The sequence below is a fragment of the Ictidomys tridecemlineatus genome, chromosome 10, assembly GCF_052094955.1.
Source record: "Ictidomys tridecemlineatus isolate mIctTri1 chromosome 10, mIctTri1.hap1, whole genome shotgun sequence".
Taxonomy (NCBI): Eukaryota; Metazoa; Chordata; class Mammalia; order Rodentia; family Sciuridae; genus Ictidomys; species Ictidomys tridecemlineatus.
Genome location: NC_135486.1, coordinates 114,378,378 through 114,450,466, shown reverse-complemented (window position 1 = coordinate 114,450,466; position 72,089 = coordinate 114,378,378). Strand labels below are relative to the sequence as shown.

The 72,089-nt window shown below is 37.1% G+C and overlaps 1 protein-coding gene across 1 annotated transcript; it reads right to left on the bottom strand.

Moving 5' to 3' along the window:
• Positions 1 to 12,332: 12,332 nt before the first annotated feature.
• On the bottom strand, positions 12,333 to 38,969 carry LOC144364737 (cytochrome P450 3A9-like). The gene is made up of 9 exons (XM_078024758.1): positions 38,939 to 38,969; positions 37,299 to 37,360; positions 34,955 to 35,068; positions 27,484 to 27,628; positions 21,763 to 21,888; positions 17,696 to 17,856; positions 16,064 to 16,290; positions 13,513 to 13,675; positions 12,333 to 12,891 (listed from the first exon to the last, which is right to left on the bottom strand). The coding sequence occupies exons 1-9, from the start codon at positions 38,952 to 38,954 to the stop codon at positions 12,799 to 12,801; spliced, it is 1,107 nt and encodes a 368-aa protein (XP_077880884.1). The 5' UTR covers positions 38,955 to 38,969; the 3' UTR covers positions 12,333 to 12,798.
• Positions 38,970 to 72,089: the final 33,120 nt, after the last annotated feature.

The window sequence follows — 72,089 nt, the reverse complement described above, 5'->3', positions numbered from 1 at the left end:
CTCCCAAAGAGAGCAATGGAGCTGCATCTTCGGGAAGTTCCTTCAGGAAAAAAATAAGACCCTTTCATTTGTGTATATTACCTTAACTTTTTTAGCTTTGATGAACATGACCTCTTCAAAGAAAAAGTCAGAAAACTTTTAAAATTCTATATTTGTCAAATTGATAATTTTGATCCAATATGCCTAGATTAATATGTTTTTCTGATTACACTCTGCTTTATTCTAAGGCCAATTTACAAAGGTTAACTCTCAATCTAATAGGCTTTAAAAAATAATCTACAAGGCTTTTGTTTGTTTGCTTTGTGTGGGTGCACCGGTATACTGTCAATCTAAGTGTATTGCCATGTCTACATTTATTTGATACCATAAAAAATTGACATCTGAGCTCATAAATTAAAATTTAAATATAGATCCAAATACCTTTGGTTAATATGATTTAAAAAGTTCAATTTAAATTGAAAAAAATAAATAAAAGTACAAATGTCTTTAAAGTTACTAATGCACAGTTTTTGTTCTAGATGGTTAAACAGCTTTTAAAATGTTAATATTTATAAAGTGTCTGATGTACATTGTCTCTAGGATTTTTTTTCAACAGGAAAAAATAATTACTAACACTATTGAATGCACTTGTCTGATACCTTGTTTAAAAAAAACACATAAATTACACCTAAACATATATAAAATTAATCATGGATGTGTTTTTTATAAGCATCTAATTGTTTTACAAATTTAAAAGGCTAACTGTTAAATATAATATCAAGTATTCTTAACTCCTCAAATTCCGTAAGGCAAAATACCTAAACAATGTTGGTGTTTTCATAAGTTGGTAAATTTAAAATTTTTTTTAAATTATTTGTGTTGGGCAGGGGATATGGCTCAAGTGGTAATGCACTCGCCTGGAATATGTGGGGAACTGGGTTAGATCCTCAGCATCACATAAAAATAAAATAACGATGTTGTCTCCATCAAAATCCTCAAAATAAATATTTGAAATTTCTCTCTCTCTCTCTCTCTCTCTCTCTCTCTCTCTCTCTCTCTCTCTCTCTTAAAAAAAGATTTTGTGTTATCATAAAAACAAAGTCCCAAAAGGTATAATTCTACATACAAGGAGTCAAGAGGTTTCAACTACATTTCAATTAAAGTACCATAAATAACAAATATTTCATCTTATTAAAATAGATTAATTTATCTAAATTCAGGAATGTATAAGGATTATTTCAAGCTATAAACAGAAAGGAGGGTCAATGGATTAAAAATTATTAAAAGGTTCTATATAAAAATATATTTAGTAAAAATTTAATAGGTTTTAAAAAATAAGCTAACGTTTCAGAGGTATGTCACATTGTGCTAGCTAACATTCATACAGAGTCAGAAAACAATATTTGTAAACTTTATAAAATAATATCTTAAAATAGAGAGAAAAATCAGCCTTAGAACCATTTAAAAATGGTTCTAAGTAAAAAGTCTTTATGTGGAAAAGTATAATTTTAATACATCTAAGTAAACAACAAAAGGGTCTAATTAAGTAATTAGGTCTAAAAATAAAAATAAATATTAAAAGGTTTATATGTAAATAAGTTGGTTATATATGTAACACAAATAGTTAAGACTATTCAAGATCGTTCCCTACAGACAAATATTAATGTACTGATATATTTATACACTAAAATGACAAAACCTTCTAAAAATATTAATTACATTGTCTCTGTGAATTTTATCTCCTACAACAAATAATCTTGGTTAAACAGCAACGTTTATTCTAAAGTATTGTTCTACATTCCACTGTCTAGATTTTTCTTTAAAAGCTAACTTTGGTTAATATAAAAACTTTGATAAAAGTGTGGTACATTACTCTTCTTTACAGATTGAATGGGTTCATATATTTTGGTATGCAAGTCTTTCAGGTAAAAGGTTTAAAGGAACATTTTATCAAGTTGGTATTCTCCAAACTAAAATTGTCTGTAATGTTAATTAAACTTATAAGGATAATAGATTTTACTGGGGATTTATTTAAATTATTTGATGTTTTGTAACCAAACTTTATATTACCTTTTACACTGGGATATAAAAATTTAAAGGTATTTTGAAAGATAATGAGAGCCTGATAGTTGAAAGGTTAATATTATAAAAGATTTTTGCCACATTTCCACATTAAAAAAAGAGCGCTCAGCCTTTTCTGAATTAATGTTTCAGATGTATGTCATATTGTGCTAGCTAACATTCATACAGTGTCAGAAAACAATATATGTAAACTTTATAAAATAATATCTAAAAAGAGAGACAAAGATCAGCTTTAGAACTAAAACACTTCACCTAAGATTTGTGAAGAGCCCTGCCTTACTTGAGATAAGGCTCTGCCTCCCACCTTATAGCATGTCAAAATAACTTCAAAGTAGGCCAGATTTCACTTAATTTAGACTTATATTCAAAGATTGATTTTATTTAAAAGTTTACTATAATTTCAAATAAAAATATAATATATAACTCAGCCAAAGTTCAAAATTATATACAACCTAGATATGTTTTTACTATTGTTAATTTCACTTTGTATTTTTATTATAACTAAAGAAAAGTGACCATGACACTCAGAACAACCAAGAAACCTTTATTGTGGAAGTGTCTGATTAATAGGGAAAAAAAAGAAAGAGAGAGAGACAGAAAGAAAAGTGTAAGAGAGAGAGAGAGAAAGAAAGAGAGAGAGAGAGAGAGAGAGAGAGAGAGAGAGAGACAGAGAGAGAGACAGAGAGAGAGACAGAGAGAGAGACAGAGAGAGAGAGAAGGGGAAAACAAAGGGTATGAGAGAGGGAAGGAAAGAGAAAGAGAATTAGAGGGAGAATGAGAGAGAGCAAAAATGAGATAAGAAATAGAGAACAAGAGAAGGGGGCCTGGAAAGAGAGAGATTTTATAACCAAAATCTAATGTGCTCTCTGGGTCTACAAGCTGCCTTGTTGGCATACAGTGATTGTATCACTGTAGTTGCTAAGGGTGTCATCTTCTGCCTTCAGGCAGAATAGGCAGGGTTCAGATGTGAGTTTCCATTATACCAGATGGGTGAAAGTCGACTATTCAAACTTGAGTGGGGTTAAGTGTTCAGACTTGAGGCAAACAAGCCAAGCTAACCTTTGTTCAGCCTGCTTTGCAACTAACAATAACAAATGCCTGTTAATGTTTTATAGAAGTAAAATTTCATGAACACAAAACCTAAGTTAGTTTGAGATATTAAGCCATCATCTGTAGACAGATAATAATTAAAAGGGATTAAACTAACTGTAAAGGGGCTAAAGTTATGGCTCAGCAGTAGAGTGTTTGCCTTGCATGAGTGAGTCACTGGGTTCAATCCTCATCATTAAATAAGTTAATGAATAAAATAAAGATATTGTGTTATGTAAAAAATTAACTCTAAAGTTATAAACATTAAAGTTAAAACAGAATACTCTCAGTTTAAGACTGATAAAACTGACTTCCTAGATGTTAAAGTTCAAACTAAAAATTAATGTTAAAATAAAGGGGCCAAGAAAACCAATATTTGGCTCTTGCCCTCTGAGTCAGCCTGAACCCAGGACAGGAGGAAGAGATTTTCAACTCTGGGCCACATAACCTCCAGATAAGGGAGATTAATGAAACCACTGAAGAACAGAAAGCCAATGAGTGTACATGCTGCAAAAGAGGAGGATCATTAAAAGGGGAGACATGCCTGATGCTTCCAAGGAAAGCCATATGGTCAGCAAGACCTTGACCCATCCTAATGCAGATGGCACTAGCAGAGCTGAAATGCTGCTCACAAGTTCCCCAAGAATGTCCTCCAAGGAAACTCAGCTGACTCTTACCAATAGATAGGAAAAAGGTCAGTTTGACCAGCTTGGTCTTAAACACCTAGAAAAAACTGTTAAAAACCAAAGCACAGCCATTCCTGGGCATTTAAAATAAACTACAGTTATTTTAATGGAACATAAAATGTACGCTTGTGTTAACACCCCCCAAAATAAGTAAGACAGGAGGCAACAAAAGAAAAATTTTTAGGCAAGAATGCCTGATGATAAAAATTGCCAGAGTCAGAAGCTTTTAGTCAGTTTAAGGCCTACATATTTTCCTAACCTCATACACAAGTAGACTTAATCAGTGTTTGCTAGTATAATTATCTAGCCCTAAGTAACAAAGAAATCTCTACTGAATGTAGAGGTCATGCCAATAAAGATATTTTACAAAAATAAGATGAAATTAACTAACTTAACTAAATGTTGTGTCTACATTCCTGATAATTCTGACAATGTTAAAGATTTATGTCCCTAAGATATGGGCCTTATTAGGCTTTGTTAGGCCTTGTTATGAAAACAATTTCTCAGGTCTTCTGCCTCTTGGTAAACAATTATTAATTTCTATCATTTTTATAATATTCATGAAAAGATTTCAGATGCTACAACTGCTATTTTGCATTAATCTTATTTCAGTACTCATGTCTTTTTGTTTCTCTCATAGAAGTGCCCACCCCCAGGTAAATTTACAATCTGTTCTTCCTGAACCAGATTTTTACCATGGACTTCTTGACCCTCTCAGTTTCTCCAAAGGGACTCCAAACTGCTTGCCCACTCCACATTGCTCCCTCTCAGCTTGAAGCAGTTAGAACAGTCATTGCACTTTTCCCATACAGCCATAAAGGGTGCCTAATATTAGAGAAAAAATTCTGGTCAGTATAGATGTTTGCCAATATGTCTAGCTCAGGAAGATGTACCTGGGGAACTACCCCCAAGATCGCCCTGGGTGATCTCCCAGAAAGAGACACTTGCTTCCACAACCCAAATTATAAGTGAGACAACTACTTGTTCACCTAAAATTGTGCTTCCTGAGTCCCACTTTAAACTCCTTGCCTAAATCTCAAAACTGTCAAGATTTCTTAACTATGTAACCTACTATTTTGATGAAGAAAAGGAAAAGAACCTGGGCTTATTAAAAGGCCAGGGCCCACTGATTTATCAACATAGACAGGCTGCCCCCATTTTAGTTCCCCTCCTGGCTGGTATAGGAATAGCTGGATCACTATACTGCTTTGGGAACTGTAGCTCTTATCATAGAATCTAAAAATTTTAAGTCCCTCAGCCATCAGATAAGATCTAGGAACACCAAAATATGATTTGATCTTCTCCTCTGGGATGATAAGTCAGAATATATGGCCTCCTGATTTTTGGTGAATAGAGAATTAATTAAATGGGTGGGCATCAAGTCTGGGAAGCTAAGAGAGGAACAGCTGGGTAACGAGTGTCATTACTACCTGTGAGCCCCCATCACTTTAGTGATGAAAGACATCCCCTGATTGTCTGGAAATAACACCAGTTTTTTATATAGTGTCACCATATGATGGACTATCTATCTAATTGGAACATTATCTAATATTCTGTGTCTACATGGTCTGAGGAATTAAGAATTAGGTGATAAATCTTCGAAGTTCTTAAAAATCAACAGAAAGAGTAGGAATTTAAGCAGCACAAGCAGGTCATCGTTCTTTTATCTGTTCTCAGTGTCAACCTTCTGTATAAACTTATAACCACCCCCGGCAACTCTTCCCATCCCTCTGTTCTGTAAATCCCCAGGGATTCCTGACACTAGCCTGAAAATGTGGACTTCTCACTGGCAAAATATGATAAGGTTTGAATGCATGTGAAACAACATTCATTCAACAAGGAAAGTTTGGAATATCATTTCATAAGTATAAACAATTTAATTAGTCCACCCAAACCCTAATCATTTTTATTTTCTTTTGGAGACACATTCCTTTGGAAACTATATGTTTCTATGTTATAAAAACATGTGTTTTTCTGAGATGATGTTATGACTAAATCTAATTTGACTATCCACCTGCTCTGTTTACATGAGGAAGAGCTCACACATGTTAAAATGGACATAATGGAGTTACACTCAGCCATAAAAAATAATGAAATTATGCCATCTGATAGGAAATGTGTGGAACCACATAACATCAGAATAAGTGAAATAAACCAGATTCAGACAGTCAAGTATTGAATGTTTTCTGTCATACACAGAAGCTATACCAAACTAAGAAATAAAAAGGGGAGTGAAATCCCATGAAAGTGAAAGGGAGACCAGTGTGGCAGAAAAAGGGGATTGAGGGGAAGGGATGAGCAATGGGAAAAAGAGAGAAAAAATAAAATTAAATTTACCAAATTATGCTATGTCCATAAATGAATGTATTACATACATTGAATTTCACCTTTATGTACATCTACAAACACTAATTTAAAAAGTTATAAATAAATAGAATACCAATAGATTAAATGAAGTGGAATGGGGGAAGGAGGAGAGGAGAAAAAGTGGATTCCCTGGGGACCAAAGTTATATTTTATGCTTGTAAGATTACATCAAAACAAACCCCAATATTATATATAACACACAAATAGAATCATTAAAATACTGACATTAATATCAATAGGCTAATCTGTGCTTAGGACTGAAATGTAATATGTACCAGGTCTTAATCAATGCATTGGCCCATTCATTGATAGGATTATGTGTTTTTTGGTGTTAAATTCTTTTCAGTTCTTTATATATCCTAGATATTAATGCTCTATCAATGTGTATGTGGTAAAAAATTTGCTCTGATTCTATAGGCTCTCTATTCATCTCATTGATAAGAAGCTTTTCAGTTTAAATTCATCCCATTTATTGATTCTTGATTTTGATTCTTGTGCTATAAAAGTCTTATTAAGGAATTCAGGGCGTGAGCCAACATGATGATTTAGACCTACTTTTTTGTCTATTAGGTTCAGTGTCTCTGGTTCAATTTCTAGGTCCTTGATCCACTTTGAGTTGAGTTTTGTACATGGTGAGAGATAGGGGTTTAATTTCATTTTGTTGCATGTGGATTTCCAGTTTCCCCTGCCCCATTTTTTGAAAAGGTTCTCTTTTCTCCAATATAAGTTTTTGGCTCCTTTGTCTAGTATGATATATCTGTATTTATGTAGGATTGTCTCTGTGTCCTCTATTTTGTACCATTGGTGCCAATACCATGCTGTTTTTGTTACTATTGCTCTGTAGTTTAAGTTCTGGTATAATGATGCTACCTGCTTCACTCTTCTTGGTAAAGTTTGCTTTATGTATTCTGGGTCTTTTGTTTTTCCAGATGAGTTTCATGATTGCTTTTTCTATTTCTATGAGAAATGTCATTGGGATTTTGATTGGGATTGCATGAAATCTGTATAGTGCTTTTGGCAGTATAATCATTTTTAAAATATTAATTCTGTCTCTCCAGGAGCATGGGAGGATCTTCCATCTTCTGAGGCTTCTTCAATTTCTTTCCTTAGTGTTCTGTAGTTTTATTTTAGAGGTCTTTTACCTCTTTCATTAAGTTGATTCCCAAATATTTTATTTGTTTATTTACTTTGAGGCTATTGTAAATAGGATGATTTTCCTAGTTTCTCTTTCAGAAGATTTGTCACCAATGTAAAGAAACGACTTTGATTTATGGGTGTTGATTTTACATCCTGCTACGTTGCTGAATTCATTTATTAGTTCTAGAATTTTTCTGGTGGAATTTTTTGGATCTTCTAGGCATACAATCATGTTGTTGAAAAACAGTGATAGTTTGACTTCTTATTTTCTAATCCATATCCATTTAATTTCTTTAACCTGTCTAATTGCTCTGGCTATATTTTCAAGAACTATGTTAAATAGAAGTGGCAAAAGAAGGCATCCCTGTCTTCTTCCAGTTTTTAGAGGGAATGCTTTCAATTTTTCTCCATTTAGAATGATGTTAGCCTGTGGCTTATCATATATAACTTCTACAGTATTGAAAATGTTCCTGTTATCCGTAGTTTTTCTAGTGTTTTGAACATAAATGAGTGTTGTATTTTGTCTTTTCTGCATCTATTGAGATGATGATATGATTCTTATCTTTAAGTCTATTAATGTAATGAATTACATTTTATAATGAATGAATTGTATTGATATGATGAATTACATTTATATTTATGTTGAACTAACCTTACATCCCTGGGATGTAAGGTTTTGTTTCAGGAGTATTTGTATTAGTTCTTTGAAGGTCTTGTGGAATTCAGCTATGTATCTGTCTGGTCCTGGGCTTTTCTTGGTTGGGAGGATTCTGATGCCATCTTCTATTTCATTCCTTAAAATTTATCTATTTAACTTGTGAATATTATCCTGATTCACTTTGAGCAAATCATATGACCCTAGAAATTTGTCAATACCTTCGATATTTTCTATTTTACTGGACTACAAATTTTCAAAATAGTTTCTAATTGTCTTGTGTATTTCTATCGTGTTCATCATGATATTACCTTTTTTATCACATATGTTAGTAATTTGAGTTTACTCTCTCTTCCTTGTAAGCATGGCTAACGGTTTATTGCTTTTATTTATTTTTTTCAAAGAACCAACTTTTTAATTGTCAATTTTTTAAAATTGTTTCTTTAGTTTCATTTTCATTGATTTCATATCTGATTTTAAATATTTCCTGTGTTCTACTGCTTTTGGTCTTGATTTGTTGTTCTTTTGGGGGGCTTTCAGATGTAATTTTAGGGCATTTATTTGTGGGCTTTTTATTCTTTTAAGGAATGAACTCCATGCAATGAACTTTCCTCTTAGTATGGCCTTCATAGGGTCCCCTCTGGGACCTATGTGATTTTGATATATTGTGTCAGTGTTCTCATTTACCTCTAAGAATTTTTTAAATTATTTTATATTTTTTGTGTAGTTGTACATGGACATTATGTCTTTATTTTACTTATTTTCATAAGCAGTTCTAAGGATCATGCTAGGCAAGCACTCGATCATTGAGCCACAACCTCTAATAATTTTTAATCTCCTCTTTGATGTCTTTCACGACCCATTGTTCATTCAATAGCATAATATTTACTCTCTAGGTTTTGGAGTATCTTCTATTTTTTATTTTGTTATTGATTTCTAATTTTATTTCATTATAATCTGATAGAATGCAGGGTAGTGTCTCTACTTCTTTGTATTTGCTAAGAGTTGCTTTGTGGCATAATATATGGTCTAATTCAGAGAAGGATTTATGTGCTGCTGAGAAGAAAGTGTATTTACTCATTGGTGGATGAAATCATCTCTACATGTCTGTTAAGTCTAAGTTATTGATTGTATTATTGAATTCTATAATTTCTTTGTTTATCTTTTGTTTGGAAGATCTATCCATTGGTGAAAGAGGCATGTTAAAGTCATGCAGAATTACGGTATTGTGGTCTATTTGACTCTGGAATTTGAGAAGAGTTTGATTGGTGAACATAGATGCTCTACTGCTTGGGGCATACATATTTATAATTTTTATGTCTTGTTGATGTATGGTTTCCTTAAGTAGTATGAAATGATCTTCTTTATCCCTTTTGATTAACTTTGGCTTGAAGTCTATTTGATATGAGGGTGGAAACCCCTACTTGTTTCCACAGTCCACATGCATGTGTTTTTTGCAACCTTTCACCTTTGGTCTGTGAATGGTTTTTTCTATGAGATGAGCCTCTTGAATGCAGCATATTGTTGGGTCTTTTTAAAAAATTTCAACCTGCCACTCTATGCCTTTTGATTGATGAGTTAAGGGCATTAATTTTGAGGGTTACTATTTAGACATGATTTGTATTTTAAAATATCAAAAATAAACATAAATAGTCATTTATGTTTATTTTTGATATTTAAATTGACTTGGTTTCTCTTTTGGCTAACTTTTTCTTTAGTGAAATAACTCTCTTTGCTGATTTTCATTGCTGTTTTTCATATTGTTCTCATGGACTATTTTGCCAAGGATGTTCTGTAGTGCAGACTTTCTAGTTGTAAATTTTTTTAACTTATGTTTGTGATGGAAGATTTTTATTTCATCATCAAATCTAAAGCTTAATTTTGCTGAATATGATTCTTGGTTGGCATCCATTTTCTTTCATAGCTTGGTATATATTTTTGCAGGATCTTCTAGGTTTCAGGGTCTGGATTGAAAAATCTGCAGAGATCCTAATTTGTTTTCCCTATATGTGATCTCATTCCTTTCTCTGTGGCTTTTAAATTTTTATCCTTACTCTCTATGCTAGACCTTTTCATTATAATGCATCTTAATGTAGATTTGTTGTAATTTTGGTTTCCTATAGGCCTCTTGTATTTGATTTTCCAATTTATTATTCATACTTGGGAAATTTTTTGATATTATTTCATTGAAGAGATTGTGCATTCCTTTGGTGTGAATCTTTGTCCCTTCCTCTATCTCAATAAATCTTAGATTTGGTCTTTTGATGTTATCCCAAAATTATTGGGTGTTCTGTTTATGCTTTCTTAACGTCTTCACTGTGCTCAGATTTACTTTCAAGATTGTATTTTTTTTTCATTATCTAACATTCTGTCTTCCAAGTGATCCAATCTGATGTTTATGCTTTCTGTTAAGATTTTGCTTGTTTGTTTATTGTTTCCTTGATTTCTGATTTTATTTTCAGAATCTCTCTTTCTTGAAGTACTCTTTTGCTACCTATATTTGCCCCCTTATCTCTTTGTTGGTGTGATCAATGGTTGCCTGTATTTTCTCAATTAGGTCATTCTTTACTTTGTAGGTCATTTTAATTATGTATATTCTTAATTACTTCTCTGATATTTCATCAATTGTACTGTCCATGGATTCTATTATTATAGTATCTTGGTGTGTTTGGGGCAATTTTCTCCCTTGTTTTTTTTCATGTTGTGTATGTGTCTTCCTTTTTTGCAGTGCAAATCTGTGTTATTACCATTTCTACCCTATAATCTTATAGTTTCCCTGATGATTACTTTTACCTCACCTTGGTTTTGGACTTCTGGCCCCCAGCCAATGTCTCGTGATAATGCTACTACAACTAAATATGATGGTGGCAATAGTGTCTTAAGATGGATGAAACTACTTTCAGAGCTAGGGCTAAAAAGTGGGCCTTACAGTGGCTTTGAGCTGCCTGTTCTAAGATGCAGCTGCCTCTAAGCCCTACCTGTTCTCGCAAGGTGGAGACTACTGCATGAGAAAGGTTATGGTGATGCTTATAGAGGCCCAATATGGAGGTGGGGTTAGGCCTGAGTTCTGTTGTAAGTCTGCTAGTCGTCTGGGTGGACCTGGGATATCTTCCACCCTTTTTTGAATGTTTTCTTGCATTTTGCACAAAAAGGCTCACCTTGGACTTTCACAAATTTTAACCTGGAATGAGCCTTTTGTCTAACCAGCCCTGCTTCCTATAGTGAAATATGGTATTTTTGTTCCATGATCTGGTCACCAAGACTGGTACACTGGTCTTGCTATTAAAATGTCACTGTTACCCAATCCCATTAGTGCAAACAAGTATGAATTTAATTTTCTACATTCAAACACTCAAACACACACACACTCTTGTTTCTCTATTTTTCTATCTGGAAAAGCATGAATTCACAGTGATACATTTCATTTCAGTTCTACTTAACAGGTCGAATCCCAATTTTCTTTCCTGAACCAGAGAGTCACTTCACCAACATTTCCTATGAAAACTGGATTTCATTGTTTTTGATGTATTTACTTATTTAAACAATCTCTCTTTTATACAACTAAATTCCATTTATCCTATTCTAACCCCACATGCCCTCCTTTGCTCACCTAGGTGTTTTTTACCCTGTTTTGTCAATGAGTGTTTATGACAGGCTACCTCTCTCTGTGGAGCCCATCTCAGATTCCTTGGGCTTCCATACACAGGCCAGGCTGTCCCTTCTGAGGACACCTTCCCAATTGTATCTCATATATGACTTGAAGCCACCATTATTCACTCCTCCACCACAAAGTGTGCCCTCACATTGCTGGACCACATCTAGTGGCATTAGGAGTGAATTATTCAAGAAGGTAAGAAGTAAAGGGAAGGAAGAGAAGGGACAGGACATAAGATGGAAAAATCCTGTGTAGCTCCTGACACCAATTGAATCTGAGGAGCAGTGCTATAGAAACAATTGACTATCAACTACTTTCTAATTCAATGCTCCTTCTGCTTGTTATCAACTTAGGAGTTGAAGATGGAATACACATTTGTTTCTTGCTTTCCAGAATCAACAACGGAGATAGGATGGGAGTATGAAATCTAAGCTAGAGATATAGTAATACCTACCTCAGTAGAGTGTTACAAATTTTGTGCTTCAAAAATTACACAAGGCCACTATGAATATTCTTTTTCAGCAATGGGTAAATTCACAGTGGATTAACTCTATCTTACTGTTTAATTTGAATTTCTGAAAAAGCTTCAGGTATTCACTGATTGTGATGATCAAAAGATTGAATTTTGACTCTCACTGATTGGGTACTATATATCCCCTTAAATAGACATAAATGCTTCAGATAAACATCTATAAGGATATGTTTATTGACTTTCTCATTATAAAATTTATCACAACATATTTCAAAAAACACATCATATATCAATGTCACTACAAAAGCCACCACAACCACCTCATTCTCATTAAAAATTATTGAAATATTTGGTGATAATTGTTGATTCTTTAATCAGAGCTCAGAAGGAGCTGCCAGGACTAACTGGCAGTGAGAGGAGAGAGCCCATTAGACCCAGAAAGGATGAGTCTTCACATCCGGAACTGAAGTGGGCACCTCCTTTCCATCAGAAAATACATAATACTTTGTACAGACCCTAGCAAACTCAGCAAAGGTCCAGCATCTCTTATCATTCATCAATTGAGGAATATAGAGTCTATCTTCATTTTGAGTTTTCTTCACAAAATAAATTTTTGTTCTCTGAAGCTCTGGTCTCCAGGCTCTGAGGACAACAATGCACAAATCCTTAGGGAAGTTCAGGCTCCACTTATTGACCCATCTCTGCACACAGCCTTTAAAATGGGATTTTCAGGTTGAAGAAGTCCTTGATCAGTTAATTTCAGGGGAATCTGTAATGTATAGACAAGCACATGGAGAAGCAATGAATGAAACACAAGGAACCAAAGCAGAAAAGTAGAGAAGATATATTAAGCCCAGTGATGCTCCACAAACAGAAAAACTATTTTTAGTATCATGTAGTTTGAATTCGTTCTACTCATTTTCTAAGGTGTGTCATGATTGGATAGTAAAATTATTCTTTTATCTGAAAAATTATTTCATAAACATTTATCCTATACAAGGCCTGAGATAGGAAGGTTTTGTAAGTTTTGGTAAGGAGAACTTCCCTCAAACATGAGAACCCTGTGGTCACCACACCTCATGACTATGCACAGGGTCTCTCCAGGAGACATGGAGCTGAATCTACACTGTGTTCAAGTTCACAGTCCATACATACACATGTCACACTAATCTGCATTGAGTCCATATGTTTTTTACACTTTGGTCTAGATTATAGATTTAGATCCCCCATGGTGAAGAACTCTAAATCTCAAAGATGATTCAAAAGAGACTCACTAGACTATAGATCTAAGAATTAAATGATGAATGAGCATATATTTTTCTGTGACTCAGCCCCTCTATTTGGTAAAACATCTTCAAATAAAACATTATGTATATGAAAAGCTACTGACCTGTGTTTTCTTATAAGTTTGGAAGGAAAAGGTCTGCATTACTTTGACAAGAGCAAATTTTATGTTCATGAGAGCAAATCTCGTGCCCATGCAGTTTCGAGGTCCATTTCCAAAGGGCATGTACATGTAAGGATTGATGCTGTCCTTGTTATTCTTACTGAACCTGGTTCCACAATAGATGAGAAGTCAAAAAAATATTAAAACCACAACAGTTACTTGTTTCAGTTTGTGCCTTAGACACCCCAAGCAATAGTGTAAAAAATGATTTCATGGGCTGGTCATTGAAATCCAGCTGTGGTTTTGCTATGAGAAATTTTAAGCTATAGAGTTTTTCTACCTTTCTCTTCTTTAGCCTATAGGAGTTTTCCACCTTTCTCCTCCTTAGCCTATAGGATCTTTCAGTCTTTTGAGATGAGATAAATGCTGTTTCAAAGGAAATCATGGTAAATTGAGACAGTAAAGAAAACAAAACACACATAAAATATAAGGAGTATAAGAGTGAATACATACAATGAAATGAGATAGTGATTATGTTAGTTATGGCATATGCTATAAAATTTAAATCACATAAACACAGACATACACACACACACACACACACACACACACACACACACACATGCATATACACAAACAGAGTCATGGTGCCATATCTGAGGAGAATTAGTTTTAGCAACGGAATAAACAAAATCCTGTGTGATCAAGTCTCTTATAGAAATAATGGGAACATACTTGTATAACCTATGCACATCCTGAAATATATTTTAAATCATCTCTGGATTGCTTATAATAACTAATAATATTTAAGTACTACATAAATACTTATTGTATTACACTGTTTAGGGAAAACTGACAAGAAAAAACATTTATAAGTTAGTTGAAATTATAGATGCAAAAACCATACATACATGCTGAGTATGGCACACACCTGTAATCCCAGCAACTTGGGAGGTGGAGACAGCAGTATCCCAAGTTCAAAGCCAGCTTCACCAATTTATTGAGGCCCTAAACAATTCAGCAAAACCCTATCTGTAATAAAATACAAAATAGGGCTTCGGATGTGGCTCAGTGGTGGACCACCCATGAGTTCAACTCATGGTACCCCGCAAAAAAAAAAAAAATCATACGTGCAGAGTTTGAATGTATATATTATCAGGTGCTAGCAAAAATCAAATATGATACAATCTAGTTTAGCAAAAATATCTATATATGCCTAGAAATATGTTTATGAGAACATGATCATATTATTAATTCATGATTATTTAAAGAATTTAACAAACTAAAAACTTTCTTCTCAGCAAAAGAAACAATTTGTGAGGTGAATAAAGAGCCTACAGCTCGGGAACAAATTTTTACCCCTCACACATTAGATAGAACATCAATTTCTAGGGTATATAAAGAACTAAAAGCGAAGTACCAATAAAAACAAATAACCCAATCAATATATGGGCCAAGAACCTTAACAGACACTTCTCAAAAGAGGATATACAAGTAATCAACAAATATATGAAAAAATTCTCATCATCTCTAGCTATTAGAGAAATGCAAATCAAAACTACTCTAAGATATCATCTCACTCCAGTGAGAATGGCAGCTATTATGATGCCATTATACGTGTTGGTAAAGATGTGGGGGGAAAAGTACACTCATACATTGCTGGTGGGACTGTAAATTGGTGCAGCCAATATGGAAAGCAGAATGGAGATTCCTTGGAAATCTGGGAATGGAACCACCATTTGACCAAGATATCCCTCTCCTTGGTTTATACCTAAAAGGTATAAACATGCTACAGGGACACTGCCACATCAATGTTTATAGCAGCACAATTCACAATAGATAAATTGTGGAGCCAACCTAGATGCCCTTCAGTAGATGAATGGATTAAAAAAATGTGGCATATATACACAATGGAATTTTACTAAGCATTAAAAGAGAATAAAATCAAGGCATTTGCAGGTAAATGGATAGTGTTGGAGAAGATAATGCTAAGTGAAATTAGCCAATTCCAAAAAACAAATGCTGAATGTTGTCTCTGATATAAGGAGGCTGACTCATAGTGGAGTAGGGAGGGGTAGCATGGGAGGAATAGAAAAACTCTAGATAGGGCAGAGGGGTGAGAGGGGAAGGGAGGAGGCAGGGGATTAGCAAGGATGGTGGAATGCGATGGACATCATTTTCCACAGTACAGGTATGAAAACATAAATTGGTGCAAAATACTTTATATACAAACAGAGATATAAGAAATTGTGTTACATATGTGTACTAAGAATTGTAATGCATTTTGTTGTCATTTATTTTTTAAAAAGCAATTTAAAATTTTTTAAAAAGAATTTAGGATAGTGAATGGACATAGCATTCATTTTGTTCCTCGTCACAAATTCATATCATTTTTCAAGAAAGTGTTATATTTATAACAAGAAAACTGACTAAAATACAAAGACATATATAAAAATAATTACATAGCACCTGTTTGTCATCTATGATAAGAAATAAAAAGACATGCTTGGACAACCCTAGCCCAGGGTGCTTCCATTTCCCAGAGGCCCTGTACCTTTCAGGGCAGAACTCATCAGGCTCTGTCCAGTGCTGTGGGTCTCGATGAAGAACAAAGCTTGATATCATCACCACTGTCCCCTTCCTAATGGGCACTCCATTAATTTCAACATCTTTCTTACAGACCCTCTCAAGTCTGCCAGCAATTTGGTACAACCTGAGAGTTTCATTCACCACCATGTCCAAGTACTCCATCTGTAACACGGTATCATAGGTAGCAGATGCCTGAAGAGAAATAAAGAGATTTTTGGAAATTCATGTTTGGAACTAAATTTAAACTCAATCTACATAGTTTTATTAAAGTGTTAGGAGGTCCCAGGAATAACAGAATGGTGAAGGAGAGTAGTGCTTACAATTGACTAAGCATTGTAATAAAAATCATGCCCATTTGAAAATTATGTCCATGGCCCATTGAGAAGTGCAGAGTAGTTATGAACATAAGAGTCCTATGGAACAATCCCAAATTCAGTGTATAATATCCTCAGCATCATCATGTACAATTTTTCCTCATGTGAGGAAAAGTTACTAATAGAATATGACAATTACACTCAGGCAAAATATGTGAAAGTCACTGTTACCTTTCTCTAGAAAAGTCACATGCCTACTTCAAGGAAATAGATAAGAGAAAATAACCCATTATATATCAGTTTTTTCTTGAATAACCCTGCTTTGAATATATATATATATATATATATATATATATATGTGTGTGTGTGTGTGTGTGTGTGTGCGCATGTGTGTATGTGTGTGTGTATATGTATATGTATATATATAACTTAGAGATAACACTACATCATTTAAAAAATGTTGGGAGAAACTGGTAACTTTTATCCCAGTACCACCGAAAGAAGGTTAAGATTTGATGGAACTGTGTCAAACAATTTCAGTTTCAGAGGACACTCTAAGGAGGATAGAAAGCCACTCTCAGCCCCACCCCTTATTGCTAGATCAGTCTCCTGGTTGTTCTTCATGGCTTCATTGTGAGCTCTGAAGAAGAGGCTTTGTGCCCACTTCACTGCCAAACCAGCCATGTCAGGCCCAGAGACCTGGTGTCTTCATATCCAATAGACTCAATAGACTTCCTGTTTAGGCAGAGGACAGCAGGCACAACATGTGGCTAATGCCTGGTATGACATTGGAGAGGATACAAGGTAGAAGTAAAGAATTTGGCTCAGGAGCCAGAAAACCTGACTCATCCCCTGGATGCTTCTCTCTAATACATGACTAGAGTGTGAAGATGTGTGGAGCAGAGCAGAGTCGGCCTGCCCACCAAGCCAGGGCTCACTCATCAGTAAGACAGGCAGGAGCTCATGCCACAGATCAGCATAGCTAATTATATGGACACTTGAGGATCACATACTTACACTTCCTAGGTGTCATCATGGTAACTGGTAATGGATACGACTGAAACTACACTATTTTAAAAATTCCTTGTAGTTTTGAGAATAGAATTTTCCCAAAACTACTGTTTTCTCCTTCATTTGTCTCTTCAGATCCTTTCCAAATAGAGCTGGTGCGAAGAATCAATGTATATAATTTGGTCAAAGCCTCCTAGGAAGTGATGAGGAGGGAGTCTTGTTGAAGCTCTGCCTCTTTCTCTCTCCTCCCTCTCCAGGTACCATCTTCTCACCTTATTGGGCAAAGCTGCATCAATCTCCTGCTGCAGTTTGGTCTGGACATCAGGATGGGTGGCCAGTTCATACAAAAGAAAGGAAAGAGCACTGATAGTGGTCTCATAGCCAGCAAAAATGAAGATAATTGATTGAGCCACAAGCTCCAGATCAGACAGGGCTAATGGAAGAGGAAACACAACTTAGGTCAATCCAGCAAATCACAACATCAGAAGTTTAGATGAAGAGAAATCCCATTAAAACCAACAGATCACTAGGCAGGACCATAGAAAAGCAATTCAGAGGCATTCTCAGAGTGGTTTTTCACTTCCGTGTCTATCTGATATGGGAGACAAAGGAAAACTTTTTTAATCCAGTTTTCCTGAGGTCTATACCACTCTTGGACTTAGCTACTAACTGTGCCATTCTCAGCACCACCAAAGATAGATAATTTCAAGAGATACCATTTCTATCTAAGATACACAGTATGATCAATATGGAGTTTTAGATTCCTGGACCCTGAAATAAACATGGTCCCCGTGCCAAACATGCAATTTAATATAAAAAAAATAATACATAAAACAAGTGTTTGAAATGTCTACAAGTTCAGATTTATTGATGATGATTTTCTATGATGATTTCATGAGAACATTTAATTATCAAATCTTTTATCCAAGTGAGTATGAACCCCATGAAATAGGTCTATAAAGTCAATGTTCAGGCCAGGTGCAGTGGCACACACCAGTAATCCCAGTGGGAGTCTGAGGCAAGAGGATCAGGAGTTCAAAGCCAACATCAGCAACAGTGAGGGGCTATGCAACTCTGTGAGATTCTGTCTCTAAATAAAATACAAAGTAGGGCTGGGGATGTGGCTCAGTGGTTGAGTGCCCCTGAGTTCAATTCCAGGTAACCGTCTCCCCTGCACCAAAAACAATTATGATTTGGATCTCGGCTGTTTACATTCGTAGCTACTAGCCACATGTGAATGTTTAAATTTTAAACAGTTCCTCAGTGGCACTAGCCACATGTCAAGTGCTAAGAAGGCACATGTGTTTGGTGGTTATTTTATTGAAGAGTTAAACTACAGACTGTTTCCTTCATCACAGAAAGCTGAATTGAAATGTGTAAATACATACAGGATAGACGAACGGATGGATGGATAGATAGATAGTTAAGCAGATAGATAGATAGATAGATAGATAGATAGATAGATAGATAGATAATATGTACATGTGAACATAAAAATATGTACACTGTGTCTAGGGTTTTAGCTCAGTGGTAGAACACTCACCTAGCACACTTTGAGGCACTGGGATTGGTCCTCAGCACCATATAAAAATAAAATAAAATTATTGTGTGCACCTACAACTAAAAAACAAAAATATCTTTTAAAAAATATGTATACTGGCAGGCTGTAGTAGTCCAGTCCTCATCTCTAGAATTAATTGCTTAACATTCAGGACTTTCTTAAGATGGTTGTCAAAGCACTAGGTACCTCAAATTAGAAATGCAATTGGAGTATTTGAGTATTACAGAAATAAGCAATAAATTTTAAAAAAAATTGAATGAGAGAGAAAAATAGTTTATATCACTGGAAGAAAGTAGATACAGAAATATTTCTTTCCTCTGTTGCATGTAGAAGTATTTCATGTTAATAATGTTGTCTACTGAGAGTATCTAAAAGCAAAAATCCACAAGATGATCACAAATTTTGATTTCTAAATTCCATTAATTGTAAAAACAAAAACAAAAAAATAAATCTGTCATGAGAAACAGAGCAGAAACCTAGAATATCTTAAATCAGAAATCAAGAAAATACTTAGAAAATAAATGAAAAGGGCACAGAATACACTGTATGCTATTATAATGTGGATACATGTCATAGAATGTACAAGACCAAGAGCAAACCCTAAAAAAATCTATGGACTGTGAATGGTAGACATTTCCTGAACTGTGATAAATATAACTCTCTGGTGGAGGATATTAGGAGTGAAGCAGTGTATTCATGACTACATGGAGAACCTCTGTGTTTTCAGTTCAATATTGCTATGGCCAAAATAAACAGAGCTGCCTTTAAAACAATTATTAAAAAGATGACAAGAATAATAGAGGACTCAGGAGCCTACATGAAGGGGATTCCAGTGGACAAATATGGGGGAATTGAACATCAAAATTAAAATAGTAAAAAAAAATAAGTTGAATACAAATACCATGCTAGTGAAAGAAATACTTGTTTATATCAGCTTCAACATTATTAACATGAAATACTTCTACATTTAGGTGTGCTTCTCTAGAAAGTTCCTCAGGCTACTGTATATGATATTTAAGCATGCTCTTTCTGCAACTAGGTAGAAATACTCTTCTTCCTGGAAAATCTCCTGCACATTTCCTGAACAATCCTTCCCTCTGAGTTTCCCCATCAGTAGATGAGGTAGCAACCGTGTTTACCTTTATGAGACTCCAAATCTTTGGAATTCTGCAAATTTATCATAAGCTGAAGAAAATCCACCCGATGCTAGAAACAGAGAGATTTCAAAGATAGAAGATCAATTATGAAGTCAGAAATAAGTTAATAGTAGAGAACTTATCTTCCCTTCTGAGACTATGACTTCTTTAAGTACAGAAGTCCAGCTGAAGTTTTCTAAGTCATCAGTGAAGAAAAACATCCATATACAAACTGAAGAGTAGGATGTTTCCTTGAGTGAAAACTGGCTGTGGTGTCCAATAGCTACTGGTCTTTGCTCCTGTAGATTCTGAACATAGCCTCCTGGCCAGAGAGTGGCTGGCTTTGTCTCCTGTTACATTTGTTTGCTTAGGGAGAAGTCCTGGACTTCAATATTTTGTTTTACTACCTTAATTCTTCATCAAAGATGCCATATATTAATCTCCTGACATTTTTAGAGCTCAACATCAGATTTTGGGAAAGCATCTTGAAAGTTCCCACCATGCTTGAAGGTATGAACTTTGTACTGACACCTGGAGGGCCCATCCTGGCTCCCTGGCCTACACACATCCTTGTGCTGGCCTTTGGACATGAGGCAAAACCTTCACCTAAAAAAACTCCATGCCTGCTCCATGAGGGTCCAGACAGTGCCAGCTACCCTGAGGATGCCTTCTGTGGAGAGTTTGTAAAGTGAGAGGTTTGGAAATGCAATGATTCTTGACCATATAAAATCTGATGAAATTACAGCACCAGGAAAATAATGTTTATGTTGAAATTTTATCTATTGAAGAGAAGGGATATGATAAAACATTTTTCCTCTATTTAAAAAAATCATTTCAACTGATATATAAGAACATTAAGCTATACACATATAAAAAGGTACCTGATTACTTTGATATATGTATATGCTATTTGATGTTTATGTCAGTTTAGAAACATCTTTAATTGCATTTATCATTTCCTGATGGTGGATGTTTTCAAAATCTATTAGGCTCAATTAATAAGAACAATTTTAACATAGTGCTGCAATAAACATGGGAGTACAAATGTCTCTTTGACATACTGATTTCATTTCCTGTGGTTATACACTTAGTAGTGAGATTGCTGGATTATACAGTGGGTCTGCATTTGATTTCTGATGGCCCTCCTCACAATTTTCCATAAAGGCTGCCCTAATTTGCATTCTAGTCAACAATGTACAAGGATTCCTTTTTTTATAGATTTTGGGCTTTTTCTATCAGCAATATTTATGCCTTGACAAACTAAATTTCATGCCCATTATTTAATTGTAAGTGCTTTCTCTCTGATTCATTATTTTTTCAGTATTTGGAATATATAATTTTATTTATTTAAGTCTTTTTATTAGTTCTTTTTAGTTATATGAGAGTAGAGTCCATTTTGACATAATTATAAAAGCATGGAATACATCTTACTCTAATTTAGTTCCCTCTCTGATTCATTCTTGTATCTCAATTACCAGATGCTAAATTCTTTATTCCTCCCAAATGAGAACCCTCTACTATTCTCAACCAAGAGTTCTTCATCTACCTTTTAAAAATATACAAAGAAGTATGGAAGTCATACACCCATAGGCAAATAAATTATCAAAAATGAACCTCCTCTGTAACCACCACTGGATTTTACCTGTTGTTTCTCTTGAAGGTGACTTTCTTTCATTCTCTTTATAACTTTCTTTAAAACATTTGTGACATCCTTTGGAAACAGAGATATTCATTGCCTCATAAATTGGAGTAAGGAATGGAAATATTACTGTAGGGGAAAGAAAAAACAAAGAACACTTCATTGAAAAATGTAAAATTTACCTGGAGCAATTACATCTTTTCTACCTATCAGAAAAGTGGAAGTCACAAGGGTTCCTAAAGAGGAACTCTTCCTGTTAGGACCACTGATTGGGCTCCAGGCCACTGGCGGAGCAAGAGGATGTCATATATACCGCCACCACCAAACCAGTGAGATCAGTGGCCCCTTGTGCCTGTGTGGAGTGACCAAAGGAGCAAGATGAAAACTCTGACCACTTTTCTCTTAATGTACTGGAATAGAGTGTCTTTGGATAAAACTAGGCCTTATTTTGAGGCTGCAGTTAATCATGCTCTTCAAGAAAGAGCAGTCAGGATGCGACCAACAGAACATGTGTTCCTTGAGCACCACAGGAGGAATCCAGAAGGCATTATTAGAAAAAAATTGGGAAACTTATAGTATGAGCAAATTGATCAATATATTCCTGAATTAACACTGGATAAAAGAAGAAATAGAGTGAAATATATATAGCTTTGAAAGAAAAAAAGGAGGCATAATATATCAAACTTATAAAATGGAGAAAAAGCCACTATTGATCAGAGGGAAATTCTTATCTATTAAATAAAAGCAAATATCACAAATTAATGATCAAACTTTACATAATAAATCATGAAAAAAAATAATATGACAGTCACTAATAGGGCATTATGGAAAAATGTGGATATGTAACCCATGTGATTCTGCAACTTGTATTTGGGGTAAAAATAGGAGTTCATATCCCACTTGAGTCAAATGTATAAAAGATGATATGTCATGAGTTATGTAATGTTTTGAACAACCAATATAAATAAATAAATAAATAAATAAATAAATAAATAAATAAATAAAAAACAAATACATTTCTTTGAAAAAAAAAACAACAACAAAATTCACAAAATAATAGCTACACTGACCCAGAAATAGAAAGGCTACAGTTAGTAGCATTCAAAATGAAAACTGGGGAAATACTGACACTATAAACAGAAAGAATTATAAAGATGTTGTAACAATCAGATTATTATAACAATTCTACAAATTACATAAATGAAATAGACAAATTCCTAAAAAGATACAAACAACAGAAACTGACACAAAAAGTAATACAAAATATATATTGACATACATCATGTGATGAGACTAAATTAGAAATTAAAAACTTTTAAAAAGTGAACCTCAGGTCCAGATATTCCATGGACAATTCTACCAAACATTAAAAGAACTAATACCAATTCTTTACCTCTTTACAAACATTCATAGAAATACCTAGTATTTTCTAAGTATAGAATACAGTGAACACTTGTAAAAGATCCTAAAATGCCCGTGTTAAACTAATCCTAAGACTTAACACAAAGATAACACAGGAGAAATACAAACTGATATATCTTATAATTATGGATGCAAAAATCTCAACAAAATAATTTGTTATTCTTCTCTCTCTCTCTCTCTCTCTCTCTCTCTCTCTCTCTCTCTCCCTCCCTCTCTCTCTCCCCACTTATCTATCTCCCCAAAATCTCTTTCTGTCTTTTCTCCTGCTACTAGCTAACATCTTTTGATTCCTCTTTTATGTTTCCTAAGATCTAATAACTCTAAATTCTCACCTCCTACTTTCTTAACATCTCATCCTAAACCCACCCCCCCATTCTCTCTTTGCCCACCATTATGAACTGTAGGTCCTTTTGCAACCTACTGTTTACATTGTGAATAATAATCAAACTCACCCTTTCTGTCTGTTGTGACAAAACTGTAAACATCTCAATAGAAGCTCTTTTGTTTAATTAAGCCTGAATAATTTTTTGCATTGGGATATGTTAATATTGATTTCCTCCTTAAAGGAGAGGTCATGGAATTCTGCAGGGACACTATAAGTCTATTGATATAAACTATAATACCTTAGATATACACTGCTAAAGGGAAAGACACAAAAACAATGTGAAAAAACAAGGGAAGAAAGAGCCACAAAGAAACCAAGATACATTACTAGAACCAATGGCCAGCACAGCAGAAGAGATGTCCAAGAGGAGTTGAGGAAGTATGTAATTAAAATGTTCTGTGAATTAAAGGATGATATAAGAAAGCAAAAACAGGCAACAAAAGGTCATTTCAATAAAGAGCTACACAGCCAAATACAGGAAGCAAAAGATTACTTCATAAGGCAATAGAGATTATAAAAAAAGGAAAAGAAATCATTGAAAGGAAGGAAACAATAAAGCAAATTAAAAACTCCATAGAAATCTTCACAAACAGACTAGATCACTTAAAAGATAGGACTTCAGACAATGAAGACAAAATATATAATCTTGAAAGTAAAGTTGACCACACAGTGAAGATGGTAAAAAACCATGAGCAGAACATTCATGAATTATGAAAAGGCCAAATGTAAGAATTATTGAGATAGAAGAAGGCATAGAGTACCAAAACAAAGAAATGAACAGTTTATTCGATAAAATAATATCAGTAACTTTTCCAAACCTGAATAATGAATTAAACAATCAAATACAAAAGGCTTACAGGACACCAAGTGTTCAAAATCACGACAGATCCTACACCAAGGCACATAACAATGAAAATGTCTAACATAAAGAATAAAGAAAGAAATTTAAAAGCCACAAGAGAAAAGAATCAGATTACATATAGGAGGAAATCAATTAGGATCTCTGCAGATTTCTAAACCCAGACCTTCAAAACTAGAGGGTCCAGGAACAATATATACCAAACTCTGAAAGAAAATGGATGCCAATCAAGAATCTTACATCCAGCACAATTAAGCTTTTGATTTCATGATAAAGTGAAAACCCTCCATAATAAACAAAAATTGAAAGAATTTAAAACTAGAAAGCCTGGACTACAGAATACATCCTTAGCAAAATATTCCATGAAGCAAAAATGAAAAACTGTCACGACCCCCTTGCCCGCAAGGAAGATGCGACTCAGGAATCTTCTTTCAGCAGTTTATTCAGGCCCTTGATATTTTTCTAATAATTCTTCTAATTCTCCTCAGATGCCCCTCCCAGCCTTAATAAAGCACCGCAAACCCCAATGCGAAGCTGCCACGTGGACCCTTCTCACAGGGTGCTAGAAAACAACACGCCAACTTTCTCTGATAAGGAGTTGACAATACGCCAACTCTCTCTGATATGGAGTTGTCCTTCACAGACCACAGCGGAGCCAGCGCCATCATGTAATGGCGACCACAGTCCGCAGGAACGGCTCACCACAGCTCCCCCTTTTTGTTTCACTAAGACAATACAGGCGAGAGTAGAGGTCCTATCCCACTGTGCAGAAGTGGCTGCATAGTATGGTCCAGCCCTAGGGGGCGCCTTCCCCAGATCTGACACCATATCAGCCGACGTCTTTTTTCGTGGGGCGGGGCGGAGACACGTCAAACCCGCATGCAATAGGACATGCTCCCCTTGAGGTCCCTCTTCTCAATGGATCACTCAAGTGCAGTGCCTTGCCTCGCATCCTGTATCGTGACGATGGTGAGTAAGAGCGAATAGCTGAGGTTGAACTGTGGCTGTCTAGAAGTACAACTACAAACAAGTTGGCAGCACCCTGAAAGAAAGGCACGGACTTTAAAGTGATAAAGACCAGTGTGGAAACCCTTCTGCGTGCAATGGCAACAAGACCTGCAGAGTGCAAGGGCTTTCCAGCACTAAAAGAAAGACAAAAGAAGGACATGTCGAACCCAGTGCAATGTTAGAATAACTTGGGGTGCAACGACCATGTCAAAGGCACTAGTGTAGAAACCCATCTGTGTGCAATGGTAGCAAGACCGGCAGAGTGCAAGGGCTTTCTGACACTAAGAGAATAACGAGGAAAGACATGTCAATCCCAGTGCAATGTTATAATAACTTGGGGTGCAATGACCATGTCAAAGATTTACTGTTTAAGATGCGCAAGCCAGACCTGAGGTGAGTTACCATGTTCTAAAGCTGCAAGAGCTTGTATGATCATAGCCTTATCTTGAGCACTACGAGCTTTAAGGCGACAGAGAAACCACAAACAGAGGAACATACAAAAACAACACAGTGCACCAAAAATGCCTACTCCCACCCACTCCTTAAAAAAGGAAAAGGCAGAAGATATCCAATTGGTGAATTGACCCAGAGTCACGGGATCGACACGGGTACTATTCAAGACAGCTATCTGGGTTAGTTGAGACTGGATCATGTCTTCCGCTTCCATGGACCAATTCCCGGCCAGATATCCACCAATGATGTGGGAAGCATTCCTGGAATCATTAAATCTGACAGAGGTTATACATAAATGTGCACGTTGGTCAATGCAGCCTAAAAGTACTAGGTCAGCCAATTCCTCTACCTGAGCTTGAAGAAAATCTATTCTTTGGTTGGCAGCTAAAATCCCTGACAAAATATGTTGATTAATCGCATTTTGGGATTCAAGTATAGTGGACGTTTGTTGAACAACCTGATTAATAGTGGCAGCAGTTTGTACTTGACTGGCCATGGCTACACCGGCCGTAACTGCTGCAGCAGCAGATGCCGCCACGGCTGTCACTATAGCTGCTGTGATTCCAAAATCTCTGTGGACTCTAAGTAGCTCTACAATAAGAAAGTTATCTGGATCCGCAGTGACTGGGATTGGGACAAAAGTTGGAATTTTCATAATCACTGCTACAGTCCAAGAACCATTCCAACACTCAGATAAGAAACAGGTAATATTAGAACAATCCAGCATCCCCGATGAGGTGTGATTAGCTAAAAGGAACAGGAACGGGGATTGGATACAGACCATTGCAGGAGGCAATGTGGCACTATGTAACAGAGAGTTGAACGAAACAGATGTAAGCCTATTACCTCGTTCACTCTCCTTAGTAGTGCCAGAAACATTAGCCAGCCAACTTTTGGCTCCTAGTAATTGAGCCAATGCAGAAATATCGGCTGAAGCCCCCTTCTCATTGGAAATGAGCCATTGAAACCAGGACCAACCTGTTCCTGTAGAGGAGTTGGCATTGTTGTTAAAGTTATAAACATATCTCTTCAGAAGGGGGGGAAAGGAGAAACCTTTAGCAACTTGATGTTTCTCCCAAGAATGATCCTGACAAGGCGTAAATGTTGGGGGAAAACCAAAATTAGGGGTACAGTAAGGAGAGGCCTTGAAATGAGTGGCATAGCGAGTACTATTAGAAGAAGCAGGCATTGGGATTAGTACCTCGGAGATAATAGCTAAAGTAGTTATGTTTAAAACAGAGCTAGTTGCGGGGGTCCCTGAGCCTGATTGCTTCCCTGAAACTACTTGGCTCAATACAGCACTGAGAATACTCCCTGAGACTCGACTGGACCGCAATGGGTCCTCCCAGTTAGTCAAATTTTTGGTCTTAAGGCTAATACAATTAGTGTTCCCAAGGCTGAAACAAAAAACTCCTGTGAGATTAACTTGACACTGATTAAAAATATTTTCCATGTCCCCTCTAGGAGAGGTACAAGGAGCAGACATCTCACATGAGGTAGAAAAAAGAGTGGGGAGGACACTAGAATTACTATGAACTGGCATTGGCATTGGCCATGCCCGTGCCACTGCCCACCACTGCATTGGTGTCATCTGTACCGTTGGCACCAGCATCAGAGCCAGAGCACTCATCAGAATGAAGCTTCTCATCATGGGACTGTTGTGGCACCTCCTGCTGCTGGTTAGTAGATCTCGAGACTCTTCTTGTCAGGCGTTCAGGGATCCACAGCAGCTCCATGCGATCCTGGGGAAAAACACATACAGATTCTCGTGCCCATGTCAGCACGGGGTCAGGGCCGTTCCATTGGCCCGTAAGAACATCCTTCCACTTAACATAGTCAGTCACAGAGGGCTGAGGGGACACATGTCTATCGGCCGCAGAGCTGCCATGAATATCCAAATTCAAAAAATTAATGGTAAAAAGAGCTAAGGACAGGCGTTCTTTAGGAGTGTGGTCAACTCCTATTCCCCCTTTTTGTTTTTCTAAGGTTTCTTTTAAGGTGCGGTGGGCACGTTCAACAATGCCTTGCCCTTGAGGATTGTAAGGCAACCCATGAGCAAGTTGTACTCCCATAGTAGAACAAAAAAATGTAAACTGTCTGCCAGTATAAGCAGGTCCATTATCAGTCTTAAGGGATGCAGGTGCACCCCATGCTGCCCATGCCTCTAAGCAATGAGTAATAACATTACGTGCCTTTTCTCCCGATAAAGCAGAAGCATGAATAATTCCAGAGTATGTGTCAATAGAAACATGTACATATTTGAGGTTACCAAAGTCAGGCACATGAGTTACGTCCATCTGCCAGCCAACCAATGGCTTCAATCCTCGTGGGTTTACACCATAAGTAGGAGGATGAAGAAATGTGACACAATGGGGACATTGTAATACTATCTGACGAGCATCCGCTCTTGAGATGGAAAAACGTCTGCGCAGTGTCATAGCATTGACATGAAAGTTGTGATGAAACAATTTAGCTTCTTCTAAGGAGGAGGCCAAGCATACCAACTGGCTTCTAGTTGCCGAGTCAGCACAGGCATTACCCTGCGATAACGGGCCAGAAAGAGAGGTGTGAGCCCGAATCTGCATTGGATAGAAAGGGGCAGTACAGCTACGGATAAGCTGTTGAAGCTGATTAAAGTAAGCAGACACATTATGGGTGTCACTAATAGCTCCTACAGCCTCCAGAATTTTGAGCACCTGCACCACATAGATGGAGTCCGAAATGAGATTGAAAGGAAAAGAACACTGTTTAAAAACTTCAATGATAATTTGTAGTTCTACCCATTGTGGATTTCCAGGAGCAAATTGATGCTGGACAGGGGGAGAGTCATTAATCACATAAGCTCCCATTCCAGACTTAGAGCCATTAGTAAAAATGTTAACAGCCCCCGGAATTGGAGTGGGTGAAGTTACTCTAGGGAAAATGATAGGATGCTCTTTAACAAAATGGAGTAATGGATGAGAAGGGTAATGATTATCAATATCCCCTTGAAACGAGCAACATAGAATGGCCCAGTTGTCTAGAGTAGCACACAAAACATTAATTTGAGCTTTAGAATAGGGTATGATAAGAGAAGAAGGTGCTTGTCCTAAAAATTGAATGCTCTGTTGAACCCCTCTAAGTGCTAACGCTGCAACAGCATCAGGATAGTATTCTAAAGATTTTCCTGGGGATACATGTGGGTGGATCCATAGTAAAGGCCCATCTTGCCACAGTACTCCAGTAGGCTGCCTCATAGTGGCAAGCACACATAACTGGAAAGGTTTATCACTCTGGAGCCTGCATAGAGTAGCATGTTGTATAGCTTCTTCTACTTGTATAAGGGCCGCTCTGGCCTCTTTAGTGAGGGTACGAGGGGAAGTAAGATCTGGATCACCCTTAAGAATAGCATACAAAGGCTGGAGCACGATATTAGGAATATGTAAATAACCTCTTATCCAATTAATATCTCCCAACAGTTTTTGAAAGTCATTTAGAGTTTGGAGATCCTGAGTTCTTATAGTAACTTTTTGTGGTTTTAACATGTCATATCCAATTGTTGCTCCCAAATACTGAATAGAATCCCCTGTTTGAACCTTTTCAGGTGCAATATGTAATCCATATTGAGCTAACAACTTCACCAGGTCTTTATAGGCCTCATTAACTGACTGCTCTAATTTGGCTGCCAATAATACATCATCCATATAATGAATAATCTTGATGGAAGGATATTTTTGTCTGAGAGGTGCGAGTGCCTTCCCTACATACATCTGACAAATCGTAGGACTGTTAGATATTCCCTGTGGTAAAACAACACACTCAAACCTTTGATCTGGTTCCTCGTGATTACACGAGGGAAGGGTGAAGGCAAAACGCTGTGAGTCTTTAGGATGCAAAGGAATAGAAAAGAAACAGTCTTTAATGTCAATAGCAATGATATGCCAGCCCTGAGGAACAGAGGAAAGCAGTGGCAGCCCTCTTTGAATGGGCCCCATAAGTTGCATTTGAGCATTAACTGCTCGTAAATCATGCAGTAGGCGCCACTTCCCTGATTTTTTCTTAATGACAAATATGGGAGTATTCCATGGAGAAGTAGAATGTTGAATGTGGCCCAAGTCAAGTTGTTCTTTAACTAGGTCATGGGCTGCTGCCAATTTAGCCGAGGGAATGGGCGACTGAGGCACCCAAACAGGCTCCTCGGTGAGCCAAGTTATGGGTATTTGAGCTTGATAAGGGGCATGGCTCTATCAGGATCTCCAAAAATCTTTCCAGCGGCATCCACCATCCTTGTTACAAAATCTGAAAAGGGTTCTGTAGGGCCTTGTATAATGTTAGTCAGGTTACCAGACACCTCTCCTCTATTTGGAAGTGATTTCCATGCCCGAATGCAAATATTATTAATCTGGTCATATGCTTCAAGAGGAAATCCTGTCTGTTGATTAGCAAATCTCCCTTGCCCCAAAAGCATGTCTTTGTCCCAATGGGGGTGTCCTGCTGCATGATTTTGGGCGGCCTGCTCTGCTGCGCCCTCTAGCACAAATGCTCTCCAGTCCAAATATTTGCCTGGGGAGACGCAAGCCCGAACGAGGCTAGCCCAATCAGAGGGAGTCATGCAGTATCTGGACAGGTTCTCTACCTGAGTTAGTGTAAAAGCGGCATCGACCCCATAAGTGCGCACAGACTCCGCCAGGGTCTTTACAATTTTGAAATCCAAAAGCTCATGAAATCTTCCCCTATTATCATCCTGAAAAACTCGATAAGCAAAACACATCTCAGCATTAACAGCCCTCCATGTTTGGGCGTGGAAACTTCGTCCTGAAACACCCCCGCCATACGAAGGCGGATCGGGAGGCTGTCCTTTCTTGAGCCCTTGCTTATCTCTCCCTAGCTGCCGAGACAGCGTCTCCAGCTCCTCCTCTTCATTATCTTCCACCTCTGACCCACTTTCGCATGGGGGCGTGCGCAGCACACTGAGATCTGGATACAGTCTCCTCCCGTTCTCCACGCCCCGCACACTCCCCTCTTCCTGAGACACTTCACTCTCTGTTGTTTCTGATTTTTCCTCATGTAATTGTTCTAAAACTTCCTGCCCTTTAACAAGCGCTTCTTGGCATCTGCCATCCGTAAGGCAACTACAGACCATCTTCCAGAGGGGTATCACCCCGCCCTCTAACATGCCTTGCTCACAAGCAAAATCAAGGTCTTTGCCTAATTTATCCCAGCTGGGTGTAGTGAGTCTGCCTGAAAATGCAAACCACGGTGCAGCTGTATCTACCCTCTGTAAAAATTTCTCCAAAGTGCGATGTTTAACCTCTAGTCCCTTGGAACGTAAAAGGCCATCTAGGGCCAGAAGAAGTGGACTTGAAGTCACGGCACCCATGACGCAACACAAGAAAATACAGAAAACGAAAGTGAAAATACACAAAAACAAAACGAAAATACACAGAAAACAAAACGAAAATACAGAGTGCAATTGCTATGAGATGTAACGCCCTCTCTTTATTTACAGAGGAGCAGGTACCTTTTAATGCTCCCTCTTTATGTATAGAGGAGCCTCCGCTTTTTAACAGCGGGTCCCATCTTACCTGGGACTTACCGGCACGCCTCCCTGGCTGCTGAAAGTTCTGGTTCCTGGGTTTTTCTTTTTTTCTCCCGGGTTTCGGCACCACTTGTCATGACCCCCTTGCCCGCAAGGAAGACGCGACTCAGGAATCTTCTTTCAGCAGTTTATTCAGGCCCTTGATATTTTTCTAATAATTCTTCTAATCCTCCTCAGATGCCCCTCCCAGCCTTAATAAAGCACCGCGAACCCCAATGTGAAGCTGCCACGTGGACCCTTCTCACAGGGTGCTAGAAAACGACACGCCAACTTTCTCTGATAAGGAGTTGACAATACGCCAACTCTCTCTGCTATGGAGTTGTCCTTCACAGACCACAGCGGAGCCAGTGCCATCATGTAATGGCGACCACAGTCCGCAGGAACGGCTCACCACAAAAAACAACCATGAAAATCAGCAAAGGGAGAAAGTACACTAAAGGAAAAGACAATCAAAGGTGAAACCAAGTCATGTTAAAAACCAAAATTAAGCAAAATGACTGGAAACATGAACCATGTTTCAATAATAACCCTGAATGTTAATGGCCTAAACTCATCAATCAAAAGACATAGACTGGAAAATTGGATTTTTTAAAAAACCAACAACATGCTGGCTTCAAGAGACTTATCTCATAGGAAAAGACAACCACAAACTGAAGGTGAAAAGTTGGGAATAAATATACTATTCACATTGACTGTGTAAACAAGCACAGGTTTTCATCCTCATATCAAATAAAGTAGACATCAAGACAAAGTTAATTATAAGGAATAAAGAAGGACATTTATACTGCTTAAAAAACCATTTATCAACAAGATTGAATGAAATAAACAATAAATAACAATTATAAATACTTAAGCACCAAACAATGAATTATGGGCTAACAAGAAAAGGACAAATGTAATGGCCATCTACATTCTTCAAACTCTTCTCAATTTCAAGAGTAAAATAGACCACAATACAATAATACTGGGTGACTTTAACACAACACATTCACCACTGGATGGACCTTCCAAACAAAAGCTAAACAAAGAAACTATAGAACTCAATAATACAATCAATAACTTAGACTTAACATACATACAACAATTATAAGAATAAAATAAAAAGAACAGACATACAGAAAATATTTCATCCATCAATGATTCAATACACTTTCTTCTCAGCGGCACATAGATCCTTCTCTAAAATAGGCCATATATTATGCCACAAAGCAACTCTTAGCAAGTACAAACAGAGATACTACCCTGAATGCCATCAGATTATAATGGAATGAAAAACTATTTAAAAAATTTATACTCCAATTAAATAGAAAATAACAAAGACATCGACAAATTTCTAGAGTCATGATCTATCCAAACTGAATCAAGCTAATATACACAAGTTGAACAAATCAATTTCAAGCAAGTAAATAGAAGACACCATCAAAAGCCTACATACAAAGAAGAGCTTGACCAGTCAGGGTGGGTGGAGGGTCATCCGAAGAATGGAGGAACTTTGGATAGGGGAAGGAAAATGGAGGGGAGATGGGTGCAAAATTGATGGTGGAATGAGATGGACATCATTAACCTAGGAACATGTAAGATGACACAAATGGTGTGAATCTACTTCATGTACAAATACAGAAGTGAAAAGTTGTGCTCCCTTTGTGTTTTATGTAGTGGAATGCATTCTGCTGTCATCTATAATTCATTAGAACAAATAAATAAATATTTTTTTAAAAAATAAAGTACTCACATATGCTTCAGGATGGAAGAATTTGAAAATACAATGATAAATGAAAGAAGTCAGACATGCAAAGCCACATATTGTAGGATTCATTAATACAAAATTCACAGGGGCTGGGGATGTGGCTCAAGCGGTAATGCGCTTGCCTGGCATGCACAGGGTGCTGGATTTGATCCCTAGTACCATATAAAATAAAGATGTTGCCCACCGAAAATTTAAAAATAAATATTTAAAAATTCTCTCTCTCTCTCTCTCTCTCTCTCTCTCTCTCTCTCTCTCTCTCTCTCTCTCTCTCTTTATCTCTATCTCTTGAAAAAAATAATAAAATTCACAGTATCAGTAAATCTATAGTCAGAAAATAGATTCATGGTTGCTTAGGCTTAGGGAATAGAGAGTTGATAATGAAATGGTAGCCTGCTTCTGTGTTGACAAATGGTCACTAGTGATGGCTGAGTATATCTTTGTACTGAAAACAATTTCATTGTATAATTAAGTGGGGTAATTAAAAGATTATTAATTACGTATCAATAATGATCTTATTTAAATAAAGGGAACAAATAATATGGTATTCCACATACTTATTGAAAAACCAAAGGGTCAAAGAAATTAAATTTTAAGATCTTCCTGACTTTCTCCACAAAGGGATCTTGTGGGTTGCTTAGGGAATCAATGTTCACTCCAAATGATGTAGCAGTGATCAAATCCATGCTGTAGGCCCCAAAGATGCTGAATAGAGAAAGATATGATATGGAAAGATAAAACCAGTGCCTCTTCCCAATCCTTCCACTACACATGCAGCAAGACGTTGGAGTAAGTTCACATACCCAGGCAAGACAGGCAGAGAGCCACACACTCACAGTTATCTGCTGAACTATCAGATGAGTCCATGATCCCTTCACACTTACTATGAGGCCTTTATGAGTTTCAAATGAGGTACTGCCCTTGTTCCAGAAGTGATGGGGACAGTGAGGTGAGTAAGACTCACCTCTGAACTCAAGAAGCTCACCCACACAGGGATAAAATCCATAATCAGACACACTACAGTAGCACAAATAGAATGTGAATAATGATAGTTGTGTACAAACTGAGCTTCATCAGGACAAGGGAGGAATAACTAAGTCTTCCTAGAGGATTCATAAAAGATGATCTTGACCTTGACAGTATTTTGTCTTCTAGCATATCCAAAGTCACAAATATTTGCAGCCAAACAAACCTTGGTGGATACAAGAGAGATCCTTTCTCCCCCAGCTGCCCTGTCTCCTCCTGAGAGCAGCACCTTCTTGGATGAACAGTTGGAGTTGTGACTCCAAACACTTGCTTCATCTGCTCATTGCACTATCTCAACATTTGGAATTCAGTTCTGTGGCAGGCAGTTGGAGAGGCTCCTGGTGGAGCTTGGAATGCCAGAGCTGCCCTGCTATTTACTCTTTCAAGTTGATAAACTTGCCCTTCTCTGATTCCAGTCTCGTGTTTTTCACCAACAAATCTCCATACTGGTTAATGATGGGGAACATCTACGCACAAAACACAAAATCACCCATAGTTAAGTGAGAGACTCAGTCACCAAGGTTATGGTTTTCCCAGGATAAAGAAGTATGAGACATTTATAATGAATCTTACTATTTCTCTTCTAAAACATAAAGACAAAAGAACATTTTTAGGATTCAAATTCAGAGAACTATCCCTTTAAAAGGGACTACTATCTATTTCATTTTCTATCCATCCCCAGGTTTATTCTCTAAGTTTTCAATGAAAATACCTCTTTACCTCCTTGAATTTTCCACTGGTGAAGGTTGGAGATAGCTGTGTTATTATTCTCTTCCACTCTTCATCCTCAGACAAGGAGATGGCTTTTTTCATAAATCCCTTTGGACCAAGATTCTAGCACCGAAAGGAAAAGAGATTTTGTCCTACATAAATGTTGAGGTCTCCACAGTTGCAAAAGTTGTTAAATAAGTATCATTTATTAAAAAAATGTTTAGTGACTGCCTACTAGGTAGCTGGCCCTATGTCAGACACTCAATAATATTTATTCCAAGTGACATAACCTCCTGAGAGTTTGAAAGAGATACCCAGGTACCTCACACCACTTTTGGACTTTATATTTCAACCTTTGTTTAGATGCAAAATTTCCACTTGGTTGGAAACTTTTTCCAGGGGAATAGACAGGAAGAATACCTAAGAAGACATAGTACAAAGTCAAGGGCTATGCAGAGCTGAAATGGGTTGGTGACAGATACCAGATGTTCTTGGTAAACTGTATGTTACCTAAGATCAGTTCTGTCTTTACATGCATTTAAGGCATAAGCGTCTTGATAAAAGGGTGCCTAGGTATAATAATTTTAAAAATAATAATATTTGAAACTTAAAGGATTTGGAATATAAGTGTAATACAGGGAAAAAAACACAAGTTTTTAATGGAAGTTGTTTCAGTATTTTCTAAAAGGGCAGAGGAGAAAAGGAAGATAATTTTATTTTTCACCTGGGTGCTAGACTTCCAAAGTAAAACCCTTGAAATTTAGTTCTGTCATCTAAAATATATTTTTGTGTTAAAATATATGTTTCCATCCAGGCACAGTGGTGCATGCCTGTAATCCCAGCAGCTCAGGAATCTGAGACTGGAAGATCACAAGTTCAAAGCCAGCCTCAGCAGTGTTGAGGTGCTAAGCAAATCAGTGAGACCCTGTCTCTAAATAAAGTACAACATAGGACCAGGAATTTGGCTCAGTGGTCTAGTGTCCCTGAGTTCAATCCCCAGAACCCCACTACTACCAAAAAATGTATGCTTCCAGCACTCATTCACTGTTAACATTTAGGGGATTAGCAGCAGAGGGAAGCTTCTTCAACTTACCAGAGATTCTACAAAAAACAATTTTCAGCTAACAATATATATACTGGTGGCAAACTGAATGCTTTCTCTCAAGCATCAGGAAATAATTCAACAACATCTGCTCAGTCATACACAGAAAGTCAAGTAAAAACGTTCATCTGAGTGTAGATTAGTGATTTATACATGTTGGGAAGGGGTATGTAGAAGGCAAGTAAATAGAGGCTGGATTTGAGTAATGTGCAATATATGCATGTATTGAAGATTGCAGAAAATTCAATTATCATGCACAATTTTATATATTAATCAAAGTTTTTAAATTTTGGTTTGAACCCCAGGTCTTGTGCCTGCAAGGTAAGCACTCTACCAACTGAGCTATATCCCTAGCCATCAAAGTTTTTAAAAAGTGAAGATAGAGATCATATGGAATCTACACACACACATTAGCCTCATCTTAAAATTGGGGTAAACTTTGGAAGATTAAAGTCTATATACTTCAAAAGAAATGTTCACTCTCATGGCTATTATTCAACCTCACACTGGAACTCCCAGCTGATGTCAGAGGAAAAGAAAAACAAATAAATAAAAGAAATAAAGATAGTATTTTTCCTATTTATAGGTGCAATCTTTGTCAAATGTGGTCAACAAACCAGAAATCAGGCACATTTCTAAGGTTAATGAAAATTGGTGAAAACACATTAAAAACACAATCTAAATCTACACAAATTTAGGCATGTGATACATTTGGACAGAGCTGCACACTCATTCATATAGGCACACAAAACGGGAAAAATGAAAATAAAAAGCCTAGATTGTACCAATTTCCTGTTAATAAAGAAACAAGAACTTAATAAATTTATAGTCATGTAAGAAATTTTCATTGGGTAAAATAGAATAAATTATACATGAAACTGCCTGGTAATTTTTTTGGCAAGTAATGCCCTCTGAATTTGTAAATATCTCAGGATAAAAGTTGAGTTTATAAATAAAATAAATAAATAAATAAATAATGTAACTTTGGATTAGACACAGGGGAACAAAGGGAAGGGTGAGGGGGTGGGAATAGGAAAGACTGTAGAATTAATCAGACACAACTTTCCAATGCTTATATGTGAATACACAACTAGTGAAACTCAATATTATGCACAAACACAAGGATGGATGTTGTACTTCATGTATGCATAATATGTCAAAATATATTCTAGAGTCATGTATAACTAAAAAGAACAAATAAAAACTTAAAAATATAAATAAATGTTATACTGTTGAAAAGTGAGTGCTTACCTGCCGTTTGGTGAACACAGAATAGCATTCTTTGATGAGCACTGTTTTAATAATGCTGGGCTCTGTAGTAGCCAAAACAGGTTGTGAACCATTAAACAGGCTGTGTTGGGAAAGCAAAGCTAATTAAATCTAACAGGCCATATTCTGCAGCAGGAATCCAGACTTTGATCCTGATGTTACCTATTCTACCTGCCTACTCCTACAATACATAGCAACATGAATTTCTGTTTGGGGATTCTGACCATATAAGCCACTGGATTCTTAATAGCATAAAGGGAAATGTAGGTAAAGTAGGTAGGAAGATAAACTTAGAGACAAAATACACCTTCTAAGAGATCATAATTAGAAATAGCATTGGAATACTGGTTAAATCTAGATGGTGAATACAATAGTATTGCCTATGGTACTTTCCATAACTTATTTATCTGTTTATTTATTTACTTATTGAGTTATTTTTTTTAATTACAGATGGAGAGAAGCCTTTATTTGTCTATTTTTATGTGGTGCTAAGGATCAAACCCAATGCCTCATTGTTCTATGCAAGTGCTCTGCCACTGAGCTACAGCCTCAGCCCATACTCTCCACAACTTTTTACATGAAAAAATATAGGTTTATGAAAAATTGAAGGCAGATAATTGACTAAAATCTCACAATTACTAAGTTTTGCAAGTGGTAGCTGAAATGGGGCCTTTGGAGATCCAGTGGGGCATGTTGTGTCCTTGGATCACATGGTATCTATGGGCCATGTCAACTGAGCAGAACACTCTGGCCTGCCCTGTGGCTTTCTGGGGATTGATGAGAGAAGATGGAGATGAAAATTCAAAGTCTTCTACCACTATTTTTAGTGTAGAGCAAAATGATTACACCTCATCTATGGCTCCCACCAAAGCCCGACCAGCTCTAAAAGGGAATAGTTGGTATAGTTAACTGAGGCCACCCTCCAATATAAACCCCATCAATCCACCAAGGAACTCACTGGTGGAACTACATCCTATGTCTGGTCTTAACATCAAATGGATGAAAGAGAGGAAGAAATGCTTCATTGAAAAGTCAACACTGAAAACTTAAAAAATGGCATATGAGCAACAATAATTATGACAATTAAAAATAAGAAAGAAAGTTAAGGAAATGAAAAAAGCTGAGCGGAAATGGTTTCCCATCTGCTTTAGGGTACCTCCCAGCCTTTTGTTCAAAAGCATACATTAAATCTGAAATTTAAATAAGGGAATTTTGTCTTTAAATTAAAAGGAAATCAGTGGACAAAAGAGATGATGCCATAGATTTATAAGCCCATGATTTTTTTTGAAAAGTTCTCAAATAATACATTTTATTTATCTAAAGGATTAAAAAAGAAAGAAAAATGGGGAATACAGAAATAGCCAGACATTGGACACAAACTAAGGCTGGAGACTCTGGGTCATCAAAAGTAGGAGAAAAGCCAAAACATGCAATATTCTCAACCTAAGTCAGACTGTAGACCCAGACTCCTGGTGACATGCAGGATCACTGGCAGAACAATCCTCCAAAAACTTTGCAGCACAGAGGGTTGCATCCCAAAAGTTCTGGGCTGATGTTGTCCTCATGTGTTGGGGCACCACATCATAACAAGTCTACCAAAGAGAAATTTCCAGAATACTCACCCCAATGTTTTTCCATAGTTTTTATAACATTCTGTGTCAAAATTAGACAAACCCTAGGAAGAAGAATAAAATGAAATTACATTATTGTTGCAAATGTACTGACATTGCATCAAATGACCCAAATCCCATAAAATCAGGCTTGATGTTCCTAACAGGTGGTTAGAGACAAGCTCTTATTCAGAGGCTTCTGAATAGAAAAGAGAAAATATGCAATATTTGAAATGAAACATGTAAAGTCACTTGAATTTTCTCTAAGTATTATACATAATCTACCAATTACCCTTATCAATGAATACAACATGCTTCTCTTCTGCATTATTTCTTGTCTGCTTGTGTTGTCTCAGAAATATTGGGACCTTCTGAATTATCACCTCCATAGGCACATGAGGAATCCCAGGGTGAGGAAAAATGAGTGCATCCCAGGGCCATGATCTTTTATCTCCTCATCAAGTATGATTTTAATTTATCTCATGTTTTCTGGTAGAATTCTGGTAGAATTAGGGAGTAAAGATGCCAGTAAACTCTTTTAGCCTAGGAGATTTCAGTTTTCACAATCATGTTATTGAGTAAGTAAGTGACATAGTGAGCAAATAAAAGTGGATTTGCCTTCCTGTTTTGGGGCTTAACTTGTAAGATGGTAGATGCTACCTCTCTGCACATAGTATACAGATAGTTAGACACTGGCTGTGAGTTTTCATCATAGAAACTAAGCAATTAATCTTCCTCATGCTAAGTTTCATTTGTAATATTTTAACTGTGCAAATAAAGCATCCCAGAGATATGAGTGTATCTTCCTAGAATCTGCCCTGAGGGAAAAAGAAAACACCATGAGGATGCTCATAGTCTGAACATAAAGTCCACAGTTTACACTGTTGATGTGCCAGAGTTCTGAGCTCATTAACAGAAGTGAACCTGACACTATGAGGCATTGTAAACAGAGCCCCAGGGTAAACCTGACTGCGCTTTGGATGGGCCCTCACACAGTTCCTGAAGCTTGAAATCTCAAAACTTCTTTCATGGAGCTAAATTTCTACTCATGTAACTAAGCAGGTATTTGCAACCAAAAGAGTGAAAACTAGGAGCTCAAATGACACTCACCTGGTGATAATTAAGAAGAGTTCCCCAAAAAAGGAAGAGGTGTTGGCCCTGGAATTCCCAGCTTCTTAAAATATCCATGTGAATACATCCCATATCTATAAAGTGAAAGAGAAATACAGGTCAAGGGATCGTGACTGTGTGTACATAGTGGGTCACTGATTCAAGAATGGGAACAGTGAAGCCAGGCAGGTAACATGTAGGCCCTAAATAACAACAAAATCTCCAATGGCCCTAATTACATCTGCTCATCATCTACTCTCTCACATTCCCTGAGAGACCACAAAAATCATAATAATTAGCTCAAAGCCGCTGATTATTGTTAAGTTCCATCATTAGGCTCTGAATGCTACAGTTAATATTTGATATAAGTCCCCAAACATGAGTTTGAAAACTCCTGAGTCATTCAGATTAGATTTATTCCAGGTCACTGCACTCACTGGTGTCAGTTTAGGAAGTTGACTTGATGCCATCATGTTGGTACTCTAGTGGCCTCCAGTGGGGGCCATCCCCACTCTGGGACTTCTTAACTGAGCAGACAGGAGTATTTTCTCACTTTTTCATAACTCTCATCTGGATGCCTTTTATTGCATCCCTGGTCCACATTTTTCTTACTCATCTGCTGTAAGAGATTAAGAACACTGGCATATGGGAAAACTGTTGAGTAAGAATAACCAGATGGGCAGGTATAAAGACATGTGCAATCTATATCATGGATGTATGTATTAGATTAATATTCCTTCAATTTTTCAAAAAAGATGAGGTCATTTTTAAACAGGTTGGTTTTCACAAATACAGAATCCAAGGGTCCTATTTTGACCTTCAGAAGGAATGTGAGAAACTTACCTTAAAGAAATTGTACTATTAAGCAGTATAAAATTAAAACATTTTTATTAATTTTAAAATGCCACTGGAGGGAAAATAGATGCAACAAAAGCCTGAATACTACCCTTTACTTTAATTGTTACAACCAGGTTTATATTTTCTATTTTCACATCATTATGAATACCTAGTCTTGTAAAAGTTGATTTAAGATAGAAGTCAAAGGTCTCCTTGGGGCAATGTCTTCTACCTCAGTCAAAAATAACTGCTCTCTTCCCCTGCTCCATGAAACCAGGAATCCCACTATTTTAAAAAATATTTTTATAGTTGTAGGCGGACACAATACATTTATTTTATTTTTTTTTTTTTGTGGTGCTGAGGATTGAACCCAGTGCCTCACATATGTCAGATGAGCTCTCTAGCAGTGAGTCACAACCCCTAACCAGGATTCCCACTATTTAAAGAAATTCTTCTACTAGATGGTTTTATTCATGCTCATGTACTGGAATTTCATAAGCAAATATTTAAAATACAAAATGGGCTAGGAAACTTCTGTATCTTGAAGCTGTCATTAGATTTCAAATCAAGGGAGAAACAAATCTCTACACTGATGCTAACTTAAGGCATAAAAGTTTCAAATTTCTCCCAGGTCTTTGCTCAATAGTTTAATCATTCAGAAGTACTTGCATATTGCACAGTGCAGGATTTGATTTTTTTAGAGGGAGGGCTGTTCCAGTGAAAAGGAAGAGAACAGAGGGAAGAACTGAATCTGAGCCTGTGGTAGCACCTGGGATGCACTTGGTGTATTTTACAAATGGTGCTGGGACGTGGGGAAAAGGAGCAGGAACCACCTGTTCCACAGGAGAGAAGCTCCTACACATCACTTGTAGTGCACATAGAACACAAAAGATAAACAATGACACAGAAACTTGTGAAGACCCCTCTATACCCCCAGAATTCTGAAAGTTTGCAAAGTGTGCATCACATTTCAGAAGGTGTCAATTTGTTTGTAATCTTCATATACTGAACTCTTCTGGTTGATTAATCTGGATTCAAACTTAGACTCACTCCGAAGTTCATCCTTCAAATCAAATCATATCACTAAATCTCCTAGTCACAGAAATGGGTCGTTTGAAGAGAAGAGAAACTGGGACAGTTACTCTTCTCAGATAGAGGAGCACCAGGCTGATTCCCAGGAGAACTCAGGTTTCCATAGAAAAGTTTTGGATCAAGTCCATCACGACTTTCCTTCCAGATATGTTATCTAGAAGTGCCAAGCTTGCCTTCTGTGAGCACATTGGTTCAATGAAGTCAGACTGGCATATTTATATGCTGTAAAAGGAGGTGGGGCTGAGTGTTTAACCAATAGAAAAAACTATTGATGCTCCAGCCACTATTGAATAAGCCAGGTGCCCTCTCCACCTTGGCAGTTGGCAGTGAGACATGGGGACATGCCTAGTTTGATCTTTGAGTTCAGATTTTATAAAAAATTATCTATAAAAACTTAAATGGTCCTGGGGATGTGGCTCAGTGGAGGAGTGCTCATGAGGCACTGCGTTAACACTTCAGCACCACATAAAAATGAAATAAAGATATTATGCCTATCTTCAATTAAAAAATAAATGTTTTTTGAAAAACTTTGATCAGTGTTATCATTATGCCCAAAGGTTATTGCTTCTTATCAGAAACTCAAGTGAAACATTAGAATTAAATGTCCTCTACTCCATTCTTTTTTCTCCGTGCATGTTCTCATTACAAAATCCTTGAATTCTACCCAAAAATGTTATATCTAAATAACTGCTCATGCAATTTTCTCTGCTTACAATGCCCTCATGCCCCGTAAAAGACTTTTTAAAAATACTTTTTAGTTGTTGATGAAAATTTTATTTATTTATTCATTTATTTATTTATTTATATGCAGTGCTGAGAATCAAACCCAGGGCCTCATACATACTAGGCAAGCCCTCTACCACTGAGTCACAGCCCCAGCCCAGAAGACTCTTAATCATCCTTCAAAACCCAGCTCAGTCAAAACTTCATCTGGTTAAGGCTTTCAACACCACCTCTTCACATGGAGCCACTTCCTCCCCTGGACAACATCTAGTATCCCTGGAACACATTTCTCTTGTGGTTGTTTTCTTAACTGACCTAAAACATTTTTGGATTCCACCTTTGTTTAACTTTCCAGAATGTGAACTTCTCTGTATCAGGATCTCTGTACTATCCACTATTATGCCCATAGTCCTAGCAGAGCTCTTTACAAAGAGCTGGTATCTGGGACATTTGGTCATTGAATCAGGTGAGACTGCTGAGTCTCTGCAAGTTCTTTCCCTGTGTGACTTTGCTGACCACTTCATCTTCCTTGTTTATTAATACAGAAAGATGATTTGTCTTGTTTGGGCCACAGCCACCTTCCCAGCACATTAGCCTACTTTCTGTGTAGCCAGTAAGAGATTCCTGCAGTAGCCAGTAAGTAGATTTTAGAGAAAAAATAGCCTCTGTTTCTGAAAATAATGCATGTCCATGATCAATGAGTGTTAAAGGAAGAAGAGAACAGCATCCTGCATGGCCAGGTGAACCACAAATCTCTACCCATCCATCTCATGGCCAATATCACAACAGAGAGCACATCCAGCACCAGAACTCCAAAAAGATGATCCTAGATTTTTCATTAGACCAAGAGGTGTCTGAGCAGGTGGCTTCCTGCTTTTTGGTAAATGGGTGGTTGTGGGTGGAGAGCAGACCTTGGGAGCTGATTTAGGAGAAGTCTTACAACAATTGTCACTTGTGAGACTCTCAATAGATTCCTGATGTGAGTGATGCCAGGTCTGAGTGTTTGAAAATTATATCAGCTCATTATCTCAACTCTGATTCAAATTCTTTGTCTGATTAGCCTGAGAAATGGAGGATTAGGTAACAAAGTCTCCAAGTTCTCAAACATAACAGAATAATAAGACATTCAACTCTTGTGTGCTTCCTTCTCTTTTTCTTCTTACTCTGCACCAACTGATACTCACCCTTCACCAACCCTTCCCACATCTCTGGCATGCATTCAAACAAGGAGAGATTACAGTGTCATTTGATAACTGTTGACAATTAACAGCCTTGAAACAGACTGAATTAGGAGGCACCCCACTGAAATTGGGAATGATGGGAGGACCTTGGGGCTTCTACCTCCCACCCTGACAGGCACCAAAGAAAATGGAAATGGGGATTTCCTTCTTTCTGGGACAACACAGACTAACTAAATCTGCATCTGTGCATTTCTTGCCTTTTTTTCCCGATTGCTTCCTCTTCAGATCAACCAAATATACACATATCTATCACATGGCTTTTGTTTCTGTAAATTATAATTGTGTCTGTGGGATAGGTATGAAGAAGCAATCTAACTGCTTTCTCCCGAGTTGATGGAACTGCATCAAGTTCAATACTCATTTTACCATCTTTTGTCTATTTATTATGTGGGCAAGCATCTAATTCCTGCCAGCTAGGATCAAGGTAGCTCCCAGGGTTAGGCTGTCAGTAATAATCTTACCATAACCCAAAATCTTTTTTATATTTCCTGTATATAAAACCTCTATGGAACTAATATAATTTCATCTTTCTTCAAGTAATGTTATTTCTTATGATGAAATAACTAGGGCTATTATGATCTCCCCCCTGTCATTTATAGCTCTGACCCTGGTTGGACTGTTTGGGATTTGTACCAACAAGGATGGGTTAGTCATTCTTTGAGATGAAAAACGCATCCAGTGCTTGGGCCCAACCTATGCAAAGGTTCTTGTTCTGCAAAGGGCAATCAAAGAAGCCATGCTCTAGCAAGGCAGGGTGGCAAACATCTGTAGTCCCAGCTTTTCAAGAGGATGAGGCAGGAGGATTCCTTGAGCCCAGGAATTCAAGGAAGGCCAGGCAACACAGGGAAAAGTTATCTCACACACACACACACACACACACACACACACACACACACAAAAGAAAGAGAGAGGGAGACAGAGAGAGGCATGTTCCTCATAAACTTAATTCCATAGAAGGTAATATCATCACACACAAAGATATTTACATGCTAAATTTTTGCTGTGCATGTGCAGGAAAACATTATGTGCAAGAATACTGCCCTCATGACTGTCCTTTGTTGAACTCTCCAGTGCCCTTTGTTGAACTCCCCAGCAGTGTTTGACATAGGTGACCTGTATTGTCAGGTTTTGGTTGATGTGACAACAGATGAGAAATTAAACCAATATATGACCCAGCTATATCATCCCTTATATTTATCTATCAGAATTAATTAGCATACTATAGCAACATATGAATATCCATATTTACGGTAGCATTCTTCACAATTACTAAGTTATAGAACCAACCTAGGTGACCATCAACTGGATAAATAAAATATGCTATATGTAATCAGTGGAGTTTTACTCATCCATAAACACAAATCGAGTTATGCCATTTTCAAGAAAATTAACAGAAATAAAGAATGATTTAGTCAGTTTTTTTCTTCTGTGACTAAAGGTCCCAGCTAGTAGAATTGTATGGGGAGGAAAAGTTTATCTAAGGGCTCATGGTTTCAGATGTCTTAGTTCAGAGAAGGCCAGCTCCATTCCTTGGGGCTCAAGGTGAGGCAGAACATCATGGTGGAAATTTGTGGCAGAGGTACCCAGCTCTCATGATGATCAGTAAGCAGAGAGAGAGAGAGAGAGAGAGAGAGAGAGAGAGAGAGAGAGAGAGAGAGAGAGAGAGACCAGTATTCACTTGCCAGACACAAATATATACCCCAAAGCCATACCCCCAATTTATCATTTCCTCCAGCCCCACTCCACTTGCCTACAGTCCCCACTCAATTAATCCAATCAGGAACTAATTCACTGATTAGGTTAAGACTATGCTATATAACCCAAACATTTCTCCTCCATACCTTTTTGCATTGTCTCACACCTCAACCTTTGGGGAACACTACACTCCCAAATCATAACAGAGAACATTATACTAAGTAAGATAAGCCAGATTCAGAAAGTCAAGGATTATATGTTTTTTATAATATGTGGAAACTAGAGAGAAAAAAGGAAAGAAAGGGAACTCAGGTAAACAGAAGAGGGACCAGTAGAGAAATAAAATTGGTGGATGGAAAAGGGGGAGCAAAGGGAGGGATATGAGAATGAAATCGACAATGTATGCTATGTGCATATATGAATATAACAAGATAAAAATCACTCATCTATCGAATTATAATGCACAAATAAAAATTTAAAAACCATAAGAGAAAAAATAACTGTGAAATATTAAGTAAAGAAGAAAATATATATTTGGACTCATAGTTTAAGATATTTCAGTCCATAGTCACTTGGATACATTGATTCTGGGGTGTGGTGAGGCAAATTTCCATGGCAGAAGTGCACCATGGAGCAAAATTGCTCTCCTTGTGTTGACTGGGAAGCATACGGAGGGCAAAGTAGGGGCCAGGTATTTGATTAGCTCTTCCAGGATCTGCACCTGGTGACCTAACTTCAACTAGGCCCTAGGTCCTGTCCTCTCTACCACCTTCTGATAATGCCATACAATTGGGAATCCATCTATGGATCATTCACAGATGAGATTAGGGAAGCTCATGATCACACCACCTTCCTCAAATCACCTCTGCACATGGATGCATTGGGAACCAAGCTGTTAACTCTTGAGCCTTTGGGAACATTACAGTGCCAAACCATATCATGATATGTCCTTTATCCCTTAACTCCCTCCTACTTTGTAATTATGAAAGCAGAAACCACAGGACTTGCGGGGTTGGTTGTGTGAGAACTTGAGTATGCTTAGCTCTAATTCCTCATCTGACTGGAGAAGGGGGTTAGTAAATGCCCTTCAAATCACAGGACCCCAAGGATGTCCTGCCTCTCTCTACCTCTATGATTCTCTTGTATTTTCAAAAACATGCCACCGCGACATTATCCTCTTTATCTTGCATATCACTGAGAGTCCCCCAGACCCTCAAGTCCAGCCAGCAACCAAGAACTCCTGAGGGCAGGATGAAGCACAAAGACAGCAGAATAGACTGGGCCTTGAAGAAGACATCTTCCAAGGATGTCCTAGCTTTGAAATTCTAAAGTGGTTTCTCAACTAGGGGTACAGAGTAAAGGGAATCATACACATGCACACAAACACATATTTGCCCAGAAACACAAATGCATTAACACACACACACGCACGCACGCACGCACGCGCACACACACACACACACACACACACACACACACACACACACACACCATTTTTTTTTAGTAGCAGTGATTGAGCCTAAGGTTGCTTAAACATCCAGTCACATCCCCAGCACATTTTATTTTTTTTATTTTGAGGCAAGCTCTCACTATGTTGCTTACAGCCTTGCTAAGAATCTGCCTTCAAACCTTCAAACACATGATCCTCCTGCCTTATCCTCCAGAGCCCCTGGGATTACAGATGTGCATCACTATGCCCAACACACACAGAGAATGTACCTCAAGCAACAATAGTGTTACTGAAAGCTCAGTCTTGTCCCTGATCTCAATTCAATAAAAGGAATGGTTTTGAGAAAAGAAGAAAGTTTTATTGTTCTACTGGTGAAGAAAGTGTATCTGTTTGATGCAGGTTGAAATATTCTATATATGTCAGTTAAGTCTAAGTTATTGATTGTATTATTGAGTTCTAGAGTTTCCTATTCAATTTTTGTATGGAAGATATATCCAGTGCTGAGAGAGGTGTGATAGAGTCACCCAAAATTATTGTATTGTGTTCAATTTGAACTTGAGAAGAGTTTGTTTGATGAACATAGCTGCACCATTGTTTGGGTGCATATATATTTATGATTGTTATGTCTTGTTGGTGTATGGTTCCCTTCAGCAGAACGTAACGTCCATCTTTATCCCTTTTGATTAACTTTGGCTTGACATCTACTTTATTTAACATAAGAATGGACACCCCTGCTTGCTTATGTAGCCCATGTGAGTGGTATGATTTTCCCCAACCTTTCACCTTCAGTCTGTGAATATCTTTTTCTATCAGATGAGTTTCCTGTAGGCAGCATATTGTTCTTTTTTTTTCAATACAGTGTGCTAGCCTATGTCTTTTGATTGGTGAGTTCAAGCCATTAAAATTCAGAGTTATTATTGAGACATGGTATTCCCAGCCATGTTTGTTTATTTTGGTTATTTAACTTGACTTGATTTTCTTCTTTTATTAGTTTTTCCTTTAGGGTAATACCTCCCTCTGCTGATTTTCATTGTTGTTTTTCATTTGCTCTTCATGGAATATTTTGCCAAGGATGTTTTGTAGAGCCAATTTTCTAGCTAAAAATTCTTTTAACTTTTGTTTATCATGGAAGGTTTTTATTTCATCTTCAAATCTAAAGTTTAATTTTGCTAGATACAAGATTCTTGATTGGCACCCATTTTTTTTCAGAACTTGATATATGTTGTTCCAAGATCATCTCTCTGTATTTGTGGTATTGGGGTCTCAGGTGGCCTAGAACTACAGCCAATATCTCTCTGGGGCCTCCAAATTTTAAGGCACTATTCTAAATCCCAAATAAAACTCTGTGTCTTTTTGAAGTAAAGGCAAGGGATTTATTCTGGACAGGGCCAAGGGGGCACAAAGCTGCCAGTTCTGCAGTCCAAGATATTAAGTGCTGGTTGGTGGCAGGTTAAAAACATACCAAAAAAAAAGCACAAAGTAGGGAGGCAAAAGAGGCAAGTACAATCATAAGTACATTCATTTTATAAAGTGGAAAGCACCAGGTTCTCAGAATTGGCACCTTTTTGTGCATAGTCAGAAAGCAAGCTTGCATTAGTTCTATAGTTAAGGACATTGTTGTAAAGGAGCAAGTTGGTAAGGGTGGCAATTTAAGATTCTGTGTGAATGGGCTCATGCAGAAATGGGGGCCACTTCTGCTCAGGGTGAATTGTCTGAGCAAAATTGAGTCAGACTGACAGAATTTTCAAATCATCCCATAAGAAATCCATTTATACTTTTTTATTAATATCCTGTGGAAACATGTGATGCTGCGACCAACTGTGCCACACCAATGCATGCACATTCCATGTTCAATGAGATTCTTTCCACTCTTCTTCCCTTTTTATGTCCCTTCTTCTTGCTCCTCAACCCCTCCATCTACTCTACTGAACTTTCCTCTATTTTTTATTAGTTGTTCAATACATTACAAAGCTCTTGACATTATATTTCATACATTTGATTCAAGCAGATTATGAACTCCCATTTTTGATGAAATTACCTCTCCCTTGTTTTGTTCCCTCTCTCTTTTTCTTCTTGTATTTTTTTTAATCTCCACCTTACTGCCTTATTTTGGATTACCTTACCCCTAGCAGAGAGAACCTTTGTACTTTAATGTTTTGGGACTGGATTATTTCACTTAACATGACTTATCTTTATTTTACCCTTTAGCTATGTTAACTTATAACAGAAAGGAGCAAAGACATACCAACAAAAATAATTATTTTATAGAATATTTTTAGTGTTGTTTATATATTTATTTTTTATTTTTGTTTATATACTTACTTTCTGAGGTTCTTGTGGTTACCTGAGGTTGTTGTTTAATATTCAATCTCAATTTTGCTAGTTAGATAGTGTTGTAAGAAGCTATTGGATACATGTCATCCTTGCAGACATTGTTGGAATGGTGACATCTTCCAGATGGATGCCAGTCTCAATCACCTCTTAATTTCTCTGACTAAGAACAAGTAGTTGAAAGGTTTAGACTTAGAAGAATATAGATTTATTCCCATGGTCAGGTGTGTGAGTGATAGATTTGTGTCTATGGTATCTGGATTCCTGAAATGATTTCCCCTAAATACTGTTACTATTTCCTCTTCTTTTTTTCTGAAATTCCATGTGTGTTTTGATCTGGCTGTTTCCCAACTCTCCCAACCTATGGGCATTTTGCAGTTCTAAAAATGCTTCCATTTTTTCAGTTTAGTTACAGTAATGACCATATGCCTCACTACCAATTTCTCTATAAATCTGTATTTTATTACAAAAATGAAGAATTTGAGGCAGAATATTTTGTAAAGAAATGATGCCATTCAGTCACATCCATGCTGTCACAAATGATAGAAATTCATTATTTGTAAGGCTGAATAGTGTTATCTCTTGTATACATTCCACCTTTTCTTTTATGCATTCACTATTTCATGGACACTTAAGTTGATTTTTTATTCTTGGTTATCATGAATAATATTGCAATAAACATGGGAGTACACATGCCTCTATGACACATTATATTTCATCTAGATAAATATCCAGAAGTGGGATGCTGAATCATATATAATAGTTCTATTTCTAATTCAATATTTGTTGTGTGCTTGTAGGATTAGCAACTTTTTCCTGTTTCATGTTAAACTCCATGAGAGCAATAATTCTGACCTTTATATGCAGTGCTGGGGCATGTCCCAAACACATCAGGCATGCAGCTGAGACAATTCACAGTGACACTGAGGTGAGGAACACACCTTCTCTAATGCCAGGAGAAAATGTCATGGGACCTGCCACTTTCCCTACAACATCCAACCATGAGGCCTACAAGAGTTGGTTGCTCCCCTCCTTCAGCAATCAAATTAGATATCACCTGGTTTCCCAAATAGGCCTAATCAATTTGCCCGTACTGAGAAGTATAGGCTCTTGAGAACAGAGTTAGAAAAAAATTTAGTTTCCATTTAAAAAATTACTTTCTTTATTTGCACAGTCAAGTATAGAAATTGTGAAATTGAATCTAACACTCAAATCATTTCAGCACAACACTGCCTCCCTGCAATGAAAGCCCACACTTAAACAGTGGAAATCAGGACAGGTTTCCCATAAGAGGAGAGACTTGGGCTAAGAATGTAAAGGATAATATTAGATTCATGAAGATCTTTACAATACTCTGAATCCAGTGATGGAATCTGAGCCTATTGCCCGGTGAATATTATATGAGACTCCACATTGATTATATGAACAACACTGAGACAGAAACTCAGACATTCAATGTTGACAAAGACACTTATACTAGGATGGTTGCTGTAGTTATCTGTTTATCATTATTTTTGGCCAGAACACCTGAATCTTAGTCATCTTTGTAATCTCAGCACTTAGAGCAGACCTTTAAAACTACATGGAGATGCTTCAGTACAGCAAAGAGTAGATGGGAGACAAGGGGTGGTTTGGGTGCTTCCCGTATATGTTCAAATAAATTGTCAGTTTGCAAACTTTTTGTGTTTGAAGACATTGCTTCTGGGGAATCAAATGGCACAAAGAATATGTCTCTTATTATATCCCCTGTAGAGTAAGAATATTTACATCAGTTGGGAATTAGTTCTGACTACATTTCATCCCATGTAATGATAGCTATTGCTTTTGCTATGGAGTCTAAGCACCCTGTTTAGGGCCTAAAATGACAATGGCAGAGGAACTGTCACATTGGAATTGGTAATGGCACAGTATTTGTAAATATATGCTTCGGAGGAAAATGAAAACATGAATTTCTACAGGTGATTTATTTCCAAAAAGAATAAGGAAGGCATTGGGGTTAAGTTGCCAGTGGTTATGAGATGAAACTCTGACCTTGTTTGAATGCATTCTGTGAACCCCCCTGGTGGGAATCATAGAGGGAGATCCTACTCATCAATACCTTCAGTATCTCCCTGATTTTTCTCCCTTTTTATCCCACTGAGGGAGAAAGGGAGGGAGGGAGAGAGAGAGAGAGAGAGGAGGGTGGAAGAGGTGTTCTTACTTCTGAAAATGCCACAGGGGAGCTTCTGTGGGAATAACTATGGGATAGAAACTAAATCTCAATTGATTAGCTGTTGCAGTCATGGATCTGGCTATGTCTGATGTTCACCCTGTCAGGGAATGGAAAGTACTGAGAAATGACAAGCAACAGAAGACTTTTCAAACTTCCTTCACGTTAGCTTGATCTATCCTACTTTGTTGTGATCCACAGCTGTTGTGAAACCATTTGCAGTCACTGAGCCTCAGTTTCAACCTCTAGGAACCAAGGATAATACTCTCACTCTATGAAACAGATTTCATTAAAGTCAAGGAGAGAAGTCAGGCATGTGTAAGAATTTCCTGAGCTATAAATCCCACCATGCCTGGTGATTGTCTCCCAGCTTTTATTTCCTGTTCTTTTCCTTGCCTGTAAAGATCTCTGCCACATCTATCCTTAATCACCTCTCTGCAGAGTGTCATTTTTTCAGACATTCCACAGGAATACCACAGGTATGGCTCTATCTGAGCCCATTTATGTGTCTTCTGCTCACTTAAGGCTATTCCTGGGGAAGGAAACTGTGTGCCAGGACACTCTACCTGGTACAACACCTCCCCTTGGCCTTGAATCAATGCATGCATAAATCGATGTATTTCCTTATTGCACTTTAAATGAGGAGCTGTAGTGTCTATCAAGTGTCCCCTAAAAAAAACCTTTGATTCAAATGTGACAAACTATGATCGTCAACATTTCATGCTGCTTGATAAGCTCCAAAACAAAGAAAGCAGGTGGACGATATTTAGTATTGAGATGTCCACCTACATAGGCCACTGTTCAGCAGCCCATATACTTAAACCCAGAATAATGAGGTAAAATGGAAGTGGTGATCTGTAACCATTGTACTTACCAATAATACTGATTGAGGTGTTTATTTACTTCCCACAGAATAAGCACTAAAAGGAGTTCAGACTGAATGTGTACATAATTCTTTTCCAATTACCAATATGGGGAGGGAACTTGGTTTCTCTAAGTATAGGTCATGCATAACCTATAGTATTCTTGTAAAGTCTGACAATGATGAGAAATGATAAAGAGGAAGAGACACGCTAAGTGCAGCTCAAGTGTCTTCAATTTTGTTGTGTATTAAGAACTATGAAGGTTTTTTTCCTTGCCATGAATCGTGGTTTTTTTTTCAGAATAAATTTATTCAGGATCTGAGTCAGAATGATAATAATGAGCTTGTGTGATTTCCAAACACTCACTTGTGGGGTATCTACCATTGGAGATGTGGTGGAAGCTCATAAGTGACAGAGATATAAATTACACAACGTCCCCTGTCCAGTTTCCCAGGTCTCTTCATCACCCATTGAGTAACCACCATTCATCAAAAACTGGAACCCACTGTCTCTGACCCATGGACCCCTCACCTAACCTAGAATCATATTTTTTGGATTATAAGGTGCTGTATATGCTGTCTGTAATGACATCTTCCACACCATTGGTAGCTAAGGTGTTTGGGGTCCAAGTGGCCACACAGATCTTTCTTCTTTTCTGTCCATTTTCTCATTATGCCAGAGAGACAGGACCATTCTTTGTTCCAAAATCAATCTGAATTCCTTTCTGTGGCAGACACCTTCGATGGACTTCCCAAAGAGCACCATGAATTGATGGTGCTCACTCAGGTGTCAACTCCATCTCAACCATGTCCAGTCCCTTCTTCAAGGGCCTTTTGTCAACAGAACCCTGCTGGATCCACCTGAACTTTCTTTTTTGAATATTCTTTTTTTAAAATTTAATTTAATTTTTTATTGGTTGTGCACAACATTAAAAAGCTCTTGACATATCATATTTCATACATTAGATTCAAGTGGGTTATGAACTCCCAATTTTTACCCCAAATGCAGATTGCAGAATCACGTCAGTTACACATCCACAGTTTTACATAATGGCATATTAGTGACTGTTGTATTCTGCTACCTTTCCTATCCTCTACTATCCCCGCTCCCCTCCCCTCCCATCTTCTGTCTCTACCCCATCTACTGTAATTCATTTCTCTCCTTGTTTATTTTCCCATTCCCCTCACAACCTCTTATATGTAATTTTGTATAGCAATGAGGGTCTCCCTTCATTTCCATGCAATTTCTCTTTTCTCTCCGTTTCCCTCCCATCTCAAGTCTCTGTTTAATGTTAATCTTTTCTTCCTGCTCTTCCTCCCTGCTCTGTTCTTAGTTGTTCTCATTATATCAAAGAAGACATTTGGTATTTGTTTTTTAGGGATTGGCTAGCTTCACTAATCATAATCTGCTCTAGTGCCATTTATTTCCCTGTAAATTCCATGATTTTGTCATTTTTTACTGCTGCATAATACTCCATGGTGTATAAATGCCAATTTTTTTAATCCATTCATCTATTGAAGGGCATCTGGGTTGGTTCCACAGTCTAGCTATTGGGAATTGTGCTGCTATGAACATCGAAGTGGCAGTATCCCTGTAGTACGCTCTTTTAAGGTCTTCAGGGAATAGTCCGAGAAGGGCAATAGCTGGGTCAAATGGTGGTTGCATTCCCAGCTTTCCCAGGAATCTCCATACTGCTTTCCAAATTGCCCGCACCAATTTGCAGTCCCACCAGCAATGTACAAGTGTACCCTTTTCCCCACATCCTTGCCAGCACTTCTTGTTGTTTGACTTCATAATGGCTGCCAATCTTACTGGAGTGAGATGGCATCTTAGGGTGGTTTTGATTTGCATTTCTCTGACTGCTAGAGATGGTGAGCATTTTTTCATATACTTGTTGATTAATTGTATGTCCTCCTCTGAGAAGTATTTGTTTATTGGGTTATTTGTTATCTTATTGTCTAATTTTTTGAGTCCTTTGTATACTCTGGAAATTAGGGCTCTATCTGAAATGTGAAGAGTAGGCTCCCTATTTACCTCTCTTATTGTTTCTCTGGCTGAGAAAAAACTTTTCAGTTTAAGTAAGTCCCATTTATTGATTCTTGTTATTAACTCTTGAGCTATTGGTGTCCTATTAAAGAATTTGGAGCCCGACCCCACAATATGTAGATCATAGCCAACTTTTTCTTGTATCAGACGCCATGTCTCTGATTTGATATCAAGCTCCTTGATCCATTTTGAGTTAACCTTTGTGCATGGCGAGAGGAAGGGATTTAGTTTCATTTTGTTACATTTGGAGTTCCAGTATTCCCAACACCATTTGTTGAAGACGCTATCCTTCCTCCATTGCATGCTTTCATACCCTTTGTCAAATATAAGATAGTTGTAACCTTGTGGATTAGTCTCTGTGTCCTCTATTCTGTACCATTTGTCCACCTGCCTGTTTTGGTACCAGTACCATGCTGTTTTTGTTACTATTGCTATGTAATATAGTTTGAAATCTAGTATCGCTATACGGCCTGATTCACACTTACTGCTTAGAATTGCTTTTGCTATTCTGGGTCTTTTATTTTTCCATATGAATTTCATGATTGCTTTATCTATTTCTACCAGAAATGCCATTGGGATTTTGATTGACATTGCATTAAACCTATAGGGATCTTTTGGTAATATCTTCATTTTGATGATGTTAGTTCTGCCTATCCATGAACAGGGTATATTTTTCCATCTTCTAAGATCTTCTTCTACTTCTCTCTTTAGGGTTCTGTATTTTTCATTGTATAAATCTTTCACCTCTTTTGTTAGGTTGATTCCCAAGTATTTTTTTTTTTGAGGTTATTGTGAATGGAGTGTTTTTCCTCATTTCCGTTTCAGAAGTTTTGTCGCTGATATACAGAAATGCCTTTGATTTATTCATGTTGATTTTATATCCTTCTACTTTGCTGAATTCATTTATTAGTTCTAGTAGTTTTTTTGTTGACCCTTTTTGGTCTTTTAGGTATAGAATCATGTCATCTAAAAATAGTGATAATTTAAGTTCTTCTTTTCCTATTTTTATGCCTTTAATTTCTTTCATCTGGCCAGTGTTTCGAGAACTATATTGAATAGAAGTGGTGATAGAGGGCATCCCTATCTTGTTCCAGATTTTAGAGGGAATGTCTTCAATTTTTCTCCATTCAGAATGATGCTAGCCTGAGACTTAGCATAGATAGCTTTTACAATGTCAAGGTAAGTTCCTGTTATCCCTAGTTTTTCTAATGTCTTGAACATAAAGGGCTGCTGTACTTTGTTGAATGCTTTTTTTGCATCTATCGAGATGATCATATGGTTTTTATCTGTAAGTCTATTGATGTGGTGAATAACATTTATTAATTTCCGTATATTGAACCATCCTTGCATCCTAGGGATGAATTCTACTTGATCATGGTGCACAATTTTTTTAATGTGTCTTTGTATCTGATTCACCAGAATTTTATTGAGGATTTTTGCATCTAGGTTCATCAGAGATATTGGTCTGTAGTTTCCTTTCTTTGAGGTGTCGTTGTCTTGTTTCTGAATCAGGGTGATGTTGGCCTCTTAGAATGAATTTGGAAAAGCTCCCTCTTTTTCTTTTTCCTGAAATAACTTGAAAAGTATTGGTATTAATTCTTCTTTAAAGGTTTTGAAAAACTCTCCTTTTACAAAAAAAAAATATATATATATCTATCCAGTCCTGGGCTTTTCTTGGTTGGTCGTCATTTGATTGCTTCTTCTATTTCATCCATTGATATTGGTCTGTTCAAATTGTGTGTATCCTCCTGACTCAGTCTGGGCAAATCATATGACTTAAGAAATTTATCAATATCTTCACTATCTTCTATTTTATTGGAATATAGGTTTTCAAAATAATTTCTAATTGTCTTCTGTATTTCTGTAGCATCTGTGGTGATATTGCCTTTTTCATCCCATATGTTAGTAATTTGAGTTCTCTCTCTTCTTCTCTTTATTAGCATGGCTCAGGGTCTGTATCTCTAAGAATTTTTAATTTTTTCCTTTATGTCTTCTCTAACCCGTTGATCATTCAGTATCATATTGTTCATTTTCCATGTGATGTAGGATTTTTCATTTCTTCTTTTATCATTGATTTCCAGTTTCATTCCATTATGATCAGATAAAATGCATGGTATTATCTCCACCCCTTTATATTTGCTGAGGGTTGCCCTATGGCATAACATATGATCTATTTTTGAGAAGGATCCATGTGCTGCTGAGAAAAAAGTATATCCACTTGATGATTGTTGATATATTCTATATATGTCAGTTAAGTCTAGGTTATTGATTGTGATATTGAGTTCTATATTTTCTTTATTCAACTCTTGTTTGAAAGAACTGTTCAATGGTGAGAGAGGTGTGTTGAAGTCATCCATAATTATTGTGTTATGGTCTATTTGATTCTTGAACTTGAGGAGAATTTTTTTTTTTTTTTTTATGAACGTGGCAGCACCATTATTTGGTGCATAAACATTGATAATTGTTATGTCTTATTGGTGAATGGTTCCTTTTAACAGTATATAATGTCCTTCTTTATCCCTTTTGATTAGCTTAGTCTTGAAGTCGATTTTATTCAGTATGAGGATGACCACACCTGCTTGCTTATGAGGATCGTGTGCGTGGTATATTTTTTCCCAACATTTCACCTTCAGCCTGTGTATGTCTTTTCCAATCAGATGTGTCTCCTGGAGGCAGCATATTGTTGGATTTGTTTTTTTAATCCATGTTACCAGCCTATGTCGCTTTATTGGAGAGTTTAAGCCATTAACGTTTAGAGTTACTATTGATATATGGTTTGTACTTCCTGCCATGTTTGAGTGTTTATCTTTTTATTTCTAATTTAGTTTGTTTCTCCTTGATTAGCTTCCCCACCCCGGTCCTCTGTCTTTTTCGAGGCACTTCCCACTGATGATTTTAGTTATTGTTTTTCATTTTTTCCTCGTGTAGTGTTTTGCTCAAGACACTTTGCAATACTGGTTTTCTTGCTGCAAATTCTTTTAGCTTTTGTTTATCATGAAAGATTTTTATTTCATTGTCCTATCTGAAGCTTAATTTTGATGGATACAGAATTCTTGGTTGGCATCCATTGTCTTTCAGTGTTTGAAATACGTTGTTCTAGGATCTTCTTGCTTTCAGCATCTATGATAAAAAAATTCATTGTTAACCTTATTGATTTACCCCTGAATGTAATCTGCCTCCTTACTCTTGTAGCTTTTAACATTTTCTCTTTGTTTTGTATATTGGATATCTTCATAACAATGTGTCTTGGCATTGTTCTACTGTGATTTTGTGTGCTCGGTGTCTTGTATGCATCTACAATTTGTATATTCGTTTTCTTTTTTATTTCTGGAAAGTTTTCTGTAATTATTTCATTCAGCAGGTTACTCATTCCCTTGGTTTAAATCTCTGTGCCTTCCTCTATCCCGATGACTCTTAAATTTGTTTTTTTTATGTTATCCCATATCTCTTGGATGTTTTTCTTGTGATTTTTAACCAGCCTTTCTGAGTTGGCTAGACTCTTTTCAAGATGAAATATTTTGTCTTCATTATCTGACGTTCTGGCTTCTACTTGCTCCACTCTGTTAGTGATACTCTCATTTGAGTTTTTAATTTGGTTTATAGTTCTTTCATTTCTAGAATTATTGTTTATTTTTATAATCTATCTGATAAAGATGCTTAACTACTTCTTTTGTCTGTTTAAGTAATTCATTTTCAATGTATTCTTTCACTGTTTGAATTTGCTGTCTCGTATCCTATTTAAGGTTCCATTCCAACTGTCTAAGGTATTCCTTGAGTTCCTTATATGATCATTTTTTCTGATGGCTCTAGGTCCTCCTGAATATTTAGGCTGTCCTGCATTGTTTGTACTCCTTTTCTTGCTTGCTTTTTCATGCTGCTCATGTTACTTTTTGTTCTGTTTGACTGCTGAGTTACTGTTTACTCCTATAAATTTATTTGATGCTTGGGAGTAAAGGTATTAGAAGAGAAGGGGAGAAGTCATTAAAGAGAATGAGAGTAAGCAGATAGAATTCGAGGAAGGGGGAATAAGAGAACTGAAAAGAAATGAAAAGACAAATAATAATAAAAAATTAAGTTTAATTTTTTTTTCGCTTGAGCAAACACAAATTTATTATCTCACAATTCTCATGAGTCAGAAGTCCTACCCATTTTCACTACATTTTTCAGCTTAGAGTCTGACAAAGCTAAAATCAGCAGTGTCATCCATCTGCACCCTCATCTGAAGTCTTGTCTGGGGAAAAATCAATCCTAAGGTCCTTCAAGTTGTTTGCAGAATACCATTCTTTGCAAATACATGAATGAGTGCCCCTGTTTTCTTAGCAGGCCACTGTTGATTCTCAGAGGCCACTCATAGCCCTTGCCATGTGGCACCCTTGACAATATGGCAATCTGCCTCTCCTAGTACATCAGAGAATCTCTCTCTCTTCAGATGTCTGACTTTTTTAAAGAGCTCATCTGATGAGGTCACCAAGATATTATCACTTTTGATTAACTCAAACTTAATTGATCGGAGACCTTAATTACATCTGAAAAGGCTATTATAAACACAAGGTCTTTTCAGACTCGAGGGAAGGTTTATACAAGGCATGTACTCAAGAGGTGGAAATAGGAAGGATAATTTTAGCATTCTGCCTGCCTCAGATTGGAAGCCAGAAAATCAGAGCATGAAAACAATAATGCCATGTGATTTTTGCCTTCATGTGGAGTTGCTTGAATTCCAGTGTATACAATCCATGGAAGAAAGTAGTAGCAGGAAGACAACGTAGGAGCCCGTTGCCATGGTGTAGGGAAGAGATGGTGATAAGAGGGATGATTTAGAATTAATCTGAAGACAGAGCCAATAGCCTTCATCTGTGCATTGGCTAATGGGTGCCAGGCCTGAGTGTGCACTCTGCTTTTCCATTCTTGAAGTCCAGAATTCCCTGCTTTGGGGATTTTGCTGTCATTTTATCACCTACATGTCACCTCCCTGGCTTGACTGCTCTGGTTCCTGAGTCTGTGACAGGCAAACCCCACATACTTTCACAATTCCTGTGACTTGGCTTTTTCTTTTACAGTAGAGCTATGGGACCTCCTCGTGTGGACTTTTAAAGGAGATGGGGATTCTGGGACCAAAACCTCTGTTGTTTGGGGAAACTATTCTGGCTTACTGCAAGGTACGTTCCCGTTTTGCTTCTCCTGGTTGCAAAGATCCACTTAGTTCCATTTAGATGCTGCTACTTGGGAAGAAGTGCTGAGGTTTCAGAAACTGTATGTTGGATCCACAGAGTACCCCCAGGATTTTCCTGGGACTCTAACCTCATTTCTTTGGAGCCTAGTGTTTTCCTCAGCTTCACAGTCACAATCCCTGGCACATTCAGAGGATTTTGTTTGTTCCAGTGAAAGACTCCATGCATTTTCTCTCTGAAAAAGCAATAATTTCCTCTCCATTTATCCCAAATGAACTTTTCAGTAGGTGTGTCCCAAAATCCACATTTCTGTGACCTACTTTTGTATGGTTAAAATTCACAATTGCCTTTTAACAATGGAAATATTTATTCTTAACTTTCCGAAGTGAAAACTCAGGGCAAGTGTTGAACTTGCCCTGTCCTTGTGTAGAGGTTGCAGTTCTCCCTCTCTCCATGCTGAGTGGGAACTCGGGAGGCAAGTTTTCTGATATTTGCTCACTTACTCACTTTCAACTATACAATATGCCTGGAGTGTACATAAATCTGTAGGTCTAAGCTGACCACTGGTGTCTTCAGGTTCCTAACTCTATGAGAACTTGAGGAGAGAGCTCATGAGGTAAAAGGAAAGCATGCCAATGGAAGAGATGAGCATATTGTTAGGTCTTGCTTTTTAATCCAATCTGGCATTCTAGGTCTTTTGATTGATAAGTTAAGGACATTAACATTCAAGGTTATTATTGAGATATGATTTGTATTCTCTGTCATTTTGCTTCTGGTTTTTAATTTGATTTAGTTTCTCCTTTGGTTGAATATTACTCTAGTGTAGTTTCTACCTTTGCTGGTTTCCACTTTTTTTTTTTTAACTTCGTTCTCATGGAATATTTTATTGTCAATGCTCTGTAGCTCAGGTTTTCTAGTTGTGAATTCTTTCAATGTTTGTTATCATGGAAGGTTTTAATTTCATCTTTAAATCTGAAACTTAATTTTGCTAAATGTAAAATTATTTGTTGGTATCCATTTTATTTTACATCTTGAAATAATTTATTCCAGGAACTCCTACCTTTGAGGGTCTGGGTTAAGAAACCAGTTGAGATCCACATTGGTTTCACCCATATGTAATTTAATTTTTTTCTCTCACAGCCTTTAAGATTTTACCTTTATCCGCTATGTTAGTCATTCTCATTCTAATGTATCTTGGTGTGGGTCTGCTGTAATTTTGTACATCTTGGGTCCTGTAAGCCTCTTGTATTTGATTTTCCATTCCATTTTTTAGGTTTGGTAAATTTTCTGATATTATATCATTAAATTATTGTGCATTCCTTTGGTTTGAATCTCTGTTCCTTCATCTATTATTATAACACTTAAATTTGGTCTTTTCATGTTATCTCATAAATGTTGGATGTTCTATTCAGGGTTTCTGTTTATCTTCTCTGCAGAATCAACTCTATCTTCATGATTATATATTTTGTCTTCATCACCTGAGGTTCTGTTTTCCAAGTGGTCTAGTCTGTTGGTGATGCTTTCTATTGAATTTATAATTTGGTTTACTGATTATGTCATTTTGAGGATTCTGTTTTTTCCCCCATAATCTCTATGTTTTTCTTGATGTAATCTTTTGCTACCTGTATTTGTCTCTTATTTCTTTGTTGGAGTGATCTATTGTCTCCTGTATTTGCTGTCTTATATTATTCTGTGCCTTGAAGATCACTTAAATTATGCATGTTTTGAAGTCCTTCTCTGAAATTTCTTCTACTGTTATGTCAATGTATTCTATTATTGTACCATCTGGTTTTTTGGGGGGGCACTTTCTTCCCTTGTGTTTTTTTAATGTTGTTTATGATCTTTCTCTGTAGCAGTACAGATTTGAGGTATTAGAGTTTCTACTCTATAATCTTGTAATGGTTACTAATACATCAATTTTAAGGAGTATATTAATATTCACAGCATCCAAACAAAAAATATACAGTCTTAAACTATATAACTCCTATTTAGATAATTGCAGTTTTGACACATTAAACAGAAATAATGCATCCAATCAGTATCCACATTAAAAAATAGTAGTTTTGCATAAAGGTCTATAGTTTTGAATTGTGAACAAAGGGGAGGATATAGGATCTGGAAGTTGTGAGGTAGAAGGTAAGAACACAGAAGTATTAAGTCATAGGGAGAGTGAAAGAGGTATCAAGAGAAGTAGGCTAGCAAGGATACCTCTGGTGTAACCAAGCCAGGACCTTGGTGATGGTCTTTCAGGTCTTGGCTGTTGTCTCTAGATGGAATTGAGCCAGAAGAGCCATGCATTGGTAGATCTGGTTTGGTCTTTTCCTCCACATATGCATGGTTGTTCTCTTCCACACATGCAGCTGTAGTCAATCTCCTCCTCCTCCTCCATGTGTCTAGCTGAGGTCAGTCTCCTCCTCCTATCCATATTTGGCTGGGTTCAGGTTCCTCCTCCTCTGTGTGTCTGGCTGGGGACAGTCTGCTCTTCTTCTGCTCATGGGGCTGAGATCTGTCTGGTCCACCTCCTACATGTGTGGGGCTGGGTTGGTCTGCTCTACCTCCTCCACATGTTGTCCCAAGAGATCTCTCATATATATCTTTACTGTCACCAATCAGTTTCTGATTATTAACACTGTTTTCTAAATGTAGAAGTTAAGGATATCCTTTGATTTTTGTAAACCCATGCAGACATATGAATTTTGTATTTTGGATACTAAACTGTACTGTAAAGTTAAAAATAGTAAAATGTAAAGCTTAAGAGACCACTTTGCCATATTGATGTTCTCCAAACTAAAATTATCTGTAACAAAAGTCTCAGATGTGTATAGAAATAACAAATTGGGTTGATATTTATTTATGCCATTTAATGTTTTACAATCAGATAAAGTAACCTGTTGTCAATAGGTTATATATAAAATTTTCAGTTACTCTTCAAATTACAAGGGAAATTTCAATGCACTTTTTAAAATAATGAGAGTCTGATGTGTTTAAAGGTAATATTGTAAAACATAAAAACATTTTGCCACCTACCCACACAAAAGGAAAGCTAACAGCCCCTTAGCCTTTCTCTGATCAATGTTTTAAATGTAAAGTTATATTGTGTTAACTAATGTTCATATAGATTCAGGGAATAATATATGCAAACTTTATAAAATGACATTTAAGAACAAGGCAAAATCAGCCTCAGACCTAAAACACTTTACCTCAAATTTGTCAAGCCCTGCCTTACCTGAGATAAAACTCTGCCTTCCACCTACTACATGTTAGAATGGCTCCAAAATGGGCTGGACTTATACTCATTTAAAGCTATGTTTACAAGAGTCATACTTGTTTTAAAGATTACTATGATCTCAAAGAGGAAGAAAATGTCTAAGAATTATGGTTATAATTCGAGATAGCTATTACACAAACTAAGCATGCTTTCAGTCTTATTAATTTCATTATTAAAGAAAACAAAGACTATGAATTTGTCTATGTCAAATTGTTTTACAAAGTATTAACATCTAGCTGGATGGGAAACTATTCACTAATCTTGACTACCTCAATGGCCAAGAAGGTAAATGAATTCACAGAGTGGATTTATCTCACCTGAGTCAAGACAACAAAAATATCTCCTACAAAAGAATGGACAAACTAAGAGACTCCAACCACCCTCTAGAGATAAAACTAAAAAACAAAATGAAAAGTTAATTATGTTTTTTTCTCTTACTCAGACTGTTTTCTAAGGCCAGATTTAATAAAACAACATAATTTGTGAATCAAGTTTATATATATATATATACATAAAATAATAAACAATATATATATTTATATATAATAAACAATATATTTGTTTTTATATATTCATTTATATATAAAATATTATATATACACATATATATATAAATGAATGGCCATTACAACCCTCTACCTCATTCAAAAGGGGGAAATATTATGGGCCAGGATATATGTGCCTTAACCAGACAAACTTCATTTTACTCTGAGACTCCATTTCATATAAGAAATGCTTTTGCCAGGAGAAAACCCTGTCACTGCCATCCTGATCCTGCTTAGCACACCCTGCTTAGAGATTCAAATATTGCTCTTCTTCTTATACAATGAAAATCATTCTCTTTTTGTTTCCCATTTTTCTTGGCAATGCACCCTATCCACACAGAATAATTGTCTAGATATTAGTAAACCATTCTTTCAATTGTACTCATTTATGGTTGTTTTGATCCATTTCCCCTTCTGCTTATGATTTCAGAGCTTATTATTTATGTGTATTGTTTTGAATCATAGAAACAGCCACTTAGGTTTAATGTAGTGATTTGTGGTTTTGAACTATAAAACACTCCAGGTGTGCTTCAACCCTGGAGTGGGTCAAGTAGTGAAGACTTCTCTTGGCTTTCTCTTGGCCCACCAGCTTGTGAATAAAAGTTACAATTCTTATATTTAGTTTGACTTAGTGATTTATTGTAATCTCATTATAAATATAAAACACTAATTTTCAAATAGTAGAAATAAATAGAAATAAGACTAGTAGAATAGAGAAAGGTAACAAAGGGAAGGACAATGGGAGGGACAGAGAAATTACTAGGGTCTGGAGTGGGGAAGATTATGGTATCTGCATTTTTTAAGCCTCCCATGCACATCAATTTTAATTGGAATTTTGTTTTGATAGCAAATCAGAGTTTCTTTATAGGAAGTATAAGTGGGTAGAAGTGGACTCTTAACAACATCTCTGATGAGTCACTGGAAGTGGTTAGTTGGAGTAAATGATGCCCTGTGTGACTCCTGAAAGTTGGATAGGAATTCACTTTTTGAAAAACACGTTGGGTCATTTCAGGAGAAGACTAGCCTGTACAGACAAAGGAAAACAAGAACATGTCACCTTTAGGGAGCTTGGGATGTGATCAATGATAACAATCCCTTAAAACATCTAATGGAAGTATAGAGTGAAACAAGACTGAAGAGGCCTGTGTGTCCTGGTGAAGAAGAATCAGGTGTTGCTGAAGGCAATTTGGTTTTATTCTATAGGTGTTGATAGCATTTTGAAAGATTTTAGTGCAAGAGAAATGTTAGCTTGGCATTGTGGTACACTCCTGTAATCCAAGTGACTCGGGAGGCTGAGGCAGGAGGATCACAAGTCTAAAGCCAGCCTTAGCAACTTAGTGAGGTCCTATCCTACTTAGCAAGACCAGATTCAAAATAATAAGTAAAAATTCTGAGTACAAGAATCAATAAATAAATATTAAAAGACCCATTTTACAAGGATCTGCCTGGTGGTGAGCACGGCATTCCCTGGATAAGACCAGCCTGCAGTCACATCAAGCAAGTTAGAAGCTCACTGTCCCATGTGGAGGGGAGAGTGTGCAGGCTTTGCAGTCCTTTTCAACATGACCCCATGATGCTCATCTTCTCCTTACTCATTTTCTCTTTCATGAATTCTGATTTCTCTTTGATTTATATTGGCTTTTTCCTCATTTTCTTCCTGCTTTCCTGACTATTAAAATGATTCAGATTATGAAATAACTGAACTATTTCTACCTCTGACTGTCTGGTGACTCCAGAAATTCAGTGAATTCACATTTAGTAATAAAGTATAGGCTGTCTGTGGATTTGTGTTCACAAGCATTTCTGCACCATTTTATAACTATGTTGGGAATATTCTGGGAGGTGTGGAAAGAAATATATAACCTATGTGAGGCTGACACATCAACCAGGTTTTTGAGAGAATCCCTTGTACCTTCAGCAGAATTTGAAATCACAAGTTCTGGCTCCAGGGCCCCACTTCAGGATTGAATTGCCTCAGCAATTTTCTTTATCACTGTTGGTTTCACAGCTATAACAGGGGAATTAAAACAACCCAACAGTAGTTGTCTCCCAGAGTAGAAATAGGGCCCATCATTAAAAGACATGTAAGTAAGTTTTCTAAACTATAAGGTACTCTGTTCACTTTTTGGTTATTTTCAAAAGAATAAAGGCTCAGGGATGGAGTAGGAAGTGAGCAGCCATGATGAAGTCTTCTTACTCTTAACCTCAAAATCTTCAGAAGATTTCCTCTTCCAGAGTGAGGAGGGGAGATAGGATGTCCCCCATGGACTTAAAATGGTATCTTAAACTTGTGCCTTTGTAAAAGACAGAGCTGTGGGCACAACACTTTCAGAAGATCTGGGCCACATTCTATTCCCTTAACTCATCCTGTGTGGCAGAAGGTGAGGCTGAGCCCAAGTTGCAAGGTTAAGACCCGAGCACTAGAGTTAGATGATTTAAATTATAACAGTGGCTCTGGTGGTAATTAGCTAGGTAACCATGGGTGGGTGAGTTAAACCTTGTGAGACTTAGTTTACTCATTCATAAAATAATTACTATAACCACACAAATCTCATAGTTGTTGGATGGATTGTGCCAGTTAATGAAGCAGAAGTTATTAGAACAAAAAAAAACACACACTAGGAAAGACATTAGAACTAATTGAACATCACCTTCCTATATTCATATATTAATACAAGACCAATGAAACTCCACATCATGTACAACCACAAGAATATTATTCTAATTAAAAAGTTACACTCCATGTATGTGTAATGTCAAAACACACCCTACTGTCATGTATATCTAAAAAGACCAAATAAAAAATATAGATAAGTAAATAAATGGTAGCTATTCTTTCCTGAGTTATTTATTCCTGTATGTGATGCCTTTTTTATTGCACTCCCAATTGAGAGACCCTCTCTAGATTTTATAGCTCAGGACATCTGTGGCAGGTGTGTCATCTTTCAGTTCCAGATTATTTCACTTTTTATGCATCCTGATCATAGGATCCCTTGGTTTCTGCATGAACTGGAGAAATTTGGGGACTATAACATAGAAGATAATTAGAATAATGAGAGAGGTGTGTGTTTCATGCTAAGCATGAGATAGGCATGTAGTGCTGAGTGGGTCTTGTGATTGAGATAACAAGGCTTTTGGACCTCTTAGGTCAATTTCTCCCTTGTGAGGAAAGAGATCCAGGCACAACCAATGCCTCACACTTTCCATGCCTCTAGTCCCATTGATTCTGTTGTTTTTATACTTTTCAAAGGAGGAGTGATTTGAGAAAAAGAAAGGATGAATGAATCAAATCCTGCTGCAAGCTTCAGTAAAGAATTCTTCTACTTCACAGAATTTATCTCAATTTGTAATTCAAAATCTACATGAGTTGAATTTTTGTTGTTGCTGTTTAGTGTCTATTTCCCCCAGGAAAAGTTAAACTTCATGAAGGCCAAGGTTCTGCCTGGCTTTTGTGTGATGCATGGCTCAGATCCTAAATCCTGATCTGAGCCATGCATTACACATGCAGTCATGCAGCCCAGTCACCCTGCAGTGAAACTGGGGTGAGGTACATACTTTCTCCAATGCCAAGAGGGAATGTCTCTAGACCTGATTCTCTCCTCACCAACACAAACACAAAGGCCAGAGGATTTGGCCATTCCCTCTCCCAGCCACAAAGCTTAGATACTGCCTGCCCCCCAAAACTGGCAAGATGAATATAGTCCCTACTTTGAAGAAAGGGCATTTGAGAACTGAGTTAAACAAATCAACTTTCTCCTTTCTTTCATTTCTTTCCTTTTTTTGCATATTTAAGATTATGACCTCTGATTTTTCAATGTGAAACATAAACCAAGACCATGAGTAATATATTTGCCAGTGAAAGTAAGAACAGGCTTCTCAAAGAGATGTCACTTGTTCTGACGAAAAACAAGGGGATGGGTAATCCCGTGGCAAGAAAGAAGATCCACCATTCAAGATTGCTACGTTTCTGTTTCTCATTCCACTATGATTACTTTATTTGGCATCCTGAAATTACCTGTTTATGTGTGCCTTTCTCAAATCATCATGATATCTGAGGCTGAGTTTCTACTTAACCAAGTACTTAGAGCAGAGATTTATAGCTAAACAGTGAACCAACTTGGTGCCCTTCAACAGATAAATGGATAAAGAAAATGTGTTATATATACACAATGGAATATTACTCAGCCTAAGGGAATGAAATTATGACATTTTTCAGTAAATGAATCGAGCTGGAAAATATTGTACTAAGCCAATGCTAGAAAAACCAAAGGGCGAATGTTTTCTCTGATATGCGAATGCAAATACACAATAAAGTTCTGGTGTTAGGGAAGAATAGAATTACTTTGGATTAGGTAGATAGGAGTGAAGGGAGGGGAGGGATATGAGGTAAGAAGGATAGTAGAATGAATCTACTGGTTGTACACTATGTAGAGATACCTGGGTTGTGTAATCATTTGCATAGAGTAATAATGTGTTATTCATTCTATTACTCTTCCCTTTTTATGTTTTATTTTGAGACAGGTTCTATCTATATTGCTTAGGACCTCACTGAATTTATGAGGCTGGTTTTGAATGTCCAATCCTCCTGCCTCAGCCTCCAGAGTCTTGGGGATTACAGGCAAAATATAATTGTTCTACTGTTTGAGATAAATAAGGAAAGACTCTATGTACCAAATAGATGCTATAGGAGATTTGTTTTGTAGGCTAAGCAGGAATCTTTTATGAGGCACAAAATCATACTAGGCAGACAAAACTGTGTGTGAAAAGATTTAAGAATGTTTGATGAAACATTTTGTTTTGATTAAAGTCTGTTTTTAACAACAGCAGCTATTTTGCAGAGACAAAATAAGGAGATTTAATGCTAGTGGCTTTTTTTTGGTTTCTCATGATATCAAATAACCCATGATATTACCAGTTACACAGTGATTTATTGATTTCCCACAATATATAAACCAAAAGTATTACAGGAGTTACAGGCCAGGTACAAAAGCCAGGTCTGGCTACTCACCCCCCAAAACGAACCCAAATGGTAATTGTGAAAATCAAGAAAAGAAATTTAATACCAGCCACAATGGGAATACATGTTTTAGGCATATCTTCAGGGTGCTGACATGACCTGAAGGCTTAAATAAAAGAAGAATTGCAGAAGTGGGGAAGAAGTATGCATTTTTAAGTATTATTGGATAAATTGTAGTCTGATGGATCATTATCTCAGTTCTAGCACTATGAGAAGTCCTTATCTCTTGAAGTTGGTAAATTTAACTTACTGCACAGTATGTTCATATACAAGACCTGATATACTAGAAGGGGCATTATGAAATGATTGCTCCTATTGAGGGAAGAGTCTCCTCATTGTGATCTGTCTATAATGCTCTATCATTTCTGGAAGGAATTGAACAATGACTGAAAACTTCTAGGCACCACACCAGGTCTCTGAAGCAAGGTACTGTAAAAGCTGATGATTGAATGTTCCCTCCATCTTGCCTCAGGTTTCAAGGGGTATCAGATAGATTAGGTAAATTTGGGTTACTAAATGTAATATTTCCAGCTTTTAAATGAGCACTCCTTAAATGATGAACATGTCTATGTGCAGAGCTGAGCACTCAAAAATGTTAAGTTAGTAAATGATACCCAATGAAGGCAGAACACCAATCTTTATCCTGCTTTTAGTTACCCATTGAACAGCTGTTGACCCCAGAGTCACTGCATTTACCAAAGGTAACTTCTTGAAGATCCTATTATAAAAGGTCAAAGTAAGACAGTGGATGATTTTTTTGCCAACTGCAAAGAGGGCACCTGACCCTCCAATTTCAGGAAATGGACAGAGTGGCCTTTCCTCTGGCTGAAACTCTTGCCCCACCTTATTTCCCAGCACATAAACTGGCCTTGCACAGCTTGGCACAGAAGGGATGCTCTGTAGGCACAGTTCTCCAAACAGCATCCCCCAGAGCTGAAAGGAAAATTCAGAAGACAGGAGTGTTGAAGGAAAGTGGTGATGGATCTGATCCCAACTTCTTCCATAGAGACCTGAGTCCTCCTAGCTATCAGCCTTGTGCTCCTCTACCTATGAGGAGCAACATTAGAAGCACCACCCTGATAAGGCCCCCAACTCCAGAGGAGAGGAGGCTAGAGAGCAATTAGGAGTGAAATTCAGACAGAAGTCCATAGAGGTTATATTGGACTTCTGTCTGAATTTCACTCTTAATTGCTGTCTAGCCTCCTCTCCTCTGGAACCCTGGAGTTGGAGACCTAATCAGGTTCCTGTTTCCCTTATGTTTGAAAGATCAAAGAGATGATGTCATTGAAATTGCTATAAACACTTATAAAGTTCTTCTTCATCTTAGGTTGACTTCTTGAGCTCCTCCCCACCTCTAAATCCATATTCCTGTTCCTGGGGATAATCTGATTGGCTCTGAGTTTGCACCTAGTGTAATGAACCAGAATTAAACATATACAACTAATGAATGAGTTAATACCATGCACAGTGGAAAATTCACCCTTTGGAGCTTTGGGAATTTCAGGGACAACCAGTTTGCTTGGGTTTTGCCTTCATCCTCTGGGTTTTCTTCTTCTGCAAAACAAATGTAAAAGGAATAAAATATCTCATGGGAATGTGGTGATTCCTTACTCCTCCTGCCCCCAGCACTATTTATACAATGAACCAATTACACCTGAGACTCCCCAGGAGGCTAACTGCACAAATTCCTGTTTTCTGTGAACCACTCCTGGTACTCCCTCCCTCCTACAACTCAATTCTTACACTATGCAATACACAATACTGTTTCTTTCTATATGATAAGTATTTAGAGCAGAGTATACCTGACAGAAATTTTAAGAAGTCTTATACTTGCTTTATATTGATTAACATCAGTAAAGAGATGTATTTCCCCCAATATGAAATCTGCAAGAAGCCTGAAAAACACCCCAAAGCCAATTTGATTTTATAGTTTTTTTCTCTGTAGTGCAGCATGAAAACACAAATAAATATCATCTAGTAGAAAATTGCTCTTAATAATGAGATCATGATATCTTGAAGTAGAGGGAGAGACATTACTTTGATGTGTGTGTAGGAGAGATTCCATGCCAGTTATATTGGACGTCAGTCTGAATTTCACTCTTAAGAGTAGAGAATCACAATAGCATGAAAAAATAAAATGTACATTCAGTTTCAATTTTCTGAAAGTAAAGGTGTTAATTCAGTGTGTTATGGTGACATCATACTCTCTTCAATAACATTTTCTAATAAATTGAAGTAGCTTAATTTTCTTCTATTTAGTTACATGATTTGTACAGAAGTATATGAAACATACTGCCTTCAACATTCTCCTTTAAAAATGTAGCATCAAGTTTTTATTGCAACTGTTTGGAACTCATCATGGGTTCTTATTTTATGTTGTGTATTTTCTGTTGTGTCAACAGGACTGTACCTGAACTTTGGAAGGTTCTTCCATGTAGCTAAATGGAATTGTGGGGCTATTGAGCCATTTATACTTGCCACATTCTCCTTCTCTGCCACTATGGGGCCACCTATAGAGAACTAGATGTTTCATGATTAAAGCAGCTGGCAGAAATCTCTTCTTCACCTTTTCTTCTTTTTCTATTCTCTCATCTTTGAGTAATGCTGTGGAAAGTCAGGGGTTTTAGGATCCAGAATACCCAGGAATGGGGCTGTTCAACTTGACACATCTGAGTTGCTGACTATTCAGCCCAAGAGGGCACCAGCCTTTGTAGATTTTCTTACAAAGAGAGTTAATGTATGGTACCCTCTGCTCTAAATACTCATGTATGGAGGCAATAAACAAATTGCTTGGTGATTGACCACTTTGGTGAACATGAGCATGTCTGGGTTTGTGAGCCATTTGACCATCTCCAGCTGGAGAAACACACTCAATAAGGAGAGGAGTGGTCTGGAGATGATTTTTCAGTCATTCATTCCTCAAAGTAGCACTTAAAGAATGTAAGGGAAATCAGCCTTCCTTATGGCTAAAGTCAATCTTATTATCTGACAACAGATTTGGGTGTCACTCAACAGATTCCACATTTGTGTTAATCCAATAGAGTCTCATTTTTTTAAAATTAAACATTTTTCATTCAATACAAATAAGAATACTATGACTGTTTCAAGTTCCCATGTGAAGTCAGATTTAAAGTAGTGCTAGATGCTGAACCAGGGACATGGCGTAGTGAAAAGAAAAAGCATAAATATTTTGTGAACAAATTGCAAGAAAAAAATGTCACCATATTTTCTCAGTGGATTCCCTGTAATTGAGTGGACTTGGTTACCCAAAATTTTATCATCAAAATGTCAAAACATCAGTCCTCCCCACCTTTTTTTTTACCTAGACTATAAATCTTTACATTAAGGAAGAGTCAAAAGACCAAAGAGACATAGCAAACAAAATGCCCTGGCAGAACATCAGCCTGGACCTCTAAGAAGCACAGAAATTTTAACTTATGGGAATGTTTACCAAGTATGAACCTAAGAATTTGGGCCATGAAGACTAAACTTCTTTTAGCTAATTAATGTGGTTTTGGGGTTGGGAGGGGGTGTTTTCTAACTGGAGTTGGAAAGGAGAGAATATGCC

Excerpts from the sequence above, each read along its gene's own strand:
- LOC144364737 (XM_078024758.1), bottom strand. Across the intron at positions 35,069-37,298 it reads CTGTGTTCACCAAACGGCAG|AATCTTGGTCCAAAGGGATT; the intron begins GTAAGCACTCAC and ends TTTCGGTGCTAG. Across the intron at positions 17,857-21,762 it reads ACCTTCAAGAGAAACAACAG|CCCTGTCTGATCTGGAGCTT; the intron begins GTAAAATCCAGT and ends CTCTTCCATTAG.